Consider the following 71,651-nt stretch of genomic DNA (forward strand, 5'->3'; position numbering starts at 1 on the left):
TGGTTAACCTATGAGTTAAGGGACTATAGCAAATTCATATTTTTGAGTTTATTGTTAGGGTGCTTTCCATATTTTACTTAGAAATACCTGAGAGGAGTTAACAGAAAACAGTCCAGGTTACCTTACATGGATAGTTGGTTTTCAAAACATCAGAAGTCCATAGAACTGATGCTACAAATATTTATATATTAATGTTCATATTGATTAGAGACCTGTCTGCTCCTGACAGCTTCCCTGTCGTGGATTCTAAGAAGAAATTGAGCATCCTTGGAGTTACTCCAGTTGTGTGGTAACAGTCACTAGGCAAGAATTGCCTCTCTCCATCTACAGACAAATTACTGTCCAGAAAAGGACACACATGCAGAATAGTCGACTGATTGTATCTGCCTAGACAGAGTAATCAGTCCTTAATAATCCTGCATCACCAAGGTCTGTCAGATGATTCTGGGCCAGAAGGCTGAAGATTTGATGCTCCAACATTCGGTAGTATAGGGGCTTTTCAGGTGTTCAGAGGTCTCTATAAATTGGCTAAGTTTTAGAAGCTATGCTTTGTGCTTCCCACAATTATAGTTAACTCAGTCATTCTGGATTTCTGACGGGGTTGAAAACTTATAGCTATTTACCTTAAGAGAAAAGATTTGAGTGGATGGTCGGCAGCTGACATTCATCCTAAAGCCAGGTTCAGAACTAAATGTTTTAGTTAGAATAGATGACAGAGGTGCTGGTTAGTCAACAAAATGATGGACTGGGTATTAAGACTATCTTGTACCTCACTGGTACAAATTGGCATAATTATGCTCTAATTGTATTTTGAGAGAAAAGTTTTATTTTAACAGGAAGGGTGATGTGTAGGAGGAGCTAAGGTAGGAGGAGTACTGAGAGGAAGAAAAGGAGTAAGAAGAGGAGGAGAAGAAGGATAGGAGAAGCTAGGTGATGAAAGAGAGAAAGAGGGGGGAGACAGGGAGGCAGATATTCATGTATCTCCACCAGTCAAAGATAGTTGTTATATCTAGGTCGGTCAGTGGGTTACACCTCTGATTGAACAATTCCAAACTTATAACGCTTATGATTAACATTATTTTAAAAATGTATAAATGCAAAAAGGAAAAGGGGGCATGGGATAGGGGTTTTCTAAGGGGGGGGGGAATGGGGAAAGGGGATGGCATCTGAAGTGTAAATAAAATATCTAATAAAAAAAAAAGAAAAAAAAGAAAATAAATAAATAAATACACACATACAAAATGGAGACACACACACACACACACACACACACACACACACAAAAAGAATGAAGCCTCAGTCTTATCAGCAAGCCAGGACATTCACTGAGGCAGATAGCCATGCACAGATGGGAACAGACTGGCCCTTTTGGTGATAAGGTCCTGATGACAAGATGCTTCCCAGCAAGCTCAGCTTCTAGGAAGGCTGGGCTTCTCTTGGCTCTTCCTACACAGATATGAACTTGACTTCAGAAAGTGCCAGACTGCAAAAGGTCACTTGGAAGAATGACATCAGGGAATAGTTTAGCATGATGACAACTTCTGGCAATAAGTAACCCAAACACAGAGGAACCACTACTGCAGGGCAATAGTTTATGATAGTGAGAGACAGAGATAAGTCATGGAAGTGCCTGGGATCTGAGGCAGGGGCATGAATCCCTAGGATGAGATTCTCAAAGTTGGGTGAATGATTTATCTGAGACATCTGCAACCACTCAGTGCCAATCATGGGACATAAGCAATGGATGAGGCAGGAAAGTGCCTCCCTATGAACTTAACCTTCTCCCTGGGAAAGCTTGACCATTACAACACAGCATTCCAGAAGCATGCAGGGAAAACAAACATGGACACAGCAAGAGCAGAAGTGAGGCAGCTCCACATGAGCCGAGAATTCAAGGAAATGAGCAACTGAGCTGTGCAAATGGACACAGAGCCTGGGCTCTCAGGAGCTGACAGCAAGAGCCAAGGTCCTGAGGCAGGATACCCATGGTAAGTTAGAGCAACAGGAAGGCGGGGACAGATGGTTCCAGAAGATTGATAAGAAGCAGATCATGCAATGCAGAGCATAGGATTCCTCCTACACATGTTAGGGCCATGAGACGTCTCAGTGCGAGTGAAGAAATCAGATGGATCTTTGCAAAAAAGTCCAACGACTCAGTGAGTAGAGGAAAGAAAGTTCAGGCTTTAATAAAGCAGACCCCATGCTTCAATGTAGCCTTGCTTGGGATGATTCAGAGGGAAGGTTAAAGACTCCACCAGGGCCCATGGAGCAGCCTTGTCCTGTAAATCAAACCTGAAATGAGATGGATCTGAAAGCTCAAGGTTCTGATGGGCTTTGGGACGATGTTAGGTTTTTGCAAGGTAAATCTGTTAAATATGGCATGGGACACAGTGGGGGGACAAAATGAAGGGCCAAGAAAGCCTGCCCATGTGCTCTCAGACCATGTGTTGGCACCTTGGCAGAATATGTCAAGATCAGTGAGAATCTGATAATCAAATATGGCATTTGCTGCCTGTTGAGAGTGTCAATCTTATATTGTGGCCGCGATGCATCGCAGTCAAAAAGATGGTGGTGAGTGTTCATGACAGTTCAAGTTCTGAGGTGGGAAAGAGACTTAAGGAGACAAGCAGGTGGAGTGGAAGCTTCCAGTGTGGAATGGGAAGAGCCCAGGACTGAGCAAGTGAGAGAGACAGAGCAAGCAGAAGAAAGAACCCTGAACAGTAGAGAACAGTAGAGAACTTCAGAGGAAGGAGAACATGGGAGAGACATGGGGAAAGTGTGGGGGAATACCACCAAGAGAAAGAGTCCATTAACTTAGGAACCGAGACACATGGGGGGTGGGAAGCTCTAAGTGCTGTAGTGACAGAGTCTCACTCTGAGGATGTCCCTCAAAAGAGAGAGAATCTTCAGAAAGACGCTCAGCATCACGGGTGACAAGCATCCCTTTACTCAGCGTGACTGTCCAGGAGTGCAACAGGGAGCTGCCTGAAGCCCCCGCTGGGCTTTTGTTCAGTAGGATCCAAGATTGCAAAAAGATAGAGAGACAGCAGGCTCCAATGATCCAGTGAGGGAGACAGACACTGATGAGGCAGGTACACAATGTCTCTTAAACAAGTAGGGTTGGAGCCATGAGTGGACAGAGTAGGGAGATGCCTCAGTTATGTTTTCTGTTGTTGTTGTGAAACACCATGACCAGTAAGCAAGAAGGAGAGGAAAGGGTTTCCGTGGTTACACAATCTTCAACATTGAAAGGAATCAGGATAGGAACCCAAACAGGGCAGAAACCTGGAGGCAGGAGCTGATGCTAGGTCCATGGAGGGGTGCTGCTTACTGGTTTGCTTTACTTGGCTTGCTCAGCCTGCTTACTTATAAAGCCTCAGGACCACCAGCCCCAGAGATGATAGCACCCAAAATGGACTGAACTTGGTCCATTAATATAATTAGGAAAATGCCCTACAGGCTTGCCTACAACCAGATCTTATGAAGGCATTTGTCACTTAAGATTCCTTCCTCTCACCGTGACCATAGTTTGTGTTGAGTTGACATAAACCTAGGCAGCACATGGCACTTCAGGGGATAGGGCCCTGTGAAAGGCGCTCAGTATTCTGTCCTGGTTTTAGAAACATATATAAGCCAGGAAGCAGTGATGTCATTAAACTAGGGAACTTCATGGGTAAAAAGAAATTTTTAGTGTAGAATCAAAGTAATGTAGATCTCTCTTTCTCTCCTCCCCCTTCTCTCTCTCTCCACACACACACACACACACACACACACACACACACACACACACACACACAAAGTGTGCAAGAGAAGAAGCAAAATATCAGAGGGTAAAAAAGTTTTCATATGACCTCATGGCAGGATGCATTGAACTGAATTAAGCTGTCTGTCCTGAAGGAGAACTATGTGCCCCAGTCTGAAATTCCAGATTTTGTGAGAATATTAGGGTATCTCTTGGAAAACTGGAATATGCTATACATAATATTCTCTTCAAGTATGCAGAAAATCACCATTAGACTTCGTTTATCAAGATGAATTTCTTCTTTTTAGGGCCTGCAATCCATTTTGGTGACAGTGGCTTTGCACCTAACACCTGCCTGATGAGTGTCTCTCAACCCACTGTTGATACAACCTACATGGCTCTCATCCTGAAGGCAGTAAGGCCCTTCACTCTGAAGCCATTTTCTGTGACAATGATTCAAGAACACAGATTTCCAATGCCCAAATTCCACATTCCAACATGAAAGCAGTTTCACAGAAGACTTTAAAGCGTTACAAAACTAAGACCAAGAAGCACAGAGGTGTACCCTTTGTGAAGTGACTTGGGAAGCCCAGAACAGAGGTTAGCTGCAGCTCTTCCTGGTGACAAGTGGGTCACGACTGGTGCCCTGTCTTTTTGTCTTGACTGCTCACCTGTCCCATACTGACCTTTGAACTATTGAGGAAACAGAAGCCACAATGAGGACATCCAGTGGGCCTGTTGTTTACAACACTACTAGGAGTTTCCCACCAGGAGGTGTTTCTGCAAGATAGAGCCTGCAAATGATTCTTACCACAAATCATTCTGTCTGTCCATCTCAAGTGTGAGCACAGAGCACAGCTTTTTGTGATCAGCATTTTGTAAGAGGAAGGAAGAGTTTCTGGGGATAAATGAATGACAAACCCTCACATCAGGACTCAGCTACCACAGTTACTGGCAGCTGGCTTCAGCTGTGCAGGTAATGCCAAAGAAATCTTTCTAGGGACAGAGGAAGGATCCTTCCCAGGAGTTGTGTTACTGCCTATGACCTTCAGTCTTGGTTTGGAGGAGGTGAGAAATTATTCTCAGGGAACAGGAGATAAATCAGAGGACATTTTTGAAGTGCATCAAACTCTTCTCTCTTGTTTCTTCATGGCTATGGAAGTTGCAGATGCCATGGGCTAGGCTCCAAGAAAGTGAACTGAGTCTGTTCCTTCTGACCCTACACAGGGGGAAATACTGACATATTGTCTAGTCCAGGTGCTGATGCAGGAGACAGGAGGGGACAGGACTGTTAGGGAGTCTGTCTGGGAGAGGTGGCATCACTGCCAGGCTCACATCAGACAGGAGATACCTCGGAATCAGGGACCACAAACCCTTGGTAAATCCATGGCCAAAAAAGGTGCTACATTCTAATCTATCAAGAAAAAGAAGACACTCAGCCACTGATCCAGGTCTTCTACATAAACAGAATAGCCTGTTTTCTGTGGAAGTCATTTTGAAGTACAGTATTGTTGAATGATTTTCCAAAAAAGGGTTGCAGAGGATGAAGGCAGCTGAAGCTCTGGGCTCCACTGCAGACATATCACAGCCCTGGGGACATGAGGCAAAGCTTCAACACCTCCATTCCCTGCTCTCCATTCTCCTACACTCTTCCAGTCTCCTCTCCCCTCCATCCTCTCCTTGGCTCCCTCTTCCTATCCCCTCTTTCCCCTCCTATTGTCCTGCCCCCTCTTCCTTGCACTTCCTCACTCCTCCTTCTCCCATAATACATCTTGTCCCCTCTTTTTCCTACCCTTCCTTGCCTATCTATTCCTCTCTCATCTACTTTCCCATCTGAACTCCTGTAGAGCATGGACAGAGGCTACAGTTGGGCAGCCATGTTTACCATGATCACAGGATTCATCTGTGTTCAATACTGATGTGAAGTATGGATGAGTTAGCCGTCTCCATCTCCACTGTCATATCTGTGATGGGCCAGACACTTTTGCCAATTATGCCACTGGCCTACACAACAGGTTTCCCTGGGAGGTCTAGATAGAGGCTTGCCACCACACAGGCACCCTAACATTCAAATTGAAGTCTGGTACAGGTATCAAAGACTTGAAATTTTTCTTTTTCTTCTGGTCAGGAGGCCTTCCAGTCCTTAAGCCATGTAGTACCCTGGCAAGGTTGAAAGGACATCTCCACTTGGTCTTTCTAATAGCTGTTCTCAGTGGTGACAAGGCTTTGTCACTGAGCCAGATGTCTCCTGTATTTCCATGTAGTTAATCTTCCTACTCCCAGATAGATACACTAGATTCAGCAATAAAAATTCATCCAAGGTTCCTTCCTTCAGTCTGGACTGGAGCTTGTTGATAGGAGAGGCCACGAGTGCTTAGAAAAAGGGCTCCCTGCCATCTAGTGGGGCCTTACTCCAATCCAGAAAGAGAGAAGAGACATTAGGATTACATGTGGTTTGTGCCCAGCTCCAGATTTTTCTCTTCTTTTATCTGTGAGGCTGGAATGACCCTCCCCTTTTATGGAAGCTGGTTCTCTTAAATAGAAAAAATTAACTTCTGCAATAGCATTTTCTCCATGGTAGGAGGGAGCACATGATACAGTACTGCCATCTGAGTGTCCAGCACTTCAGGTGGGCAGGCACAGAGGCAGGAAGGGCAGTAGAGCAGGACACAATGGCCCCCTGTGGAAGAACTAGGAGATGGTCAGAGCACCAGCTGGTCCTCCCAGACTCAAAGAATGTTTTCCTTTCATCCTGGAGAACAGAGAAGATGGCCTTCATTGTAGCTCTGGGGATTTTGGTGGCTGGGATCTGCCCTGCTGTCCTCTTCTGCTCAGGTGGCCCACTGGGAAGAAATACTGAAGTCTACAAAGACCAAGATACTTGAAGACAAATGTCTAAAACTGGCCTCCGTCAATCCTGACGTTGCCTTCAGCCTCTACAAGAAGCTGGCTTTGGAGAATCCAGATAAAAACATTGTTTTATTCCCCACTTAGAATTTCAATTGTGTTGGTCTCCCTGGCCCTGGGAGTGAAATACAACATCCTGGAAGTGATTCTGGAAGGTCTCAAGTTCAATGTCACAGAGATCCTTGAGGCAGACATCCACCAGGGCTTTGGGCACCTCCTACAGAGGCTCAGCCAGTCAGGGGACCAAGTATAGATCTGCACATGTAGTGTCATGCTTATTGAAAAGTACCTGCAGATCCTGGCAGAGTTCAAGGAGAAGGCAAGGGCTCTGTACGGGGCTGAGACCTTCACAGCCAACATCCAGCAGCCCTGTGAGGTCAGAAATGTCATCAATGACTATGTGAGGAATCAGACCCAGGGAAAGATCAAGAGCCTGGTCTCAGACCTGGATGTGAAGACATTCATGCTGATGGTGAGTTTTGCCCTCTTTAGAGGTGAGTGGTCACTGGTTGGCAAATGAAGGGAGAGGATGTTGCTGGGAACCTTTGTCCTTACACTGACCAAGAGAGAGGAGGTGTGCACAGCCTCAGAGCCATGTGTGTCTAACTGCTAAAATCCACAGCCCTTATTTCTCCTCTGAGATTTTTTAGTCATTGACGTAATTCTGGAATTTGCCCAAGAGAAACACTGAGCTGTCACTCTTCCAAGGTTGATCTGGGCTGTGACTTAAACTTCCTGACTAGCTGAATGCCACATCTTCCACTGCTAGTCTGAGCTGAGTATCCAGAATCCTTGGCTACTCAGTACACAAACGGAATCCCTCTGTCTGCCTAGGGCAGGCATTTCTGATATGCTAGGACAAAAGTATCCATCCCTCCTGGAGAGCCTCAGGCTCTAGCAGGCTCCAGGTGGCCTGGGAGTTCTTGACCTAATGGAGCCCAACTACACTAATCTTAACAGGGAAAAGAACATAACATGGAACTAGTGAAGAGCCCTTGGGAAAGCTCCTATATAGGACTTCTCCCCTGAGCCTATTGTGTAACAAGCTGGTCTTGGGAATGGAGATGCAGAGATTGGGAAAATCCATTATAGAAGGGGAAGTGTCAGCCAGGCAATGGTCTGTGTTTACTGTCTGGCTGCTTCATAGAATTTTACTTTTATAAAATAATTAACCAGGCTGCCTGTAGCCTTGGAGTCTCATGACACATTCTTAAGGTAGGGAATCTACTGGGATTTGGGAGCCTGATAGTTGCAGACTCACCAGGAGATGTTATGGGTAAAGGTAGTCAGGGAAATCCAGGATTTAACACATCCGCTGGGATACTGATCAGGAGCAAGGTGACAGAAATTGCTGCTTGACAGATGTCATGATGTAACCAGACCTGAGGTGGATATGGGGCTAATTAAAGTTAGTCTGGGATACATGGAGGGCAGCCTGCCTAGCTATAGGCAGAAAATCAGGTGACAATGGACAGAAATATAGGAGAGGAGGTCACGGCAATGGAGGACAGAGGACAGGAGAACAGAAGGGCAGGATGCCACCAGAGCTTCTGTGGGCAGGGAATGGTGGAAGCAGAGTGTCAGCCTGAAGGATTAGACTGCAGGACATGACTCTCTCAGCTCTCCCAGGGACACAAGCTCAAGTGCTGCTTGGTGTGAGGTGTGATGTATGTCTAGGCTGTGAGATGCCAAGAGCAAGAAATTGTTTCCCTATCAGGTCCCACAGTGTGTTGGTTGTGTGGACATAGAATAAGAATCAAAGATAAACGAGAGTAGATATCTGTGATTTTGTGGGGTGGCCATAGCCCATGTGTTGAATGAGGACTCATTACCCATGTCTTAGCCCACAGTCTACAGGACTGTGGTCTGATTACAATTAAGGAGAACAAACTCTCGGATTTTTTTTTTATTTCCTCTGAAACCTGTGTCACAAGCCATTGGCTTCTAGAAATGGCTTCCCTGGGGAAGACAGGACCCCCAAGTCTTCCCAGGCTCCAGTCTCACCACCTTCGCTCTGGTCTCTCTTACACACTTGATCCCAGATCCCTGAAGGTGTTAGGAGCTAAAGTAGCCAGGGTGTCATTTTGAGGTCCCCCTTTCAAACCAAGCCTGGAGACAATGCTCCTACCAGCAGTTTAACCAAATACCTGAGTTTTTTCCAGTTCAGTGTATGCCACACTGAGGGACACTCTGAGTGACCAAAGATGCATGGATTGCTGTCACAACTCAGAAGTTGAGCATAAATGGAAATGAAATGGCATGTCTGCAGTTGTTACAATCTGATTGTTTTCTTCTTCTTTAGGCAAATGGAATATGACATGTGACCCTCTTGACACAATCATGGGTAAATTCTTTCCAGACAGGAGGAGGCCTGTGAAGGTGTCCACTATGAAAATTAAGGACCTGATCACACCCTACTTCCAGGATGAGAAGCTGAAATGCACTGTGGTATTCTGAAAGGCAATGACAAGGCCATGTTTATCCTCCCTGACCAGGGCAAGATGCAGCAAGCGGAAGCCAACTTACAACCAGAGACACTGAGGAAATGGAGGAAATCTTTGAGGTCTAGGTGCATGTCCGCAGAACCCAGAACTGTCATGGACCCCTGTACTGTTATTGCTTTGATGGCCGGTGTCCCTGTACCTCAGATTCTCACATTTATCCAGTGTAATGGTTAAAGTGTCAGAAGGGGATAGGTGGAGTTGACTTGAATTCCCCTCCTCTGTCTCAGTTGTTTGAGGCCTGATTTTCCTGTGGCTTTTGTTGTTGACAAGAGATCTGTTCAAATAAGGAGCTGAGGGTTCCCGTGTCTTTAACAAGCTGTAAATGACAAGGAGACTTGAATGAGTTTTTGGAAAGCAGACAGAATTGTCATGAGATATCACCTTTGAGAATCAGCTGAGTCCCGTGTAGTCCTCTCATTCTCCATCCATAGAATGGTGACTTGAAGACCTACTGTGTCCTGAGCTCCAATTTAGAATCTGAGAGAGTATCAGAGAATGGGCAAAAATTCTCACCCTTGTGGGCTATCTTGTAATTGAGGAAGAGACAGTAGGGGAATGAAAATAGAACTGATCATTATTTGGTAAGATGAAGATGATGGTGAGTTTCAGTGGTTGAAGTGGTGAGGTTGAGAAGGACAACCAATGGTAAGGAAAGCTGGAGTCTGATGCAGTGTCCAGTTCTGAATAGAACCGTCACTAGGTGATGTCGGCAGGTCAGCATGACAGGGAAGGACTGCATTTGTGGATCTAGGAGGAAAGCATTCTACTAGAAAGTTCTCCTAGAAATTCAAAGAACAGCTACAACCAAACCAGGTTGTCTGTCCACTGTACACACTCTCAGTCACTGATGGATAGTTAATATACATTAGGAAGGATAAATCCTCATGGTCTCGGCATGAGTGGAAAGCTGGCTCTGCTCAAGTGAGAGAGGAGCTTGAGAATTCTATTCCTGAGACATAAGTCACTTGAGTTGGGCACAGATTCCAGTGATTCCTAGATATTATCTAGGTGATGAACCCTCTAAAGGGAGAGACCCAGTGTGCAATAGAGGTGACAGACTGTGGAGAGGAAGATATATCAGTGGAAACACTGCAGTTCATTGAATTTGAACATCTGGAAACTTCCTGTGTGGCTTAGTGATTTTTATATGATGAACATCCATTTTGTACAAATTTAACACTGGGAAGTGGGTGAAAGTTGGGGTTAAAAGGGGCTTTCAAAACACCGTGTGTCTTGCCCATATTTCCTTGCTTCTGCTGAATGACCAACAAGGTATCACTGTAGTCTGACACATAATGATCTGGAGACTTTGTCCAAACAACCGGACAGAGGAACTTTTCATGTGCTCATGTCCACACATCAATAGTCAGAGAATATCTACCATGGAGCACAATGGGAACCATTGAATAGTAGAGACAGGAATGATAAGAACCATTGAGCTCCTGGCTTCTCTTCCATACTCATGCTTCCCCAATCAACCACATCAGAAAACTAATTCAAAATTCAAGCATATAAGAGCACTGTTCCATCAGGTGATGTGTGGTTGCCTAAGCACAAGAGGGCTGGAATTCAAAGGCTTCCTGTGCAGCAGTAGGAATGGAGAATGGTGCAGTCTTTGAAAAGGTAGATGCAGCAATCACACTGTAGGCAGGTACTCAGAGGAACAGGAAGCAAGGACATGGCAGGCACCACCATGTTTCTTCATAGTAAGGAGAGGGTTTGTGACTCAAGTGTCCCCAACTGACGCATGGACAAGCAGAGCTTGCTCAGGCCACAGACTATTACTACATTAGACAAACAAAAGAGATGCCATTTCCTGCTGCCCTGTTTGTGAGTCTGCCAATATGCTTACAGGGAAAGAAGCCAGACTCACTGGGGCTTGTGTCATGTGACCCATAGACATGTGATATCCCGAATGGGAATTCATTTACATGCAGAGTGTTCTAATGGTTGTGGGGAGCTATGGGGACAGGAAAAGAGTGACTCATCAATGGTTATCCAACACAATATGTTGAGAAATGACGACAGTAGTTTGAAGCTAGACACTGGAAAATGATGTGGGTGGATGGGCAAGCATACAACTCCCAGGCAGGAATGAAGTATGAGTCCCAAGGGGAGGTTCTCTGAGCTTTAAGGATGTGAAAAGGCTGGGCAGCAGAGGAAAGGCCCAGCTGCAGGGGGAACTTTTGTGAAGTACTGAGTGGGGGACATCAGGCTCTGCCCAGAGTCTGTGGGAGAGGGAACAGAGCTCCTCTGTGTCACCCCCAGGCCTGCTGAGGAGAACATGGCCAGCTGCAGCGCCTTCTCACTAGTTCCCTGGCTTTGCCCTTTAAAATGAGGAGAAACTGAAGTGTGCTTTGTGTCATCTCATCCACTCCTCCATCTGGGGCCAAGAGGAAATAGGTGAGAGTGAGTTCAAGGTCATTAGGGCAACCTAATAAGGCACTGTGTCAAAACAACACAACACAACACAAAACAAAAAAGGATTATGTACATGGATGAACACACACATACACATTCACAAACACACAGGCAAACATTGCACACCTGCTCAACGATGACTCAATGGTAGGACATTTTTTATGTGCCAGGCTCTGAGTTCAAGTTCCAGTTCTCTTTCCCAAAGGAAAACCCATCTTATGAGGACTGTGGACATAATTAGTGACATTTTTACTGTGTTCCAGGGTCAACATTTTGACTTTTCTGTCACTGACAAACAGCTTGAGGGATTTTGTTGTGTGAGGAAAGGGCTGTGCACCCAGCTCCCTTCATATCTGACAGCTGTGTGACATTGTGAGCTCCCAGAACTAAGTGACAGCATACTTCAAAATGTCTGCTTTTATGGTATCTGAGTCTATATGGTGGAGGAGAGGAAAGGTTCTTGGTTGGTTGGTAGGTTGGTTGGTTGGTTGGTTGGTTGGTTGGTTGGTTGGAACAAGATGTCCCTTGCTGACTTTGAACTTACTTTGTAGACCAGGCTGGCCTTTACCTCAAAGATATGACTGCCTGTGCCTCTTGAGGGATGGGATTAAATGTATGTGCCACCACTGCCCAGCTTGGAAAAATTCTTAGAAATCGAGTGTGTAGATTTTACTTTAAAAACTTTCATAAAGATTAAAGTGATAGAGAGATGATACATACATACATACACACACACACATATAATTGTATGTATGTCTTTTATATGTACATACATATATGGGAAACAACAAATGTACATATATACATATCACATATATGTCATATGTATTAGTCAGGGTTATCTAGAGTCACAGAACTTATGGAATGTCTCTATATATTAAAGGCAATAATTGGAATGACTTACAAGCAGTCCAACTAACTCAACAATGAGAAGCTCTGAATGGGAGTCCAAGAATCTAGTAGCTGCTCAGTCCCACAAGGCTAGGTGTTTAAGTCTGCCTTCTGTCTAAGCTCAAATCCTGATGTGCTGGCAAGTAAGTGAAAGCAGGTGAAAAAGAGAGCGCGTTCTCTCTTCCATTGTCCTTATGTAGGGCTCCAGTAGAAGGTATGGCCCAGATTAAAGGTGTGTACCACCACACCTGGATTTGAAATTTACTGTGTCCCACACTGGCATTCGACTCAGAGATCTGCATGGTGCTGTCTCCTGGGATTAAAGGTGTGTGTACTTCAGGACACCTGGCTCAGAGGCTCCTCTCTGTCCTTAGTCAGCCAGATCATTTTATTCTACCCCTGGACCCAAGCCAGATGAGGAAGAACCAGGGAAGCAGTTGCTGAGGTTTATCCTCTTCCTCTAACTACATACTCACTTTTGTGCATCTGAGTGTCAAGTCCTACTGACTGGTCATTTTCAATCATTAGGCTCATATAAAGCGACCACCAGCATAATGTCCATCAGCACAAGCTGCATCCTATCCCTCCAGGTTCCACTGTCCAGCCACAGCTCTGCTTGCCTCCATCAGGCCCTCTGCCCAAGGAATATTCAGGTTAGATCCCTTCCTATCCCAATCTCCTGCCTCTAAATTATCCTGGAGCATGTCTAGCTGCCCTGAATATGCACTGCATTCTGAATACCATTGTCTAGCCCAAGGCTGTTCACCTGAGCCCCACTGCACCAGAAACACCTGGTCAGGTCCACCTTCATGGATATATTCTACACCGAGAACATACAGGGACAGTGAGAAGTCCAGCATAAGAACATAATAAACAAGAACCAGGACAATGTGGCATCTCCAGAGCACAGCTACTACAGTAGGCACTGGATATCCTAACACAACCAAAGCTCCAGAGAATGACCTTGCATCCAATCTGATAAGGGTGGTAGAGGCCCTTAAATAGGAAATGGATAAATCCCTTAAAAATATAGAAAAGTATAATTAAACAGATGAAGGAAATGACTAAAACTGTTCAAGACCTGAAAATACAAATAGAAGCAATAAAGAAACACAAACGAAGGCAATTCTTGAGTGGAAACATAGGGAAGAGAACAGGAACAACAGACACAAACATCACCAACAGAATACAGGAGATGGAAGAGAGAATCTCAGGAGTAGAAGCTATAATAAAAAAATTGATGCAGCAGTCAAAGAAAAATTTAAATCTAAAAAATTCCTAACACAAAACACCCAGGAAATCTAGACGTCTATGAAAAGATATAAACTAAGGATACTGGGAATAGAAGGGGAGGTGTCCTTAGCTCCAAGGCACAGAAAATAATTTTAACACAATTATCTTGCATGAGAATGCAAAAGATAGTTCTTCTATGGGACATTAGACAGTGGCTCTGTGAATGAAGAACTGCTCTACTGTTCCCCATGGTGGGTCCCAAGGAAGAGAAATGAGCTATGGTCTTAATCTATTTATTGTCATGGTGGAAAACAGATGAAACTATACCCCAGTATTTTCAGTGCAGGCCAGAGATTAAACACCATTTATCAAAGAGGAGGGTCTGGGAAGGAATGTTTAATTGGCTACGCATCTCTGGCCTTTACGTACCTCATTAATATGACAATCTGTCTTGAGGCTTCATGGCTGTAGTCACACCCTCTACCTGTGGAGGCACTAGGGGGCATAGTCTCATGTGACTAGCAGGCCCTACTCTATGGAGGTCTTCAGCCTCCTGTCAGGAGCCTGGAGTCTGGGAGCATGGCGAAATGCATGCCATACTTTGTGGTCACCTGAGGTCTCCAGGAGATTTCTAGTGTTGTCCTTTCATGGTTCTACAAACATTGATGCAAAAAATACTCAATAAAATACTCACAAACGACCAAAGAACATATCCAAAACATCATCCACCATGATCAAGTAGGCTTCATTTCATGGATGCAGGGGGTGGGGCACAATATACAAAAATCCATCAAAATAACCTACTGTATAAACAAACTGAAAGAAAAAAAAATCACACGATCATCTCAGTAGATGCTGAAAAAGTCTTTGATGAAATCCAATACCCCTTCATGATAAAAATCTTGAATCAGTCAGGGGTACAAGGTGCATACAGAAACAAAATAAAAGTACCCAATCTGCACCAAACTAATAGCCAACATAAAATTAAAAGGAGAGAAACTTGAAGCAAGTCCACTAAAATCAACTCTGCCCTTTCTCTTTGCAACTATTCAAAATAGTACTTGAAGTTCTAGCTACAAAAATAAGACAACAAAAGGAGATCAAGGAATACAAATTGGAAAGGAAGAATTCAGAGTACAGCTATTCATAGATGATACGACATTATACATTGGTGTGCCCAGAATTCTACCAGAATACTTTTACAGTTGATAAACATTGTTAACAATGTGACTGGATATAAAATAAACTAAAATAAATTTATTTTAGTTTTTCGATTGGGTTATTTGGTATTTTGGAGTCTATGCTTTTGAATTCTTTCTATATTTTGGACACTAGCCCTCTATCAGATGTAGGGTTATTAAGGATATTTTCCCAATCAATAGTTTGCCAATTTCTCCTATTGATGGTGTCTTTTGACTTACAGAAGCTTTTCAGTTTCATGAGGTCTCATTTATAAATTGTTGATCTTAGAACCTAAGCCATTAATGTTCTGTTTAGAAAAATTTCCCCTATGCAATGCATTTGAAGATATCTCCCACTTACTCTTCTATTAGGTCCAGTGTATCAGGTTTTATGTTGAGGTCCTTGATCCAGTTGAACTTGAACTTTGTGCAAGGAGATAAGAATGGATCAATTTGCATTCTTCTACATGCAGACCACCAGTTAGACCAGCACCATTTATTGAAGATGCTTTCTTTATTCCAAATAAGAGTTTTGTCTTCTTTGTGAAAATCAAGTGTCCATAGGTGTGTTAGTTTATTTCTGGGCCTTCAGTTCTATTCCATTGATAGACCTGTCTGTCTCTGTACCAATACCATACAATTTTAATCACTACTTTGATGACAGCTTCTATTTCCTTAGAGATTATGGTACTGTTTAGATAGTTTACCTGATCTTGAATTAATTAATGTGGTATATGTCTAGAAAATCATCAATTTCGTCTAGATTTTCCAGTTTTGTCAGGTATAGACTTTTGTAGTAAGATCTGATGAGTCTTTGAATTTTCTCAGTTTCTGTTGTTATGTTTCCCTTTTCATTTCTGATTTCTTTTAATTTGGATACTGTCTTTGTGCCCTTTAGTCAGTTTGGCTGAGGGTTTATCTATCTTATTGATTTTCTCAAAGAACCAGTTCTTGGTTTTGTTGATTCTTTGTATTGTTCTTTTTGTTTCTAATTGGTTGATTTCAGCCTGGCGTTGGGCTATTTCCTGCCATCTCCTTCTCTCAGGTGTGTTTCCTTCTTTTTGTACTAGAGCTTTCAGGTGTGCTATTGAGTTGATAGTATGGGATCTCTCCAATTTCTTTATGAAGACATTTAGTGTTATGAGTTTTCCTCTTAACACTGCTTTGATTGTATCTTATAAGTTTGGGTGTACTGTGCCTTCATTTTCATTGAATTCTAGAAAGTCTAAAATTCTTTTTTATTTCTTCCTTGGCCAAGTTATCATTGAGTAGAGTTGTGTGAGTATGTTCGTCTTTCTGTCATTTTCTTGTTACTGAAGTCTAGCTTTAGTCCACGGTGATCTCATAGGATGCATGGGATTATTTCAAACTTCTTGTATCTGTTGGGGCTTGTTTTGTGTCTGATTATATGGTCAATTTTGGAGAAAGTTTCATGAGGTGCTGAGAAGAAGGTATATTCTTTTGTTTTGCGATGAAATCTTCTGTGTATATCTGTTAAATCAATTTGGGTTCATAACTTCTGTTAGTTTCAGTGTGTCTCTGTTTAGTTTGTTTCCATGACCTGTCCATTGGTGAGAGTGGGTTGTTGAATTCTCCCACTATTATTGTGTGAGGTTCAATATGTGTTTTGAAATTTAGTAAAGTTTCTTTTATAAATGCGGGTGCCCTTGAATTTGGAGCATAGATGTTTAGAACTGAGACTTCATCTTGGTGGATATTTCCTTTGATGAGTATGAAGTGTCCTTTCTCATCTCTTTTGATTACTTTTGGTTGAAAGTCTATGTTATTGGATATTAAAATGGCTACTCCAGCTTGTTTCTTGGGGCCATTTACTTGGAAAAATGTTTCTGTAGCCCTTTACTCTGATGTAGTGTGTGTCTTTTTTGCTGAGGTATGTTTTTTATACATGGCAAAATGATGATGCTGTTTATGTATCTAGTCTGATACCTGTGTCTTTTTATTGGGGAATTGTGTAAATTGATGTTGAGAGATATAAAAGATGAATAAAAGTTACTTTCTGTTATTCTTATTTTTGGAGGTGGTATTATGTGTGTGTGATGCTCTTCTTTTGGGTTTGTTGTGAGGTGATTAATTTCTTGTGTTTTCTTGAGTGTAGCTACCCTTCTTATGTTGGACTTTTCCTTGTAGAATTCTCTGTAGGTCTGGATTAATAGAAAGATATTGTTTAAATTTGATTTTGTCATTGAATGTCTTGGTTTCTCCATTTATAGTGATTGATAGTTTTTCTGGCTATAGTAGTCTGGGCTGGCATCTGTGGTCACTTAGGGTATGCATGGTATCTGTCCAGAATCTTCTAGCTTTTAGTGACTCTATTGAGAAGTATGGTGAAATTCTGATATGTACTCCTTTATGTACATATCATATCATTTATGTACATAAGGGGCCTTTTCCCCCTTACTGCTTTTAATATTCTTTCTTTGTTTTGTACATTTTTTTACATTTTTGCTTAATTAAATGTACATTTTTATACATTTAATGTTTTGATTATTATGTGGTAGGAGGACTTTCTTTTCTGATCCAATTCATTGGATGTTCTGTAGGCTTTTTATACGTTTGTAGCCATCACTTCCTTTAGGTTAGAAAAGTTTTCTTCTATGATTTTGTTGAAGATGTTTTCTTGCCCTTGGACCTGTAAATATGCTCCCTCTTCTATTCCTGTTATTCTTAGGTTTGCTAGTTTCATTGTGTCACAAATTTTCTGGACATTTTTGGGTTAGAAATTTTTTTATACTTTGTAATTTTTGACTGATTTTTCAGAATCTTCTATGCCTGAGATTCTCTCTTCCATCTCTTTTATTCTGTTGGTCTGCTTCATCTGTAGCTCCTCATCTCGTTTCTAGATTTTCCCTCTCCAGGGTTGTCTCCATTTTTGTTTTCTTTATTGCCTCTATTTCCGTCTTTAGGTCTTGGAGTTCTTTGTTCAATTTATTCACCTGTTTGATTTTATTTCCTGTATTTCTTTAAGATACACATTTGTTTCCTCTTTAGGGGATTCTATCTGTTTGACTATGTTTTCTTGTATTTCTTTAAGGGAGTTATTTATATTCTCTTTAGTGAAACAGAATATAAATAACTCTTTCATCTTCATGATATGGGATTTTAAGTGGGAATCTTGTTCTTCAGGTGTGTTAGGGTATCCAGAGATTTCTGTCATAGGAGAATTGGATTCTGATGGTTCCAAATTACATGGTTTCTGTTGCTTATTTCCTTGTGCTTCCCTTGTGCCATCTTATTGTCTCCATTGATAACTGGCCTGGGTGTCTCAGACTGTAGCAGGCCTCCTGGGAGACAGGTAGAGCTATCTGTGTTTCCTAGGTTAGAGCAGGCCTTCTGGGAGGCATGCATTGCTGTCTCTGGTTAGGGAAGGCTGCCTGTGTCCCTGGTTAGAGCAGGCCTCCTGTGTTCCCAGTTACGGTAGACTTCCTGAGAAACAGGCAGGCTATGGGGTTTGGAAGGCAAGCACATTGCTGTGCCATGGCTGTATGTGAAGGCAAGACCAGAAAGGGGATGAGGCTCAGGCAGAGCTAGATAGATCCTGCTTCTGCTTGGCTCTGCAGGGGTCCCAGCTTGTGTGGATATTGGGCTGGAGGTCTCACTTGTGCCCCATGTTAGGGCAGACATTTTCAGAGAAGTCCAGGGTCAGGCACTCTGCTCTACCATGGGTGCAGGTGAATGCACAGAGTGGAAGGATTTTTACAAACTTAAAGAGAGCAATGCATTTGCCTATGGTGAAGCAGCAATCCTGAGAGGTAACAGATTTTGTCTCTGTATATAAAACTGTGGACGTTTGAATAAGAATTTGCTTATATATTTGAGTGTTTAGTTACCAGAGAGTGAAACTCATAAAAAGGATTAGAAAGACAAGGGTGTGTGGCTTTGTTGGAGGAAGTGTGTCAATATGGGTGGGCTTGGTGGTGTCAAAGCCTACACCAGGCTCAGTCTCAATTTCTGTCTCTGTGGTGTATCTCTACCTCTGTCTCTCTGTCTCTTTCTCTCTGTCTCTTTCTCTATTCCTCTCTCTCTCTCTCTCTCTCTCTCTCTCTCTCTCTCTCTCTCTCTCTCTTTCTCTCTCTCTTCTTTCAGACCAAACTGTAGCTCTCTGCTACTTCTCCAGCACCATGCCTGACTGCTACTGTGCTCTCTGCTATGGTGATAATAGACGAAGCCTCTGAAATTTCAAACCAGCCCTCAATTAAATGCTTTCTTTCATAAGACTTGCCTTGGTTATGGTTTCTTGTCATAGCATCAAAGTAATGACTATGAAAATTTTTTTTGACAAATTGTGGAAAAGTAAGGAAAACGTTATTGCTGACAGGCTGATCCTAGACTCTGGATAAGTTGACAAAGGAAAAGAACAAGCTCCCTGATAACATTAACCAACACACAGGACCTCAGAATAAGCTGAGGGACAACAATGCACTGAATGATAAAGTCAACCGGCTCCAGATGGGAACCAACCGTCTACAGGTCTCTAAATGCATGCTGGGAGACAATCCTCTCTCCAGCAGCCACAGAGCTCACACTGCAGAAATTCAAACTGAAGCCTTTACTGTAAGGTTGGCTGAACTACAGTGAAAATTCAAGTCCTAACGTCAGGAGTCAGCAGTAAAAGTAAGGGCAGCAATTGGTAAAGAATGGGATCCTGTGACATGGGATGGAGACTCCTGAGGATTCTGTTGAAACTAAGAACTATGAACTCTCAGATTCTCAAGGGGGCTAATTCACCCGAGTCAGTCTCTCCACTCCCACTCCTACCTCCTAAAATATTGCCTTTTCCAATTTTGATGGAGATAATTAATCCTTCACTGTCCAGTAAACCTGAAGTGATTTTTTCTTAAAGGAAAATCGGAGACATGTCTCTGTTTCTGTGTCTCTCTCTGTTTCTCTGTCTCTCTGTTTCTTTCTCTTTCTCTGTCTCTCTGTCTGTCTCTGTCTCTCTGTCTGTCTCTGGTTCTCTTTCTCCTAAAGATGACACCAGACAGGACAATACTGATGCGCCCTAGGGTCATTCCATACTGTCCTCTAGACCTATAAGCAGCCTTAAGGCTAAGTAGGCTCCTAGAAGTGAGGTAGGAAGTGTAGTCTATGGGGAGGGGCACTACTGCTGTGGGGTATCTACCGGAGAAGATTACTTGGACACTGGATTAAGCCGGTAGAAATCTTTATAGCTGGCTGGAGTCTACAATGGATGTTCAGGATGACGTTGTATCCCTAATCCTTTCTCAGTGTGAACATTTAAGCAGAAAAACTATAACCTGGATTGACATGATTCAGTTAAAAAGAATTTAGCCACAGACTGATAAAACCAAGAAGTAAGGTCTATTTATATATTTTTCTGCAACTGTGTATTTGATGGATTAGGTCTTTGTTTTCCTTTTGCCTGGTGATACTGTCTGCATGCTGAATTCCATAGCCTGAGTGTTACATCCATGATGGTTTAACTAGTGCTAGGGTCTGAGGCCTCCTAAGTTGTTGGGCCCTAGTAAAAGATGCTACTACAGATGTCAATGAGTTTGCTACTTGTCTTAGTTAAGGTTTTTATTGCTGTGATGAAACACTATGACCAAAAAGCGAGGTGGAGAGGAAGAAGACTATTTCTCTTACACTTTCATGTTACTCTTCATTTCAGAAGGAAGTCAGGACAGGACTCAATCAGGGCAGGAGTCTGGAAGCAAGAGCTGATGCAGAAGGGTACTATAAAGGGGTACTTTGTAATTCCTTACTACAAATGGTTTGCTCAGTCTAATTTCCACCATCAATCACCACTGAAGAAAATGTCCCACGTGCTTACCTACAGGCTGATCTTATTGAAACATTTTCTTAATCAAGGCTCCCTCTTTCTGCTGACTCTAGCTTGTGTCATGTTGATATAACCTAGCCAGTGAGTCAATTCAGTGAAGCAGAAGGCTGGGGAATATGTGTGGGAACAGATTTTAAGACTGCGAGGTAATGGTGGAAGGAACATAAAACTGGATTGAGCTGAGGTTATTGATGTGGGCTCAGTTAGTAGACATTCTCATTTATTTTAGAAACTCATACACTTTCTACATGGGTGCCATTCAAAAATATAGTTCACTGAAACATTTGTCTAAAGAGGCATTACTGAAAGGGGGTTGGAGATGTATGACCATCCTTGGCTTAGTGCTAATGAAGGGCTTGTAAGAATTTGCAATTCTGGCGTGGATATGCGGCCTAAAACCCAATCCTTCACAATGCAAAGGTGTAGAAGATTTGCTCTTCTCTAATCTTGTAACACAAAAAATGGTGAGAGGGGCACCTGCACTTTTGAAGAGCTGTGTGGTCACCCTTTTCCTGTGACAGACCTGGGGTTTGGAGACACTGCTTCTCAGTTGGATGAATTCAGTGCAATGAGTTTTATTGGACCCTGATGTAGCAGGGCTCAAGAGGATGAAGTGAATCAGCAAAGGTAAGGTGATCTTAGTTGTCATAATGGGCAGCATAGACAAAGCCATGTCTTAAATGATCCGACCATAGTGGGCAGCACAGGCAAATTAATTTTTATAATGGCATGACTCATACTGACCATTGGTACTGCCTAATTAATCTTGATGGATCCAACCCTGAGAATATAAAAAGCATATATATTGATTTATGTAAATAGAAGAATCCTCAGATGAATGAAATCCTTCACTGAATTGTGGAAAAAAAATGAATCTAGGCCCTTGAACCAATTTCCAGACTTGAGCCAGTTTGCAGGTGTAGATCTAGAGCCCCTGAGTAAAAGGACAACCAGGTTCCCCTGAGGAAGGACTTTGATAAAACATCTAACAGTTTTAGTGTTCACTTTTCCCAGGCCTTCAGAAAAGGGACCTTCTGCCTTGGGAAGTGGAAGTGGGGTAGGTATGAAAACAAACTATTTTGCAGTTGTTCTTTAACCACAATTTCTTTCCAGTCTACCTGATGAGCAGGTACCTCATCTGCCCTGGACCTGAGGTCAGAAACGTCTTCCTGATCCCTGTGGCTATGACCCTCCAGCGAGTCCCATTTAGTCACTTCCTGCTGCTTACATGGTTACCTCGTGCTTCTTCTATGTGAAAATTTGGCCAGAAAGAACAGACACAAACAATACACACTGCACTCAACGGCCAGCAGTAGACTCTCCGGATTGCAGATTTTAGAGGTCTGCTGGGTAATCCCAGACAAGTCCCAGAATTCTAACTTTAGTCCCCTGACTTATGGAGTGAGGGCTATTAGGTTTGGAGAGGATGGAAAAGCTTTTAGATCTGCCTCTGCTAGGAAAAAATAATAAATCAAAGGTAGTATCTCAGGGTCCGTGTTAGTGGGTCTATTTGGGTTCTAGAGACAGCACATTCCCCACTTGAATGGCTACTCTGCCCATATACCAAGTGACTTGGAGAGGTGCTAATGTTATGCCCAGATCTCAGGATCCCCAGAAGAGCTCAAAGAACTGCCAATCTGATGTAGTGAGACAAAGAGTCTTTCAATAAATGCAAACCTGGTTTGGATCGCAATCAGTTCTTGCTGAATAGGGCAGGATTGCCATCCCACGTCTAAGGGTTTAGGTCATTTTATACAAACAGATTCTGGGGTTTCAGGGTTACATGACAAGGGAAATGATATGGGAAGTCATTTTTCAAATACAATTTCATTAGTTTAGGCAGCAGGCAGGGTGGCAAAATTGGGGAGGGAAGCCCTTTTGGCTCTTATGGTGCTATCAGGTACTAGTGTTTCACAAACTGGTCACAGCTGTCTGGGAACACTTGATTGGCCCAAAGTATGACACTTATCTCTCTAAGGATGTGTGTCTTCTTTTGCTTTTCCCAAGGACAGGACCACCTGCACTTGGGAGTGCTTAGCTACCCATGAGAGAGGGTGCCAGCCTCTGTGACATGGGTGCTGGGAGTTGTGGCTATTTATCTGTTCCTAGGCTGGCATTTGCAGATTCCAGGAAGAGGGGGTTCATTAGGGAGTGCTATTGGAATGGGGATATTTGGTTCGAGGCTGTGCCTCCTTTGAAAGATCAGGAAGCAGGAAGAGCAAGTGGGTGAGCGTGAGGGATTGCTGAGGTGAGGGGAAGTTTTGTACGTGGTGAGAGAGTGCTGAGGCCGGGCGTGCTGAGGCTGGATGCCCAGCCTCTTCACAAACTTTGTATAGGGCTAAGGCAGGAGAAGGCTCTTCAACAGGTCAAGGCTGCTGGGAAGGCTGTTCCTGAATTGAGTCATGGTAGGGGAATTCTGAGTGATTATACACTTACTGAGGTGACTGCTTAACTATGTGCGTATGAACTGGGTGATATTATAAATACGTTAGGCATTGCATGAGACTTTATTTTGCCTCATTTTTAGGCTCCCTTCTTCCAGGTTTGATCACCAACTAGAGCAGTGACAGGCTCCTGTATTACCATATGATCTGAGCTGCCCATCATGAGCTAGGTGTTGTGTGAGCCACCAGGTTATATATTAGGACATGCCTAGTAGCAATCCATTATTAAAAGCAAATGATATTTACAGGATCTGACACAAGCAGTTCCTAAAGGAACTATAGAAAATTTTCTAAATGCCTGTGGTTTCTACTTTGTAGACAGTGCTGTCTACTGCAAACCATGCACATACAACCTCATGATATGTACTCTATGATCTATTGGAAGAGAATATTAGGGCCTGTTTCACTGATGGTCCTGCAAGTTATATAGGCAGCAACCATTCATGGATAGATGGAGCATAGCAACCCTTTCAGAGACAACACTGATGACAGCAGCAAAGGGACGTTTTTCTGGTCAGAAGAACTTCAGGCAGTACTCATGGCCATGCATTTTATTTGAGAAGAGACATGGTTATGTGTTCAATTCTTCACTGATTCATGGATATCACCAATAGATTGTCAAGGGCTTTGAAATTGGAAATTTGGTGAGAAAACATCAGATAATGGAGTATGAGGAGGTATTTCTTCAGATGGGAGAAAGATGTGAAGATATTTATGTCCCATGTAAATGTTCATCCAATGTGACTTCAGCTGAGGAGGAGTTCAATAACCAAGTAGGTAAAATGACCCATTCTGAGGTCAGTCAGCCTCTTCCCCAGCCATCTCTATCATCGCCAATAGGCCAATGAACAACGTGGTCATGGTGACAATGATTAAGGTTACCAAGGGGCTTGACAACATGAACTGATATTCAGTAAAGATGACCAAGACACTTGGAGGAGCATCCCACAAGCCATAATGTCTACCTGTGTGGTCATGGGGAAATAACTAAGTTACCCTGTGTTTCAGTTTCCTCTTCCATAAAAAAGGCTGATGATGAGGGCCACACAGATGTCAGAGTGTCAGTGACAATCTCTATGTCCCTGTTGTCACTAGAGGCCACTCCTGCCAACAGGAGCTAAGTGAACACTCCCTGGACACTTTCTGTGCAGTTACATGTTTATTGATCCTTTGCTCCCACCCCTTCATTTTGGGTGATGTGGTGGGGGTGTCCATCAGATCTATGAGGTTGGTTAATGGAACTTAGAGAAAGGCTAGTATTCTGTCCTGAGTAGGCATGCTATGGGGAGAGGAGCTGGTCTGACCAACAGGCCCCATGCAGCTGCAGGAGTTTGGGCTCCAATACTGTGCCAGATGTAGGCAGGGTCAGAGATCCTGCAAAGGGGAGTGGGTGGCAGAGCCTCTTGCCTGGAGGAGGGAAAGACAGAGGCAGGAACTGGAGACCAGTTAGTCATACATTGGAAATAGACTCAGGACAACATTGGCGCCAGCAGAGCCTGAACTATAGACTTTGAAACTGTGAGTCAAACCAAGCGTTTGCTTTGCTCAGTGGGTTATCCTAGATCAACCAATTTGATTCCATTGATCAATATGTCTGTTTTCATGCCAATACCACCGGATTCTATTACTATTGCTCTGTCATAGAGCTTAAAATCAGGGATGGTGGTACCTCCAGAAGTTCTCTTATTGTACAAGATGTTTTATAGCTATCTTGGGTGTTTCGTTTTCTTCCATATGAATTTGAGAATTGATCTTTCAAGGCCTGTAAAGAATTGTGTTGGAATTTTGAGGGGAATTGCATTGACTCTGTAGACTGCTTTTGGTAAGATGGCCATTTTGCTAGGTTAATCCTACTAATCTATAAGCATTTGAGATCTTGCCATATTCTGATATTTTCCTCAATTTCTTTCTTCAGAGACTTGAAGTTCTTGTCCTGCAGAACATTTCCTTGCTTGGTTAGAGTTAAACCAAGATATTTTATATTATTAGTGGCTATTGTGAAGGACATTGTTTCTCTAAGTTCTTTCTTAGCCCAATTAATATTTGTATAAAGATGGGCTACTGGTTTCTTTACTTAGTTTTTACTGTTCATTTTGAAATGACTTAAATGCTCAAGCTGCAGCCCTCCCTGGTGACAAGTAGAGCAGAGGTCATGCATCCTGGTTTTGCTTCTGACTTCTCCCCTTTTCCACATCAACTTTGAAGCATTTGATAAACAGAAGACACACCCAGGAGATCCACTGGACTTGTGTAGAGAAGAGGTGGGAATTGTCCCATCAGGAGGCAGTTCTGATAGAGACTACAAATCCATGTTACCCAAAATCATCTTGTTTGTGCAGTTCTAATCTGAACTCAGACCACAACTTGTCCATGCCAGCATTTCATAAGAGGAGGGAGGATCCTTTGGTGGGAATAAATAGGCATCACTCTTCACTGGGGTGAACAAGAGGCCAGGCAAGCGGCAACCCTAAACATCAGGAATCAGCTATCACTGAGGCTGGCAGCTGTCTGGTATCAGCTCAGAAGGTAATGCCCAGATTCCTTGATTCCACAAAGAGAGAATGAATCATCCCAAAACTATGTGGCACTGGCTATGTCCTACAACCTATGTTTGTGGAGGCGGGGCAAGGGCTTTGTCTAAGATACTGGGTTAGAATCAGGAAACATTTCTGGGGTTCATAAATTTTTTTTTTCTGATCTGTTTCTCTTGCCAGTGGAAAATGAAGATGCTGTGGTCTATGCTCATGGAGAGGAAATGGAGCCTGCTCCTCTGACTCCACAGGGCAGAATTTCTGAGAGCTTGCCTAGCATGCATGCTGCTGTCATAGCTAGGGTGAGGCAGAACTATTCAGAGTCACTCTAGATAAGGTGACATCTCTGTCTTGCTCACATCACAGAAGAGATGCCTGAGGTGTTGGGACCCCACTTCCCTCTTAAAATCCAGATCTCCTGGCCAAGCAGAGGGACTTCACCCTCAACTAGGGAGGCAAAGAAGGTTCAGAAAGGTGTGAGCCATGTCTCCTTCTATACAAACTGAGCAACCTCTTTTCTCTGGAAATAATTTTGGCACAACATATTGTTTAGTGCTTTTCCAAAGAATGGATTGCATCAGTCTGAAAATAAAGCACAGTGTAAAGGCAGCCAAGTCTTTGAGGTCACTGGCTCATCTGCAGGCATGTCACAGCAACAGGGACAATTGCCTTAGAGCCAAACACACCCTCATCTGCTACCTCCCGCTTCCTATGTGCTCTTTTAGTCTTCTCTCCCAGCCTTCTTCCCTTCGCTTCCTCCTGTTTCCTGTCCCCCTCCTTCCTCCCATTCCCCTGCTCTGCCCTCTTCCTTCTTCTTGCCCCTCTTTTCCCCTCTCTGTCTGCTTTCTTTCTCCAAACTTCTACTCTCCCAGTTCTCCTCTCCTCTCCCTCCTCCCTTTTCTCTCCTCCCTCATTTCTCCTTCCTCCTCTCTCTTCTTCCATGACTCTTCTCTCCACTTCCCTCCCTCTTCTCTCTCTCCTCTATGTTCTCTTTTCTCCCTCCTGTCCTCCACCCTCCTAACCCTTCCTGCTCTCCCTTACCTCTTCTCCCCTATCCTCTTTCCTCTCTCCACTCCTTTCTCTTCTCCATCCTTTGTCTTCTCTCCTCCTTCCTCTCCCCTCCCTCCTTCCTCCTCACTCTTCTCCCTTCTCTCCTATCCTTTCCTTTCTTTACTTCTTCTACTGCCTCCTTTTCACTTACCTTCTACCTTCACCTTTACACATCTGAACAAATGGTTAGAGGCTAAAGGTAGATAGCCATGATTACTGTGATTTCACATAGGGTGTATATAGAGGAGATGGACCCCTAAACATTCCAAACAAGCACTCCCAATGCCCACAATAAGCCAGCCACTTACCAATAATATAACCTGGACCCCTCACCAAGCTGTACAGAGAGGTCCACCCATTTGCCTGCTACCACACAGCCAACATAAAATCTGGTCCAGATTTCGGAGACTGATATCACTTGTTCTTCTTCCCATCAGAAGGTCTTTCAATCCTTAGGTACAAAGGACCATGTGGCTTCATGGCAGGGCTGTGTGTCTTTTCACTGTCAGTTTTCATGGGTCCAGGATTCACACACTGCACGTGTAAAGTAGTCTTTCCTGCTGCTTCTCAACTAGCCCTCCTCACACCTAGCTTCATGCACCAAATAAACTCAGGGCCCTTATTATTTCTCAGACTTGTCATCAAATGGCTAAGATAGAACCTGTGATAAAATCTTCTCCAAGGTTCCAGAGTTCAGTCTAAGGAGGGGGCAGCTAGAGGTGGCACAAATACAAAGTGCAGACAGGGCTCACATCCATCCCCACTTTTCTTCTGGCTTGCTCCATGGCCCTAAATCAAATCTCTGGATCTTTTTCTCTACTATAAAAATTGACTACTACAAGAGTGCTTCCATGGTAGTAGGGAGCACATGAGAGTATCCAGAGCATCTGCTGTGGGAAGTCCCAAGAGCAAGAAGGACAGCACAGCAGGGCACATTGCTCCCCAGGTGAGAGAACTAGGAGATGGTCAGAGCACCAGATGGTCCTTCCAGACTCAAAGGATGTTTTCCTTTCAGCCTGCAGATCACAGAAGATGGCTTTCATTGCAGTTATGTGGATCTTGATGGCTGGGTCTTACCCTGCTGTCCTCTGCTTCCCAAATGGCACACTGGAAACGGACACTTCAGTGCATGTTCAAGAAAATGGAACACAAGTAGACAGTCTCACATTGGCCTCCATCAACACTGACTTTGCTTTCAGCCTCTACAAGAAGCTGGCTTTGAAGAATCCAGATAAAAATGTCGTCTTCTCCCCACTTAGCATCTCAGCTGCCTTGTCCATTGTGTCCCTGGGAGCAAAGGGCAACACCCTGGAAGAGATTCTAGAAGGTCTCAAGTTCAATCTCACAGAGACCCCTGAGGCAGACATCCACAGGGGGTTTAAGGATCTCCTACAGAGACTCAGCCAGTCAGGGGACCAGGAACAGATCAGCATAGGCAGTGCCATGTTCATTCAAAAGCACCTTCAGATCCTGGCAGAATTCCAGGAGAAGACAAGGGCTCTGTACCAGGCTGAAGCCTTCACAGCCGACTTCCAGCAGCCGCTTGAGGTGAAAAACTTCATCAATGGCTATGTGAGCAATCAGACCCAGGGGAAGATCAAGGAACTGATCTCAGACCTGGATGACAGGACAGCCATGGTGCTGGTGAACTACATCTACTTTAAAGGTGAGAGTGGTCACTGCCTGGGGAATGGAGGGAGAGGATCTTGGCTAGGTACCTGTGCTATAAGATGATCATTGGAAAGGAGGTACTCAAAGCCTTGGAGATATGGGTGCCTAACTTCTTGTTACTCACCAGTCTCCTCTTGTGAGGTGTTTCTGGACAATGCTTTTTTTTTTCCTGGTACATGCTCAAGAGAAGCCCTGAGATCTCAGTGTACAATGGATGCTGATTGGCTATGACTTAACCTTACTTACTAGCAGAGTACCTCACATGTCCAGTCTACCTGTTGGTCAGAAGCCATGGTCACTCCCTGCAGAGACAGGTTCCCTCAGGATTCCCACTGCAGGCATTTCTATTGTGTTTTCATAGCAGATGCTGGAGAAGTCTGTCTCTAGGAGGGTCCAGGTGGGCTGGGCACTTATTGATCATAAGGAGCATAGAGACAGTAATTGGACAGGGAAGGTAGCAAGCCAACAACTAGTGAAGATCCCTGTGGTCAGTTACTGTGCAAAGATTGTCCTCTGAGCCTTTTCTATAATGAACTGGTCCTGGGCATGGAGAAGCAGGGACTGAGTAAGGGCCATTAGAGGTGTGGAAGTGTCAGCCAGGCAGTGTTCTGTGTTTAGTGTCTGATGGGTTTGTGGAGTTTTGCTTTTGTAAAATAACTAGCCATTTAGCATGAAAGAATTCCTAAGACATATTCTTGGTGCAAGGAGTCTGATGATATGTGGGTGCAAGATAGAGACTCAGCTGGAGGTGTTACCGGTAATGGTACTGAGGAAGGAACCCAGAGATCCCACACCCACAATATCCTCCCTGATAGAGACGGGAGCAAAGTGACAGCCCTGAAATTGGTGCCTGACAGAAGTCAAGAAGTAACCAGATCATGAGAGATTATTAAAGTAACCAGAGATTATTAAAGTTAATCCAAGGCAGAGCTATGCCTGGTATTGGCTATAGACAGAAAATCAAGGTGACAGTGGAGAGAAATGTAGGATAGGAGGTTAGAAGACAGGACAGAGGACTTGAGGACAGGGGGACAGGATGGCCCCAGAGTTGCTGTAGGCTGGGGATGGTGGAAGCAGAGTGACAGCCTGAAGGGTTAGACTGCAGGACATGGCTCTCTCAACTCTCCCCGGGACACAAGCTCAAGTGCTGCTTGGTGTGAGGTGGGATGTATGTCTAGGCTGTGAGATGCCAAGAGCAAGAAATTGTTTCACTCTCAAGTCCCATAATTTACGTTTGTAGTGGCGATAAAGACTTGAATTCTGGGATAAACTTGAGCTAGTGTGTGTGATTTGTGGAGATTGTCATAGCCCATGTGTGAGTTGAGGACTCATTACCCATGTCTTAGCCACAATCTATCGTTTGGGAACTGATTATTATATTGTAGAAACCAGGCTGTGCTGTTCTGTTTCCCCTAAATCCTGTCCCACAAGCCATTGTCTTCTAGACATGGTTCCCCCAAGGAAGACAGGACCCTCAACTCTCCCCTGTCTCCAGTCTTACCACCTTCACTCTGCTTTCTCTTACACACTCCACCCCAGGTCCCTGACTGTGTCAGGAACTCAAGTAGCCAGGATGTGATTTTGAAGTTCACTTTCTAAACCAAACCTGGAGACAATGCTCAGAGCTAACAGCTTGATTAACTACCAAGCTTTATCTAATTCTGAATATGCCACACTAAGGAACACTGTTGGTACCTGAAGATGATGGATTGTGTCACAACTCAGAAGGAGAGCATGAATGGGGAGGAGGTGGAGTGTTTGTCCTGTGGTTACAACATGATCATTTGCCTCATCTTTAGGCAAATGGAAGATGCACTTTGACCCCCGTTTCACATTTGAATCTGAGTTCTACTTGGATGAGAAGAGGTCTGTGAAGGTGCCCATGATGAAACTTAACGCACTGACCACACCCTACTTCCGGGATGAGAAGCTGTCATGCACTGTGGTGGAGCTGAAGTACACAGGAAAGGCCAGTGCCCTGTTCATCCTCCCTGACCAGGGCATGATGCAGCAAGTGGAAGCCAGCTTGCAACCAGAGACCTTGAGGAAGTGGAAGAAATCTCTGAAACCCAGGTGCATGTCCACAGGACCCAGAACTGGCCTGGATTCCTGTCCTGCAGTTGCCTGATGGCCAGTGTCCCTGTACTTCAGAGTCACAGTAGTACCCAGTGTAATAGTGGAGAGTGCCCAGGGGACATGTGGATTTGAGTTGAATTTCCCTCTGCTGACTATGCATTTTGGGCCCTGAGCTGCTGTTGATTTTGTTGTTCACAAGATGACATCAGCTAGAACAAGGAGCTGAGGTATCCTCCCTCTAACAGGCTGTAAGTTATACAGAATCTCAAATGAGTTGGAAGGCAGAGGGAATTGTGATTAACAGGAGATGAGCTCTGAGAATCAGCTCTGACCTGTGGAGCCATCTCATCCTCTTAACATTCATCGTTCAGCATACATCAAATAAGACATGAAGACCTACTATAAGCCATGTGATGTAGACTGAAAGTCTATCAGAGACTGAAGCACAAATCTACCCTTAGGGCTCCTCTTGTAATTGAGGAAGAAAGAGTGTAGGAGTGAAAATTAAATTAAGCATCATTTATCAGGGTAAAATGTGAGAAAGGCTGAGGTTAAGAAGGGGGGTGTCCAAGGGTTAGGAAGGCTGGAGTCTGATGCAGTATGCATCGGTTTTAAATAGAAGGCTCATTAGGTGATGTCTGAGGGTCAGGATAACTGGGAAGGACTGCATTTGTGGATCTAGGAGGAAAGCATTCTGAGTCAAGGAACAGCTAGGACCAAGTCAGGTTGCCTGTCTACTATTCACACTCTCAGGCACTGATGGATTGTTAATTCATTAGGAAGAGCAAAGTCAAATTGTCTAGGCATGTAAAGAGGAGGTCTATCCCTTGAGTGGACTGTCTGTGTGTAGGAGCCCCAGCTATATGGTGGACTGAGGGGACCAGAGAGTCTAGGGATTCTTACATTGCTATTTTTTTTTTATTCTCAGGAAGATTGATGAACTCTATCTGCCCAAGTTCTCCATCTCCACCGACTATAGCCTGGAGAAAGTCCTTCCAGAGCTAGGCATTAGGGAAGTCTTCTCCTCACAGGCTGATCTGAGTAGAATCACAGGAGCCAAGGACCTGCAAGTCTCTCAAGTAAGACAACAAACACAGGGTGCTTCTCCTTGGGTCCTGACTGTGGATGGTGAAGGTCGTTGGGCATGTGGGGATGGTACATGTGTGAGATCACCTGCATTTCTGAGGTTTGTTTACCAATGTCCATCCTCCCACCCCCCATTTATAAGCTCTGCTAGGAGACCCTTGTGGGGAAGGGCCTATAATTGCTTTATAGAACCATAAATACCAATGTATGCTGCACTGCAGGGCACCCAAAATACACTGCAGCATCACCCACAGTACACTGCAGGGCCTCCCACCCACAATACACTGCAGGGGCACCCTCAATACACTGCTGTGCCACCCACAATACTCTACAGGGCTACCCACAATACACTGCAGGCCAAATCATGTTCATCTTTAGCTTCTTTACTGTAGCGATGGGATAGTATTTCCTGACCATTGCGTAGAATATAAACAGTAAAAGTAATAACAAGGAATCTATGGCAGGTCTGATGAAACCCCTAAGAATAGGAGAGAAGATGCCTTGGACCCCCATACTACATTCCTAGGTGCACAGCTTGTCAGTGACCAATGATCTGTTCAGGGCCCACTCAGAGCCCTGGGCTCAGATCTGTAACAGCAGGACATGGAAATCTGGTAACATGAAGCCAAGGGTTGTGCATTGCTGTTGTATATCTCAAGGAGGCTGGAGCAGGAGGGATGCTGAATCCTGCACTGACTGCCAGCACCCTAGCTGTTTCCTCTGAAGAAGTCAGGAGGCTGCCTGTGAGGAAACTCCTGTCATTACCTAACTTGTTCTCCAGTTTGTAGTGGTTTGAGGGCAGTGTAGATTCAGACACTGAGCAGACCCCGGGCGTGCCTCATTTCCCACCCTGAGCAGAGACTTGGGAAATCCAAGGTTAGAGCTCAGAGAAGGAACAAGGAAACAGCAGCAGATGAGGCCAGCACTCACTGCTTCCTCCAGTCTTGTCTCCTGACCTCCCTGGTCTCCACTGAGTGATGTGTTTCTCTCCCCACAGGTGGTCCACAAGGCTGTGCTGGATGTGTCTGAGGCAGGCACAGAAGCAGCTGCTGCCACAAGGGTCAATTATTTCTTTCGTAGTAGAGGAATGCCAGCTATGAGATTGTTTTTCAACAGGCCATTCCTGATGGTTATCTCTCGCACAGATGTTCAGACTACCCTCTTTATGGCCAAAGTCACTAACCCCAAGTGATCCTATAGCTCCCCAAGTTCTGATGATTCTGCCCAGGACCCTGGGACAGAGACTGCATGTGGATCTCCGTACATCCTGGCATTCATGCTCTGATTGGCTGCTGCAAAGATGGCTTCAATTATCTCTGTGGCTCCCACATGCACAGGAGCCTTTGGACTGTCAGTGTCAGGCTCTTGGGCCTCTTGGGAGCATCTGCACATGTTTCTGAACCTGAAATCTGTCTTTATTCTTCTTCCCTGGTGACTCCCCTTATGTGTTCATACCCCAAACCTAAGCATCGGCAAATACATGCATTCCCAGTATAGGCCCTATGCACATCTGCTTTCAGCTTCCACTGATGGGACCATGTTAGCCTCTGGGCCAACCCATGACAATCAGACCCTGGACTGAGAGGGGAACCTGCTACACTGAATGTTATCTCAGCATCTGAGAACATCTGGTGACACGCTCTTAGGTTATGCTTTCCCCTCTGCAGGCATTGCCACTCAGCAGCCCTTGCAGTGTCCCCTGACCCTTCCTACATCTGGCACAGTGTTGGATCCCAAAGTCCTGCAGCTGCATGGGGCCTAGGGGTCAGATGAGTTCCTGGCCCCCTAGCATTCCTACTCAGGGCAGAGTAGTAGCCTCTGTCTAAGTTCCCAGTGGACCCACCTCACACAAATGTTGAACACCACCAACCAAAATGTAGATAGAGGTAGGAGCAAAGAATCAATAAATGGATACATGAACAAATAATGCCCAGGCATTGTTTCCTCAGCTTCTGTTTGAAGGGATTGCCTCTAGTGACAACGTAGTAGTAGATATTGTCTGTCACTCACTCTTGACTCTTGTGATGGCCCTCTGACCTACATGCTATTAACAGTTCCTTTTATGGAAGAGGAAACGAGACACAGGGAAACATAGTATCTCCTCATGACCACACAGGTAGACATCATGGTTGGTGAGATGCTTTTCCAAGTGGCCTGATGCCAGAGGAACAGTCAAGATGCATTTGGATTTGAACACCTGCTGTTTGTGGAGAATCCTCAGTCTTCCCAATGTGTCTGTCTGTCTGTCAGACATCACCCTAAGACTGAGACACCACATGCACTTCATGAATGCTAACAAGCTCCAGATCTATCTTTCCACCCTTCCTGGATTCAGTCTGGGTATCTAAGGAGCCTGGTACTGAATGTATCTCTTTCTATTGGTGAGGTGGTTCTAGAACTTTTGGCCAAATCTGAGTCCATCTCTTTTACAGTCTAGGATGTAGATATCAGGGTTTTCTTTTCCTCATTTCCTGGGCATTGAGGGTTTTTCCTCTTTTATTCATCCACTGTTGCCTGTGTGATAAACCCTCTAAAGGGAGCAACCCAGTGCTCAATTGAGGTAACAGTCTTGGCGGGGGAAGGTATGTGCCTGTAAACACTGTCATTCACCTACCTGGGAACTTCCTGCATGGCACAGTCATTTCTACATGTTGAATATCCATTTTATACTAATTCAACAGTGTGAAGGTGCTGGGAGCCTCCTGGCACAGAGAAAGTCTAGTGTGGCTTTAAAATGTGAGGGTCTCTGGTTGTTCTAACTCTCTAACTGTACTGAAATGCTGATGATAACATCTAAAAAAAATCCTAAAAACTTTCTTGCTTTTTCTGAGGGTGAAAAGCTGCTGGCTTAGGTGATTAACCTCTGTAGTCTAACAGTGGAGGATTAAGTAATGTGGTCTTTATTCTATTTCAGCAGGAACTGAGTGGCTCTAACTTTGAGCCTGCTAGTCAGAGATGTAGTTAAAAAAATGGCCTGGCTGGATAAGCACAGAGAGAAGTCTGTGAGCCAGGTTTCCTTCCCCAACCATCTTGCTATCATTTCATGTGCATCACGTCATGCAATGTACATACATCACCTCATATGCACATATTACATCACCTATATGTGATATATACACATCGCATCATATGTACATATCACATACATATATGTGGTATGTACATCTGCACAGTTGTCGCCTCTCATATATATGTTTCTCTACCTCTTTACTCTCTGTAAGGTATTGAAGTAAATGCTACACATTCTTGTTCTCCAAGACATTTTCAAAGCTGCTAGATGGTGGTGCACACCTTTAATCACAGCACTTGAGAGGCAGAGGCAGATGAATCTCTTTGAAGCCAGCCTGGTCTACAGAGTGAGGAACACAGGAAAGCAAGAATTATACAGAGAAAGCCTGTCTCAAAAAACCAGCCAACCAAAGAGAGAAAAAAAGATTTTTTTCCTCTTTCCTACCCTATAGACTTAGGTTACATAAAAGCAGACATTTTTTAACTACTTGGCATAGCCTCATTTAGTCCCAGGAGCTCACAATGTCATTCAGCCATTGACTGTAAAGGGAGCTGGGGTGGGGTAGGGTGCAAAGCACAAGCCTGACCTCAAGCACCAAAACCCCTCAAATTGTTTGTCAGTGATGGGAAAGTCAAAATATTTGCCAAGATTAAGAGTAAAAATGTCACTAATTATGTCCATAGCCCTCATAAGACGGGTTTTCCTTTTGGGGAGAGCAGTGGAACTTGAACACAGAGCCTGGCACATAGGAAAATGTCCTACCACTGAGTCATACTTGAGCAGGTGTGCAATGTTTGCCTGTGTGTTTGTGAATGTGTGTGTGTGTACTTTCATGTGCATAGCACTCTCCTTTTTTCCCCTTTTTTATTGTATATTTTATTTATATTTCAGATGCCATCCCTTTTCCCCATTTCCCCTCCCTAGAAAACCCCTATCCCATGCCCCCCTTTCCTTTTTGCTTTTATACAATTTTTAAAAAAATGTTAATCAAAGGGTTTATAAGTTTGGTAATGCTCAATCAGAAGTGTTACCCAATACCCAACCTAGATATATCAACTATCTTTGACTGGTGGAGACACGTGAACATCTGCCTCCATGCCCCACCCTCTCTTTCTCTCTCTTTCTCTCTCTCATCACCTAGCTTCTCCTCTCCTTCTTCCTCTCCTCTCCTTATTCCTTCTCTTCCTCTCAGTACTCCTTCCCCCTTAGCTCCTCCTATATATCACCCTTCCTGTTAAAATAAAACTTTTCTCTCAAAATACAATTAGAGCATAATTATGCCTATTTGTACCAGTGAGGTACAAGATAGTCCTAATACCCAGTCCATCATTTTGTTGACTAACCAGAACCTCTGTCATCTATCCTAACTAAAACACTTAGTTCTGAACCTGGCTTTTTCCTTGGCTTTAGAATGAATGTCAGCTGATGACCATCCACTCAAATCTTTTCTCTCAAGGTAAATAGCCAGGATTGGCTATGAGGCTATAGGTTTTCAACTCTGTCAGAAATCCAGAATGTCTGAGTTAACTATAATTGTGGGAAGCACAAAGCATAGCTTCTAAAACTTAGCCAATTTATAGAGACCTCTGAACACCTGGACACTCCCTCTACTACAAAACGTTGGAGCATCTGTTCTTCTGCCTTCTGGCCCAGGATCATCTGACAGAACTTAGTGATGCAGAATTATTAAGGGCTGATTACTCTGTCTAGGCAGATATAATCAGTTAGCTATTCTGCAAGTGTGTCCTTTTCTGGACAGTAATTTGTCTGTAGATGGAAAGAGGCAATTCTTGTCTAGTGGCTGTCTCACCACAACTGGAGTAACTCCAAAGATGCTCAATTTCTTCTTAGAATTCAAGACAGGAAGCTGTCAGGAGCAGACAGGTCTCTAATCAAAATGACCATTAATACAGAAATGTTTGTAACGTCAATTCTGTGGACTTCTGATGTTTTGAAAACCAACTATCCATGTAAGGCAATCTGGACTGTTGTCTGTTAACTCCACTCAGCTATTTCTAAATAAAACATAGAAAACACCCTAACAATAAACTCCAAGCCATGAATTTGCTATAGTCCCTTAACTCACAGGCTAACCATCTCAAATCTGTTTTAAAAAAAGTTAAAGAAGGACTGGGTCTAAGCCTTGTATTCATAAATGTGTTATACTGGTTCAATGCCTATGAGAGTAACAGTATTCATCTCACTTTTATATCAATAAGAAGCTCATACCAATGAAAACCTTAAAATTTGTAATCAAAGTAAATTGGTGCCATTTAAGAACTTATATCTTCACCTTGATAATAATTGTACAGATTTCCACTAATAGGTTATGGCTATGCAATAAATCCTAGCTAATCCTCTCTATTCCCACAAAACCACTACTTTCCCCTAGAAAGACAGCCCAACATTTACCACCTTAGTCCCCAAGCCCAGGGAATAGGGGCGCTGACTCTTCATTAGCTTCTTCAAGCTGATTATGGGTGTTGAGATATTAGAAGAGGAGTGGGGGGGGAGAGTAAATTGATAAGCCTCTGATGCTGTGTCTTCACTGCATCCAGATGGAATTCCAGGACCTCAGAGGTTTGAGCCGGTCTGCCCAGCTTGCTTGATGAGTAGGTACACCAAGGCTGATCATTCTGCAATATACAATTCTCAAAACAAATTTTTGTATCAAGATAATTTTTTAAGAGGGCTGACATTTTATTAAGGATGTTGGTTTTTACTGCTTTTCTTTTTCCCCCTCTTTTATTGGATATAATGTTTACATTTCAAATTTTATCCCCTTACCGCATTCCCCTCACTACTCAGGAACCCCTTATCCCATCCCCTCTCCTCCTGCTTCTATGAGGGTGTGCACCCACCTACCCTCCACTCCCCCTCCCCACCCTCAGATCCCCCCTCAGTGTTCAGCCTTCATGGGACCAAAGATCTCCTCTCCCATCTATGCCCAACAAGGCCATCCTCCCCTACATATACAGCTGGAGTCATGTGTCCCTCCATATGTGCTCCTAGGCTGGTGGATTAGACCCTGGGGGAGCTCTGGCTGGTTGGTATTGTTGCTTTCCTCATGGGGCCACCAACCCTTTCGGCTCCTTCAGTTTACTCTCTAACTTCTCCATTGGGAACCTTTGATCAGATTAATGGTTAGCTGCCAGTATCTGACTCTGGGTATGTCAGACTCTGGGGGAACTCTAAGGAGACAACCTTATCAGGCTGCTGTCAGCTTTCCCTTCCTGTCATCCATATTATCGTCTATTTTTTGGTGACTGCACATGGAATGAATACTCAGGTGGAATGGTCTCCATATAACCTCTCCTTCAGATTCTGTCCCACAATTTGTCTCCATATTTGCTCTCTTGGGTATTTAATTACTCCTTCTAAGAAAGACCTAGGCATCCACACTTGTTCTTCCTTCTTCATGAGCTTCATGTGGTCTGTTAGTTGAATCTTTGTTGTTTCAAACTTTTGGGCTAATCTCCGCTTATCAGTGAGTAAATACCATGTGTGTTCTTTTGTGATTGGGTTACCTCACTCAGGATGATATTTTCTAGTTCCATCCATTTACCTAAGAATTTCTCAAATTCATTATTTTTTATAGCTGAGTAATATTCCATTGTGTAAATGTACCACATTTTTTGTATTCATTCCTCTGTTGAAGGGCATCTGGGTTCTTTCCAGCTTCTGGCTATTATAAATAAGGCTGCTATGAACATAGTGGAGCATATGTCTTTGTTATATGTTGGGGCATTTTCTGGGTATATGCCCAGGAGTGGTATAGCTGGGTCCTCAGGTAGTGCTATGTCCAATTTTCTGAGGAACCGCCAGACTGACTTCTAGAGTGGTTGTACCAGCTTGCAACCCCACCAACAATGAAGGAGTGTTCCTCTTTCTTCACATCCTCGCCAGCATCTACTATCACCTGAGTTTTTGATCTTAGCCATTCTGACTGGTGTCAGGTGGTATCTCAGTGTTGTTTTGATTTGCATTTCCCTGATGACTAAGGATGTTGAGCATTTCTTAAGATGCTTCTCAGCCATTCGTGTTTCCTCAGTTGAGAATTCTTTGTTTAGCTCTGTATCCCATTTAAGGACATCTCTTTCTTTAGGTTAGGGAAGTTTTCCTCTATACTTTTGTTGAAGATATTTATTGGCCTTTTAAGTTGGGAGTCTTCACCTTCATCTATACCTATTATCCTTAGGTTTGGTCTTCTCATTGTGTCCTGTATTTCCTGGATGTTTTGTGTTAGAAGCTTTTTGCATTTTGCATTTTCTTTGACCCTTGTGTCTATGTTTTTTATGGTATCTTCTGCACATGAAAGTCTCTTTTCTATCTCTTGTATTCTGTTGGTGATACTTGTGTCTATGACTCCTGATCTTTTTCCTAGGTTTTCTATCTCCAGGGTAGTCTCCCTTTGAGATTTCTTTATTGTTCCTACTTCCATTTTTAGATCCTGGATGGTTTTGTGTAATTCCTTCACCTGTTTGGTTGTGTTTTCTTGCATTTCTTTAAGAGCTTCTACCTGTTTACCTGTGTTCTCCTCAAATTCTTTGAGAGTGTTGTTTATGTCCTTTTTAAAGTCCTCTATCATCATCATGAGAAGTGATTTTAATTCTGAGTCCTGCTTTTCCTGTGTGATGTGGTGTTCAGGACTTGCTATGGTGGGGGAACTGGGTTCTGGTGATGCCAAGTAACTTTGGTTTCTGTTGTTTACATTCTTATGCTTGCCTTTTACCATTTGGTTAGCTGTAGTGCTACTCGCACTCACTGGTTCTGACTGGAGTCTGCATTTCCAGTTATCTTGGTTGTGTCAGAGCTCCTATTGTCTCTATTATCCTGAGCTCTAGCTGTTCTGGGTACACTGGCTTTTCTAGGATATCTCAGGATATGGTGTCTCCATGGTAGTAGACCAGCTAGGTGTTTGCTGCTTTGAGTGTAGTCGCTCCTCTAGGATGCTTCAGGATATGGTGTCTCCTGCTCTACAGCTCTGCAGTCTGTGACCTCTCTAGGATGCCTGCAGCTCTGCATTCCATGACCTCTCTAGGATGCCTCTGGACACAGTTTCCACAGCAGAGCAGAGCAGCTGTGTGACTGCTCCAGCCACCGGGATCCGGGTGATGGCCACAGCCCTCTTCTTACACTTTGGTTTTGACACATCGTCACTAGGTTGCCCTACTGACCTTAAACTCACTCTCACCTATTTCCTCCTTGGCCCCAGAAGGTGGAATGTTTCAAAAGATTCTAAAATGCACTTCTATTTCTCCTCACTGTGAAAGGGCAAAGCCAGAGAAGTGGCAAGGAGGGACTGCAGCTGGCCATGTCCTCCTCAGCAGGCCTGGGGGTGACACAGAGGAGCTCTGCTCCCTATCCCACAGACTCTGGGTTGATCCTGGTGGCCCCCATTCCATACTTCAGAAAAGTTCCCCCTGCAACTGGGCCTTTCCTCTGTTACCCAGCCCTTTTAAATCCTTAAAGCTCAGAGAATCTCTCCTCAGGATTCACACTTCTTTCTTGTCTGGGCCTTGTGTAGTCACCTTACCTATCCACCAACAAAGTGGTTTTCCAGTGTCTAGTTTCAAGCTGTTAGCCACTGTTTAACAGATAGCATACCCATTGATGAGGCACCCTCCCCTCCCCTCCCCGCCCGCCCCTCCCCTCCCCTCCCTGTAGCTCCTGACAACCATCAAAACACCTTCTATATCCATGAATTCCCATATTCTGGATATCACATGTCTATGGGTCACATGACACAGGCCCTACTGTGTATTCCCCTGTTCTGGATATAACATGTCTATGAGTCACATGACACAGGCCCTACGGTGTCTGGCTCTTTCCCTGTGAGCATATGGGCAGGCCCACACACATGGCATCAGGAAGTGGCACCTTCCTTGTTTGTCTAATGCAGTAATAGTGTGTGTCCTGAGCAAGCTCTGTTCGTCTACTCATCAGTTGGGGTACACTGGGGTCACAAGCCCTTTGCCGACTATGAAGAAGCATGGTGGACGATGGCTGCAGTGCCTGACACATCCTTGCTTCCTGTTCTTCTGAGTACCTGCCTACAGTGTGATTGCTGCATCAACCTTTCCAAAGACTTTGCCGTTCTCCATTCCTACTGCTGCACAGGAAAGCTTTGAATTCCAGCCCTGCAGGCTGTGCCAACCACACATCACCTGGATAGAAGGTGCTCTGCATAGGCTTGAGTTGTGAATTCGTTTCCTGATATGGCTGAACAGGTCACAGAAGTACGAGTGTGGAAGAAGGGCCAGCGGCTCGCTGGGTCTCATCATTCCAGTCACTGCTGTTCCTCGTGCTCCTGATGTGCTCCATGGTAGATGTCCTCTGACTATTGATGTGTGGTCATGACCACATGGAAAGTACCTCTGTTGGGTTCTTAGCTCAGAATCACAAAATAATCAGTTGTCAGACTATGATTATACCTGGTGAGCTCTCTGACAGAAGCAAAGTCGGAAGGACAAGACACATGGTGTTTTTGAGAACCTCACATTCCTCTCCTTCCTCCTCCTCCTTTTCCTCCTCCTCTTCCTTCTCCTCCTTTAAGCTCAGCACATAACTCCCCTCCTTCTCCAAGGTCTCTTTGAGTGCTCTACGTGAAGCATCTAGAGTCTTGTTTTATTCTCCACCTTCCAACCACAACTGTGATGCCCCATGATCCGATGATACCCTGCTTGGTGAGGTTTGTCCCTGTGGCATCAGGGAACTTGGAAACCATAGTGTCTTTCTGTCTGTCATGGGGAAAAGACAAAGCTTTTATGTTCATCAGTCTCCTCATCCATAAAGGGAGCCGAATGAATGAATGCTGCCTGGACACTTTCTGTGCAGGTATATGTTTATTGATGCTTTACTCCTGGTCTTTCATTTTTGGTGATGGAGGTGAAGGTTTTCACCTGTTCTGTGAGGTTGGTCAGCTGGGAACTGAGAAAAAGGCTACCACTCTGCTCTGATTAGGAGTGCTAAGGGGAGAGGAGCCTGACACCGACCATCCACATGTTCCTGTGATGTTTGACCACTAAAGTTAGTCAAGGTCACTGTTTAATAACAAAAATGCCACAGCCTATCGGAGGACGGAAACCAAAAAGCACATAGAGACTCAATCTGTTAACTCAGAAAGAATCCCCAACACTTGGAAAGTTCTAGATTTCTATAGGGTTTATAACCTTGCCCATAATGGAGATAAATGGGTTACGTGGATCTATAACAACGTATATGAATGCCCTGATCATGATAAGACTAATAGGTTTAATTTTTGCAGACAGGAAGTCATATTCAACTCTCGTGGCAGCACCTGCTTTTGTGCCCGTCTCAGTCATGTTCAGCACAGCCATGTGGATCATCTGTAGGGAGAAAACACATCACTCACTGAAGACCAGGGAGGGCAGGAAGAGACCTGGAGCAAGCGGTGACCACTGGCCTCATCTGCTGGGGAATTTCTTTGCTCCTTCCATCAGCTCTAACCCCGGTGTTCCCAAGACTCTGCTCAGGGTGTGAGATGAGGCATGCCCTGCTCAGTGTCTGAATCTGTGCTGCCCTCAAACCACTACAATAGGACAGGAGTAGGCAATGCCAGGGGTTTCCCCACAGGCAGCCTCCCAACAGCCCCACAGGGAACAGCAATGAGCTGGCAGACAGTGCAGGTTTCTGTTGAGTTTTGCTATTCATTGTACTGCTAAGTGCAGGCTCCGAGGACCTGGCTCTTCCAAAGAAAAGAGTCTACTTGTAAACTAAGTGAACCCGTCCCCAAGGTATTTCTGATGGGTAAATAAAAATGCCAACGGCCAATAGCTGGGCAAAATAAGCATAGACGGGGCTTAGGTTTGAAGGGCTTGGTGTCCAAGGAGAACCACAAGGAGGAAGAAGCGCAGGAGGAGGAAGGAGAAGCCACCATGTGTTCAGAATCAAGAGAATGTGGCACCAAGGGCTTTCCAATTGGAGTTAAGAACAGGTCAGATGCAACATAGTAAGTAATAACGGGGTATCAATAGGAAAGTAGGTTCTAACATAGAGGCTAGGCCACTGCCCAGCTTTGAGTCTTTAAAGGCTTATTGTAAATACAAAGGTTGTATATGTCTTTCATTTGGAAACATATACAGCTAAGGCAGGGTGGAACCTCCGGCCATGATTCAATAATTTCTACAACATATTGGTGCCTCAGCATCTGGCAAAAACTCACTTAAAAATTAATTTGTGATTCTCTAATGGAAAACACATACCGTCTCTTTAATATTAGGAGGCAGAGAGAATTGGTTTCATAACAGAGTCAAGTGGTTTCTTTCCCAAGCAGCACAGGTTTGGGACTAGGACACTGTATGTGCTAAATTAGTGCACACAATTCTGGGATTCATGGCATAAGCCTGGACACAGCTGTGCCACCAGGCAGATTCAGACAGCATGCTGGGTGGCAGGTTCAGACTCCAGCCTGGTGTCTTCTCAAGTGCTTCTAAGGTGCCTGCCTCTAAGACACTAGAAGCCCCCCACTTTGCAATGAAGCAGGCTGGTCAGAAGGCAGAGAGCAAGGCTTCAAGCCTCCTACAATCAAAAACAAAATCAAAAAAGAAAAGAAAAAAGAAAAAGTATAGAGAATGAACTGAAATGTAAGATATCAGTGCTATCAGAAGCTTCTGGTTTCTTTGAAAGTGAGATCCATGGGGAAACTGGGACTGCTTAGCCTAGCATAGGACACATATGCTGGCCTGAAAATACGCTTATACAGTAAGTAGAATGAAATTTAACTGAAGTAAAATATGGGAAGGAATATTAATTCAATTTCTATAAAGAGAAATGTAAGTATATTTATCCATGGAAATATTAATCCCCAAAGGAGGGAGAGATAAAATTGATATGCATGTTTTAAGGAAAGAAGGGAAAAATTACTTGAAATTGATGAATGAATAAATCCAGGTCTTTCATCTTGATGTTTAGGAGACAAAGGCATTGGCGTAGATATAAAGAAATCCTATCTTACTAAATAATAGTAATTGTTTTAATTATCAAAATGAAGGTTATAAGTTCAGTGGTTACAATGGTATTACAAATATTCTGTGAAAGAGGTCAAGTAGAACAGCCTTAAATAAAAAAAGAGTCTGCTAAATTGAATCAATCTATACTTTTGATGACTTTGGGTCACTGGACCAAGCAAAGAAACTCTGTATTTGTGTTAAAAGAAAAGAAAAAAGGCTTTGGACTCCTTCCAAAGTAATAAGGATACGATTTGATAGAGGAAGAATCCCTAAAGATCTTGGCTGCTGACAGGAAGCAAAAAAGCAAGAAGACCAAACAGGACAGGTGACATGATTTGCTAATCCCTCTACATGGAAACAGCATATGGCATGAATGAAGATTTATTACCACTTGGTTATTAATTAAACTAACTCATAAAGGGATAGTTTTCTTTCACCTGCTCAAACAAGGAGCAAAATTTCATCCTTAACTGATCTGTGCACCTTGCATCTTCCATACAAATGTTTTTATAGAACTAAATACTGGTTGTAAGGTTCATATATTACAGAATAAAATACTAAGAAGGCAAGTCTGACAAGATTCACCCTCAGGGATGCTGGAATGACCTGCTGTTCAGCTCCCTGCCTGACCCTGCCTCAACTCATGCTGTTTCCAGAGACTTCCAGAACAGCTTCAGAAAGGTCTGCTTATCCCCGATGACCACAGTTCATCCAGTCTTTCAGATGCTTTTAGTCAGGACTCCATTTAAGTTCTGAACTTTTTCAACACAAGAAGACTGAACTAATAACAATAATGCCAGCTAGCTTTATTTTGACCTGAACATTTCTTTTTCAGTTTCCTTTTGAGTTAGGAATTTTTGATCCCAACTCATTAGGAGGCTGATAGAAAAAGATGGTCTTCCCAACCCCTTAAGTTGGGATGTGTGGATTGGTCATTTCATGAAGTGTTATCATCTTAAGGGCATAATTTACAAGTAATTATAGTTTTAGACAGGATGAAATTTAAATAGAGAACACAGACTCAGGGATTTCTATCTTTCCTTTCCTCTTCTTTATCCTTCTTGCTTAGGTAAAGGAAAGGGGATTGAAAAGATAAATAGGGGATATTGTAATATTATAAGAAATTAGACAAATAGGGATGGATTATTAAATTATTCTAAAACAAAGCATTTTATAGCCAAAATCTTACATTGATCGAAATCTTTATATTTTCGTGCAGAACTGATGTTATATTTTCTTACATTGGTACAGAATTTGTATATTGAGAGAGGTTTAAGCTTTTCATTGGTATAAATCTTTGTTTATTGATACAATATTTAAAATTAATTTTGGTACTCTCGGGAATTGTGCCTCTGCAGCTCATTTAAAACTACAAGGTTGAATCACAGTCCTTTAAATAGTTGCTATTACAAACTGTTCAAAATAATTAAGTAATGCAAGTTAGGAGTCAGATAGTCAAAATCATGGTCATATTAGATTCTAATTTAGTTAATGTTTTCAAGGTTATTTAAATAGTAAATAACAAAAAACAATGTTTAAATATTCAGTTATGCTATATATGGATAAGATGGTCTTCAAAAGCATTACAGATTCTCAGAATATGGCATTACATGATATTTCATTATTAAAATATCTTTTGACTACAAGACATGACTGCTCCTGCTCCTGCTCCTGATAATAGCCCCGTTTTCCTTCCAGAAAGGCGATAAGCATCCCGAGTGGAGTTGCTTCAATTGAGGGAAGCTAACCACTGGTCAACAAAGGCCCTAATTTTATTGGTAGACAGAATGCTGTTGAAAAAGGACAAATGGAAGCAGGATGATCAACTTCTAAACTCTACCCATACAGTGTTGGCTGGCCAACTGGAGTTAAGAGAACCCAGATGCAACATAATAAGTAATAACTCAGAGTATGGATAGGAAAGTAGATTCTAATCATATAGAGGTTACACTACTGCACAGCTATTGTGCTGTTTAAGACTTATTGTAAATATAAAGGTTGTGTGTGTGTTTCATCCAGGAATTAAATAGCTAAGGTGGGGTAGAAACCTATGCCGAGATTAAATAATTTCTACAAGTTTCAGCATCTCTCCTGCTCCAACCTCCTTGTGATATATATACACCAGCATTGCTCAGGGCATGAATTCACATTACTAGACTACCATGCCCTGGTGATACAGATCTCAGCCCAGAGCTTTGAGTGGGCCCTGGACAGAACGCTAGGCACCAACAGGCTGTGCAGCTGAGAATGTGGTATGAGGTTCTAAGGGCATCTTCTCTCTTATTCTCAGGGATTTTTTTTCATCAAAACTACCATTGATCCCTTGTTATTACCTTTACTGCTACTATTATGTGTGCTAGTCAAGTAGTAATGGCTGAAGAAGCTGAGGCTGTGCAGTGGATTGTGGGTGGCTGTGCAGTGGATTGTGGGTGGCTGTGCAGTGGATTGTTGGCGGCTGTGCAGTGGATTGTGGGTGGCTGTGCAGTGGATTGTGGGAGGCTGTGCAGTAGATTGTGGGTGGCTGTGCAGTAGATTGTGGGTGGCTGTGCAGTGGATTGTGGGTGGCTGTGTAGTGGATTATGGGTGGCTGTGCAGTGGATTGTGGGTGGCTGTGCAGTGGATTGTGGGTGGCTGTGCAGTGGATTGTGGGTGGCTGTGCAGTGGATTGTGGGCGGCTGTGCAGTGGATTGTGGGTGGCTGTGTAGTGGATTATGGGTGGCTGTGCAGTGGATTATGGGTGGCTATGCAGTGGATTGTGGCAGGCCTTGCAGTGGATTATGGGAAGCCCTGCAGTACAGCACAGATTAGGACCTATGTGGACTAAAACCAAGCACAGGCACTTTCTCTACCATTGATTTCTGGATGTGTTCAATTCTTGAGGGTAAAGAGCAACTGGCTGCACACTCTGAGAAGAACTATCTGGGCTATGATTTCTCTCTCCCATACATGAGGGATCTCAGGCATGTAGGTTTTCTCACACATTGAATATCCCCACATGCCCACACAGCTTTCACTGTCTACATTCAGGATCCAACATGAGTGACCCGTGTTCCTTGTCTTACCTGAGATACTGTTGTGTTCTTGGCTCCAGTGATCCCAGACAGGTCTGCCTGTGTGGAGAAGACTTCCCTGATGCCCAGCTCTGGAAGGATGTTTTCTAGGTTGTATTTTTGGGATAGGAAGAACTTGGGTAGGTAGAACTCACTTATCACCCTGAGGAGAAAAGAGAAATTGAAGAGCCACCGGAACGTGTGCCAAGTCAACACAACTTACGTCTTAGTGGAAGCATTCTATAGCAGCCCTCTCTCTGAAGAGAGGCCTTCTTTCTACCCATGCCTAGACCATGTAGTTTTGCTCTTACTAATGCATTAATTATTCATTGCAGCCTGAGAGTATTTGCAGTGGACAGGCAACCTGGCTTGATATTAACTGTTCCTTGACTGAGAGTGCTTTCTTCCTAGATCCATGAAATGCAGCCCTTCCCTGTCATGCCAGCCCTGAGACATCACCTAGTGACCCTTCCATTTACAACTGGACACAGCATCAGACTCCAGCTTACCTTTGGTTGTCCTTCTCAACCTCACCACTGCATCCAACCTGACCTTTAGCTTACTAAATAACGATTAGTTCTACTTTCAGCCCCCTACTGTCTCTTCCTCAATTACAAAATAGCTCACGAGGATGCGAATTTTTGTCCATTCATGACTGATACTCTCTCTCGGAGTCTAAGTCAGAGCGTGGCACGTAGTAGGTCTTCAAGTCACCATTGCACGAATGGTGAATGAATGGCTGATAAGGGGAAGAGACAGCTACGAAGGACACAGCTGAGTCTCGGAGCTCATCTCCTGTCAATCACAATTCCCTCTGCCTTCCAAAGACACATTCAAGACTCCTTGTCATTTATAGCCCTTGAGAGACACAAGAAACCTCAGCTCCAGGTTCAAGCTGATCTCATTTTTGTCAACCACAAAAACCAGGGTAAAATCAGGCTTCAAACAACTGAGACAGAAGAGGGAAATTCAACTCAACTCTACCTGTCCCCTGCTGACACTTTAACCATTACACTGGGTATAAGTGAGAATCTGAGTTACAGGGACACTGGCCATCAGGATGATGTCAGTACACGAGTCCAGGCCAGTTCTGGGTCCTGGATATGCACCTATGCCTCAGTGATTTCCTCCACTTCTTCAGGGTTGCTGGTTGTAAGCTGGCTTCCACCTGCTGCATCTTGTCCTGGTCAGGGAGGATGAACATGGCCTTGGCACTGCCTTTGTACTTCAGCTCCACCACAGTGCATTTCAGCTTCTCATCCCGGAAGTAGGGTGTCTTCAGGTTTACAAACTTCATCATGGGCACCTTCACAGTCCTCTTCCTGTCCAATATGAATTTTCCCATGAATGTGTCATCAGGGTCAAAGGGTACCTTCCATTTGCCTAAAGACGAAGCAAATAATCATATTGTAATAGCAACAGAAACACCACCTCCTCTCCATCTATGCTCAGCTTCCGAGTTGCGACAGCAATCCATCCATCTTCAGTCACTCAGAGGGTCCCTCAGGGTAACATAATGTTGAGCTGGAAAAAAATCTTGGTAGGTGGACAAAATGGTAGCAATGAGGTTCCAGATTTGGTTAGAGAGGAAGCTCAAATCACAGCCTGGCTACTTGAGCTCCTGACAGTCAGGGACCTGGGGTGGAGTGTGTAAGAGAGACCAGAATGAAGGTGGTGAGACTAGAGATGAGGGAGAGTTGAGGGTCCTGTCTTCCTCGGGTAGTTGTGTCTAGAAGGCAATGGCTTGTGGGACAGGTTTCAGGAGAAACAGAACAGCACAGACTGAGTTCTCCCATATCATGATCAGTTCATAATCCCATACATTGTGGCTAAGACACGGGTAATGAGTCTTCATCTCACACATGGGAAATGGCCACCCTCAGATTCTCACTTATACCCAGTGTAATGGTTAAAGTGTCAGCAGGGGACAGGTAGAGTTGAGTTGAATTCCCCTCTCTGAATCAGAAATATCAGCTCAAGCTTATTCCAGATTTATAATTTCTGTCCCCACAGACAGTGTACACTCTGGGACTTGGTGATGAAACAGTTTCTTGCTCTTGGCATCTTGCAGCCTAAACATACATCCCACCTCACACCAAGTAGCACTTGAGCCTATGTCTGTGCAGAGTTGACAGAGCCAAATCTTGCAGTCTAACCCTTCAGGCTGACACTCTGCTTCCAACATCCCCTGTCCTCAGCAGCTCTGGGGTCCTCCTGTCTTCCCATCCTTCATCCTCTGACCTCCTCTCCTATATTTCTGTCCATTGTCACCTTGATTTTCTGCTTATAGTCCAGGCCTGCCCTTCCTGTATCCTGGACTAACTTTAATTAGCCCCAAATCCAGCTAATGTCTAGTTACATCATGACTTCTGTCAGGAGACAATATATGAGCTGTCACCTTACTCTCTGGTTCCTATCAGGCAGGGAGTGGTGGGTGTGGGTTCCCTGGATTTTCTACAAATAACCTTAACCATAGTGTCTCCAATTGAGTCTCCAATTATCATGGACCCATGTCCCAGAAGATTTGCTGCCTTAGGAATGTCTTTTGGGAATTCTGATCTTTCATATGTTAATTTTATAGAAGTAAAATTCCAAGAAGCAGCCAGACATTAACACAGAACACTGCCTAACAGACATTTCCCTTTTCTAATGACTTTTCCCCAGTCCCATCTTCTTCATGCCTAAACCCAGCTCATTATACAATAGGCTCAGGGGAGAAGTTCTATGCAGGGACTGTCCCCCAAGGCTCTTCAAAACCTGGTTTTAGGTTATGGTACTTTCCCCCTTAAGATTAGTGTTTCTAGAATCTTTTGAGTCAAGAAGTCCCAGCCCAGTGGGTCCCTGCTGGAGACTGAGGCTATCCAGAGGGATGGATACCTCAAATAGGAGCATACTAGAAATGCTTACTCTAGTCAGATTGAAGGATGTCATTTGTATAGGGAGTAGCCATGGTTCCTGCCTACTCAGGAGGGCTGACAGTGGAAGACATGGCATTCAGCTAGTCAGTAAGTCACAGCCCAGATCAGCTCTCTTGGATTGACAGCTTAGTGTTTCTGTTCTGTATGTCCCAGGAATTACATCAACATCCAAAAATTCTCAGAGGAGAAGTAAGGGCTTTGTGTAATAAGCAGTTAGACACACATGATTCCAAGATCCTAGCACATCCTTTCCAGTTGTCAGTGTAAGGACACAGGTTCCCAGGAAATATCCTCTCCCTCTCTTTGCCAACCAGTGACCACTCTCACCTGTAAAGAGGAGATCATTCACTACCACTATGGATGTCCTCCCATCCAGGTCTGAGACCAGGTCCTTGGCCTTCCCCTGGGTCTGTTTCTTCACATAGTCATTGATGAGCTTACTGGTCTCACGAGGCTGCTGGAAGTCGGCTGTGAAGACCTCAGTCTGGTACAGAGCCCTTGCCTTCTCCTTGAACTCTGTCAGGATCTGCAGGTGTTGTTCAACAAAGAGGGCATTGCCTGCAATGATCTGAACCTGGTCCCCTGGCTGGCTGAGCCCCTGTAGGAGGTGCCCAAAGCCCTGGTGGATGTCTGCCTCAGGGGTCTCTGTGAGATTGAACTTGAGACCTTCTAGAATCTCTTGCAGGGTGTTACCCTTTGCTCCCAGAGACAAAGAGTTCAAGGCAGTTGTGATGCCAAGTGGAGAGAAGACAATATTTTTATTTGGATTCTTTAAAGCCAGCTCCTTGTAGAGGCTGAAGGCAAAGTCAGTGTTGATGGAGGCCAATGTCAGACTGTCCAATTGTTTTCTAGTGTCTTGGCCTTTCTGGACTGCAGTGTGTCTCCCCAGTGTGTCATCTGAGCAGCAGAGGACAGCAGGGCAGATCCCGGCTATCAACATTCCCAGAGCTGCAATGAAGGCCATCTTCTGGGTTCTCCAGGCTGAAAGGAAAACATCCTTTGAGTCTGAGAAGACCAGCTGGTGCTCTGACCATCTCCTAGTTCTTCCTGCTCTGCTTCTCTTCCTGTCTCTGTGACTGCTCACTGGAGGTGCTCTGGACACCCATGGCAATTCTACATCATGATCTTCCTACTACCATGGAGGAAGTGAGATTGAAGAAGTCAATTTTTTCTATTTAAGTGAACCAGCATCCAGAAAGATAAAGGGTCATTCCAACCTCACAGATGAAGGAAGAGAAAAACCTGGAGCTGGGCATAAACCATGTGTAATTTCTTCTCCCTTTCTAGATTCTCATAAGGCCCCATTGGAAGGCAGAAAACCCTATTCTTTTGCACTCATGCAATCTCCTATCAACAAACTCTAGTCCAGACTGAAGGAAGGAACCTTGGATGATTTGGAAGCACTGATTCTAATGCAGGTTTCTGGGAGTACAGAGATTAATTGAGAAAACCACTGGAGACATGTGGCTCAGTGCCAAAGCCCTGTCACCCCTGAGAACAGGTATTAGAAGGACCAATAGTAGAGGTCCTTTCAACCCTGCCAGGGTACGACATGGCCTCAGGCTTGGAAGGCCTCCTGACAGAACAAAAAAGAAATGTTGTTTGTGTCTCTGATACCTGTACCAGATTTCAATTCAGCTATCAGGGTGGCTGTGTGGTCGTAAGCAAACATCTAAACCACTCTGACAGCCTGTTGTGTGGCCCAGTGACATAACTGGCAAAAGTTTCTGGCTCATCACAGGTGTGGAAGTGGAGGTGAAGATTGCCCAGAGGGCCAACTTGTCCATACTCCCCTGCAGTGCGGATCACATTTGAATCCTGTGATTGTGTAAACATGGCTGCCCAGCTATAGTCTTTGTCCCTGCTGTAGGGGAATTCAGAAGGAAAAGTAGATGAGAAAGGAATGAAAAAGCAAGGAAGAACAGGGAAGAGAGGGGACAAGAAGGGTTATAGGAGAAGGAGGAGTGAGGAAGTGCAAGAAAGAAGGGGGCAAGGCAATAGGAGGGGGAGGAGGGGATAGGAAGAGGGAGCCAAGGGGAGGATGTAGGGGAGAGGAGACTGCAAGAGTGTAGGAGGATGGAGAGCAGAGAAGGGAGGTGTTGGAGCTTTGCCTCATGTCCCCAGGGCAGTGACATGTCTGCAGAGGAGCCAGGAGTTTCAGCCACCTTCATCTTCTGTCATACTGATGTAATCATTTATTTGAGAAAGCATTTGGCCATGTATTTTTGTTTGTTAGTTTGGGGATTTTTTTTTTGTTTTTATGCCTAGTGTTTATTTTATGTAATTATGATGCTTTGATTTAATACATACAAAGCAAAGTAGCTGCTGATGAACACTTAACCAACTTTCTATAAATTAAATGAAAATTATCATTCATAAATTTTATACCACTGTCGGTGTATCCACGTCATGCCACCCATACGCTGTGAAAATTCTATTGAAGATTTTCACGTTGCCTATCACTTATGTATATGGATGTAAATTTATGGAAAATGTTCTGTGTTTTCCTGGTCTAGACATGGTCTGGTAGAGTAGTATGGTAACCAGTGCAAATAAGGTTTAAATTTGACAAGTGTCACGGATTCACTGGACTATGCCAAGCTTTGTGCTGATATTTATACCATGATTGTTAAACCTTGCTTGATATTATTTCCCCTTATCCCAACCATCTAATACTGGGACAACATGAGATACAGTTGCAGGATTTGTCTGTGCCTTTCAAGTGTGTATGTACTGATTCTTTCTCTCAGTGAAGAGACTGATCTCTTGTTCATCTAGCCCGTCATACTTGCAAGCTGGTCAGGGAAGAGCCACTATTTGTGACTTGATTACTACTTGGTAAATTCATAAATTAATACAATGAAAATATGCCCTAGCTCTATGACAATCGTTATTATATTTCTCTGAATGTATCTTTAACCCTGGTACCATATATTTCATTATTTGTATGCCAGGTTTTAAGGTTGTATTGGAGTGATTGTGTATACGAAAGAAACATTTTTAGCCAGAAAAAATAGTGTGGGCTAATTGGTTTTAAAGTTTATAACTTAGAGTTGGCCTTATGAAAAACCATCCATTTGGAAAATCTGTAGCACAGGGTGGTCACAGCATTGATTTTCTAGTCGACAATTCCAAAAACACAGCTCAATGAGATTATTTCTCAGTTCAATTCTTTCCCACTATAATATTTGTTTTCATCTCTTCATTTACAGTAGATATTGTTCAACATCTTCTAGAAACCAATTTCACTTGTCACAATCTTTTTTTTTTCTGACCTAAAAATTTCTCTATTCCCTGCTGCTCTTGATTGACATATTGCAAACCAAATAAATACAATTTATAGAATTCTAACTAAAAATAAGCAACCCGCTTTGTAGAAATGAAACATATGTTTCAAATATCAGATGAATATGCATACCTTTTTTGAATATTGAGGAGATCACAGACGTCTGTCTCCTGAATGACTGAGAGTCATATGATAAGAGCTTCTTAGAAAGAGATGCTTGGCAGTAGACTGACACTGCATATTTTGTAGTGTAAAATATTTAATCTTTTTAGAGCCATGGATGACATGCTCCATTTTCAAAAGGCCAAATGCTAATAATATTTTTAAGTATTTGTAGGCAGATTTTTTGGGATAGCCTGTGCTCTAGTTGTTAGGGGACCCACAAGAAGACCGAACTCAGAACAATTGTGGGAGAATAGGATGAGGATTGCTGGCCCCAGTTGGGAAAGGAATGCTCCTTCTGAACCTCCACAGGGGGAAAGTTTTGAAACCATACGTAGCTCAGGTGCTGATGTAGGAGCCAGGACAGGACAGGACTGTGACAGAGTCCCTCTGGAATAGGTGGAGACCAACAGAGTCAACTAACCTGGACCTTTAGGGCTTCAGAGTCTGACCCACCAACCAAAGAACACACTTGAGCTGGACCTAGGCCTTCTTGGACATATGTAGCATTTGACCATGTTTTAATCCAAAACGGTTTCCGCAGAAAACAGGCTAGTCTGTTTGTGTAAAAGACCTGGCTCAGCAGCTGAGCTATGATCTTCATTTCTTTCTAGAAGAGAAATGTAGCCATTCTTCCCCATGGATTTTACCAGGCAATGTGGTTCCTGACTCCAAGGCATCATCTGTCTGATGTGAGCATGGCAGTGATGCTATCCCAGAGGGACTCACTCTATCATAGTCCTGTCCTGGCTCCTACATCAGCACCTGAGCTAGGCATGGTCTCAAAACTTTCTCCCTGTGGAGGTTCAGAAGGAGCATGCTTCATTCATTTTGCAGGTGCATAGGCAATGGCACCTGCAACTTCCATAGTCACAAAGACCCGTACAAGAGAGGGGAATGTCATGCACTGAGATTCATACCCGGTGACCTAAGAACAAGTTCTCACTGCCCCCAAGCTAAAACTCCAGGTCATAGCCATTACTACACAGTTCTGGGCTGGCTCTTTCCTTTCTCAACAAAGAGAAGGTTTCATGGACCTTACCTGCAGAATCAAAGCCACCTGCCCGTATCTGTTAGGTGAGTTCTGATGTGCAGGTTTTCTGCCTTCCTGGCTTGTTTTCAACTCTTGCACACTGATGCCCATTTATATTGAGGGACTCCTCCCTCCTCTAAAGAAAGGCTGGCCAAGACAAGCTGTGTTCTGTGCTATGATTGGAAATGAACGGATAGGATGATTTGTGGTGACAGGGACTAACAGGCTCTATCTTGTAGAACCAGCTCCTGTTGGGAAAACCTCTAACACACTTCTACACGACACTGGATGTCCTCATTGTTGCTTCTGTTTCTGTAATAGTTCAAGAGTCAGTATGGGTCAGGTGAGTAGTCAAGACGAAAAGATAGAGCACCAGCCCTGACTCACTTCTAACCAAAAAGAGCTGCATCTGACCTTTGTTCTGGGCTTCCCAAGTCACTTCTGAAAGAACACAACTCTATGTCCATGCTTCTTGGCTTCTTTATGGAAAACCATAAATTAATAACCACATGTCTCAATGATGACAGATCTTTACTTGCATCTATATCACCATTCTTTCTACCAGGAATGGGCACATTCCAAATAGAGATGTGCTCTCCACAGATTTCTGAAGATAAGCTGTCTACGTCTGGCAGTGCAGGAAATCTGGAAGGAGTTTGTATCTGCAGAGACTGACTGGCTGATGAGAATTTCAGTTCAGTAGAGAGATTAGAGCCTTGGAGGTCTATAGAGAGGCCTGTTACCTTACTGTGTGCTAAGTTCTGTCTCTATTAGACACACATGTATTGCCTTCATGTGTATGACTGATGTCCGTGACAATAGAATCTATTAAAAGACAGGTAGCTGCAATCCAAAAGTTAAACATGGTATCAAATGACACCTTGAGCCTAGAGAGAAGCTTCCCCTATGTTGATGCAGCTGCCTCTGTCAGTTATCCACCTGGACCCTATAAACTTCCTTGACTTGTGACTTTCTTTCTTTTGTAAAGCTATAATAAAGTTTTTGTGAAAATGCTTCCACATTAGAAGATAGAATTTGGGTAATGGAAATCTGTTTCCTTTCATCATTGTCACACAAAATGGCTCCAGAATCAAGGATCATATTCCCTTTAGGATGAGAGTTGTGGGTTTTGTGTCAACAGTGGGATGAGAGACTCAGCAGGCAGATGTTATGTCCAAAGCTACTGTCCCCCAAATTGAAGTGCTGGTCCTAACAAGAAGGATTTGGGCTGGGTAAACAATGTCTAATGGTGTATCTCTGTGTTCCAGAAAAAAACATCATGAGTGGCACACTCCTGTTTTCCAGGAGGCACCCTAAGATCCCCACAAAATCTGCCACTTCAGGCAGGGGCACCTAGAACTCCTTCAGTGTAGACAGCCTAAGTCAGCTCACAGCACCCTACCCTGCTGTTATATGAACTCCAGTTTGCCCTCTGACATTTTCTTCTTCTCCTGCATAGATAGATAGATGATAGATAGATAGATAGATAGATAGATAGATAGATAGATAGATAGCATTGGCAATTTGAGTCCCCAATAAATCTTTCTTTTTACCCACAATGTTGTCTAGTTTGATGACCTCACTGCTTCCTGGCTTAGTTTGCTTCTAACTGAACTGAAGTGCCACTTTTGTACCCTTCTCAGGGAAGACCACTCGGTTCGGCTGGCTGCCTGTTGCTGCCTACCATATACAACTCCAAATTTTAGCATTGATATTTCCAGCTGGTTTTCTTCTCCACCAAGCTGGATAGATTTATGTCAACTCAACACAAACTATGGTCAAGTTGATAGGAAGCAATCTTAACTGACAAATGCCTTCCGAAGATCTGGATGTAGGCAAACCTGTAGGATATATTCTTAATTATATTAATGTACCGAGCTCAGCCTATTGTGGGTGGTTCCATCCCTGTGCTGGTGGTTCTGGGTTTTACATATATATATATATATATATATATATATATATATATATATATATATATATATATATGCTGAGCAAGCCATATGAAGCAAGCCAGGAAGCAACTGATATATTTTGTAATGTGGTGTCATGATGTGGTGGGAGAGTGTGCCTTAGTGGGCCCATGCTAGACATCCACCCTGAAGTACTGGCCATATACTAGTATATGGGTCTAGTATAAAATAAAGTTTATTTGAAGGCATGAGGATCTGGGTGAAAAGGGACTGTGGGAAAGAAAGGGAGCATAGAGGGACAGAAAGAGAGAGAAAAGAAAAAGAAGGGAAGAGGCCTGGGATCTGTGCAGAGAGGGAGGGGGAAAGGAAAAACAGCAAGAGAGATGGAGGAGAGAGAGAGAGAGAGAGAGAGAGAGAGAGAGAGAGAGAGAGAGAGAGAGAGAGAGAGAGAGAGCAAACAGTCCTTTTCTAGTAAGTCACTTACCTGGCTGTTGCTAGGAAACTGTTGGGTGGAGCCTAGAAGAAAATGCTAACATTAATTTTGGCTTAATTAAAAAATGAGAAACTAGAAAGAGGTGATGCTGAAGTAGGAATGGAGTCGATGAGGTCTTTATCTGCTTCCTGTTGACTTTGGGGTGATGTGTCTCTGGGAAACCTAAGAAAATGGGGGTGAGGATATTGGTCCAATCTTAGGAGAGCTGGCTGTTTCATTGTTTCTCATGGCCTATGGGACCATTTGTGGATAGACAGGATGGAGCAGGTCCAGTAGAAGCATCTGTGAGAGTAGACTGCTGTATCTGGGAGTTGATTCTCTTGAGCTGTCCTGGATATAGACTTTGAGTAAATGCCTGGACTTGGCAAGGTGCTGAAACACACACATATATATTAGAGGTAGAGAATAAGGTTAAGTAGGTTTGGAAGAAAACCTTTTTTCTTAGGTATTCATTTGAAACCCTCGGGTCATGGTAGTTTGGTGTGAGAGGTGTTCCAAAACCAGGGAACAGGGAAGGAATCTCAGCTTTTGGAATAGATAACAGATGGGAACTTAGGCTATTGATTGGCAGGTGTAATTATCAGGATGGACTCTTTTGGTCCATGAGAGGTAGATCTGAGTGGGTTTCCTGGATCTTACAAAAGATATAAATTTGTTAACAGCATCAATAGTCTTTAATGTGAGCTTAGGAAAGACAAAGGCCTTTTGTGGAGCAGAAGGGAAAAGAGGGGCTTTTTCTCTCCATCTAGAAGACTGAATGCATATTAATTTAGTAAATTCAGAAACATTGTTAAGTTTATACTTTAAAGAGTTCAAAGGAAACGAATTTTGAACTTGTGGTGATGAAAGTGGATCATATAATGGAATTTTTTTTATTAGAGTTAGGCTAATTTATCAGAACTTCATTGGTTAATATTGGGATTTTGAACTTTTGAAGTCTCAATATAACAGTGGCATAGCAAGGAGAAGAAATCTGAAGCATTTTGTCCCTTAAATTATTTTTTATCACAATTTAAGTCCTCCAACCTTTCTATCTAAAGATTACTGACATCAAAATGCCATTTTAGACCCTCATTTAGCTCTTCATAACTTAAGCCTTTTATTCAATTATTTACAATGAGACATAGGGTTAATCACTGGGGAGTAGTTACTGCAAACTGAGTTCTTTATATAAGGAAGTAGTAGAAGATTACATCTTCAAAAGGTTACATCTGAATTTGCATATCATTTATTATGAAGCCTGTGGGCAAGGCAAACCTGTTTGCCTTTAAAAAAATTTTATTGGATATTTTATTTACGTTTCAGATGCCATCCCCTTTCCCCATTTCCCCTCCCTAGAAAACCCCTATCCCATCCCCCTTCTCCTTTTTGCTTTTATACAATTTTTTTAATGTTAATCAAAGGCTTTATAATATATATATATATATATATATATATATATATATATATATATTTTGGTAATGCTCAATTACAAGATGCCCATACAATCAGAAGTGTAGCCCAATACCCAACTTAGATATATCAACTATCTTTGATTGGCAGAGGCACATAAACATCCACCTCCATGTTCCCCCCCTCTTGTCACCTAGCTCTTCCTCTCCTTCTCCTGTTCTTCTTCCTCTTCCTCTCCTTACTCCTCCCACATTAGCTCCTCCTACATATCACCCTTCCTGTTAAAATAAAACTTTTCTCTTAAAATACAATTAGAGCATAACTATACCAATTTGTGTCAGTAAGGTACAAGATAGACCTAATACCCAGTCCATCATTTTGTTAACTAACCAGAACCTCTGTCATCCCTCTTAACTAAAAGACTTAGTTCTGAACCTGGTTTTGATTCTTGGCTTTGGATGAATGTCAGATGAAAACCATCCTTTCAAATCTTTTCTCTCAAAGTAAATAGCTGGGATTGACTATGAGACTATAAGTCTTCAACCCCGTCAGAAATCCAGAATGACTGAGTTAACTGAAATTATGGGAAGCACAAAGCATAGTTTCTAAAACTTAGCCAATTTATAGAGACCGCTGAACACCTAGACAGTCCCTATACTACAAAACGGTGGAGCATCCGATCTTCAGCCTTCTGACCCAGGATCATCTGACAGACCTTAGTGATGCAGAATTATTAAGGACTGATTACTCTGTCTTGGCAGATATAATCAGTCGACTATTCCGCAAGTGTGTCCTTTTCTGGACAGTGATCTGTCTGTAGATGAAAAGAGGCAATTCTTGCTTAGTGGCTGTCTCACCACAACTGGAGTAACTCCAAAGATGCTCAATTTTTTCTTAGAATCCAAGACAGGACCTGTCTGCCTTTTTATTAAGAGATCTGGTAGTTTTAACTAGTTAACAAATTGACTATTGAGCTAATATGATGGTGGATTACCTTGGGGTAATAATTGTCTGTTTTCTAGCTGTCAAGCTGCAATTCTCTTAGCTGTTAATGTAATTGGAAATCAGGGAAGAGTCCATTATAATCTAGATGTCATATATTAACTAAAATGATAGAGGTTAGTCTTTAGTCCACTACCTAAACAGTTTTCCCAGGTCCCTATTGTTGTCTCTATTGTAACTCAGGAAAGAGGTAGTCTGGCCATCAGGCCCAGAAGTTGAGAGGCTTTTTCCTGTGGGGGAGGATCACGGGAGAGATGACTCACCTTGTCTTAGGCAATATGAGACATTTACTTCTCCAGGTGTCCTCTGTTTGTCCACAGTTTAGGCTGAACCCTGCCAACAGACAAGGCAATGAAGCATTCTTTCTTAGTGGTCACTGTACCACAATACAGGTGGGGTCCTTTGTCACTGTGCCCATATCTTCTTGGAGACCTTGGGTGGGGGAGGTCACTGTTAGGATTTGGCAGTCTCTGTTATAGTAAGTTTAAACATTTCGTGTTATATTCAGCAGATTTCTGACAAGATTGAGAGCTAGTATCTATTAAGCATATCTGAGATCGACAATTTGTGTCTGTTTTTAAGTATTTGCGTTAGATTGTATCCAGCAAACATAAAGCAGGAGGCTAAAGCATAATATTATAATAGACTGTATTGCATCTAAACCTGCCTTTAAATATGTTTTTGAACATATTATAGTATATGTTTTTTATAGGTATTCATTACTAGCTAATATTTTAATTATAGTAGCTTTTGAGACTAAAGCCTATAATTATCTTAGCTTTTAGGTAAATAACATCTGAAAGAAACAGCATCCATTTAGACAAACAGGAATTGCCTATGTCTTAACAAAGAGATAGCTGGTTAGGCATACACTTTAAACTAGCTTTTGTCGATTTGGATGGGCCTTTATGACCTTGACGTTTTATTATCATATAAGAAATATTTTAAACCAGGGATGAATTGTATGTATAGCATGTTGTAGAAATATAACACTAAATTTTTACCATCATACAAAAGTCTGTATTAATTTAAAATATGAACCATGTTATGTTTTTAGTCTAAAAGGGGAATGTAATAATAAACAGTTAGGATCAAGAAATTTTAGTTAAGCATGAAAGGTGATTGGATCACCTATCTCTGGTGGCGAGAATCTGGAAATCAGATATAAAATCTGAAGATCTGAAGAGAGTGGACTGCTTCAAAGAGGGTGGTGGCAGAGCTGACTAGTGGGACAGAAGCACAGGCCAGAGAGAAGAACCATCCAGAAGCCAGAAGAGGGGATGGGGGCAGGGCAAACTCTGGTCCACATGGGCAGGCCCAGAGCTGGTGCCATGTGGCCATGTGGATTTTGAAATTAAATCACTGAGAAATGATAAGACCAGGCAGGAAGAAACTGGGCTTAGAGAAAAGAGAAAGAAAATTGCTATTCATTTACCTGATCACTAGTATTATTAATAGAAATTTGATTGGAAAGAAAGAGGGCAGAGGGAAAGAAAGAGAGCGGAAAGAGATGAGGTTGGCTGGAAACACTTGGAGAGATGGAGGAGGAGGGATACAGAGAGAGGAGGAGAGGACAGTGAGAGAGAAAGAGGCAGAGCAGGTAAGGCAAGAGAAAGAGAAGAGAGAGGGAAGTGGGGGAGGGAGGAAAGGAGAGAGAAAGGCCAAACAGTCCTTTTATAGCAAGCCAGGAGCCTACCTGGCTGTTGCTAGGTAACTCTTGGGCAGAGCCTAGAAGAAATGTGAGCAGCAGCGCCCCTCTATGGCTTCCAGATCAGCTCCTGCCTTCAGGTTTCTGCCCCATTTGGGTTCCTGTCCTGATTCCCTTCAATGGTGAAGATTGTGTAACCATGGAAACCCTTTCCTCTTTTTCTTGCTCACTAGTCATGGTGTTTCATGACAACAACAGAAACCATAACTGAGGCATCTCCCTACTCTGTCCACTCATCGCTCCAACCTATTTGTTTAAGAGACATTGTGTACCTGCCTCATCAGTGTCTGTCTCCCTCATTGGATTATTGGAGCTTATTGTGTCTTTGTGTTTCTGGACTCCTGGAGCCTATTGAGTAGAAGTCCAGTGGGTACACCAGGCAGCTCCCCTGTGCACTCCTGGGCACCCCATCCTGAGCATAGGGATGCTTGTCCCCTGTGGTGCCGAGCATGCTTCTGAGATTCTCTCTCTTTATGGGGACACACTCAGATTAAGACTCTGTCCCTACAGCGCTTACAGCATCCCACCCTGTGTGTCTCAATTTCCTATGCTAATGGACTCCTTCTCCTGGTGTGATTTCTTCAGCCTCTTTCCCAAGCCTCTTGTATTTCCTCCTTCCTCTGAAATTCTCTACTGTAACCTTTTCAAGGTTCTTTCTTCTGCTTGCTCTGTTTCTCTCAGTTGGTCAGTCTTGGGTTCTTCCAGTTCCACACTGGAATCTTCCACTTCACTTGCTTGTCTCCTTACGTCTCTTTCCCACCTCAGAACTAGACCTGTCATTAACACTCACCACTTCTTTTTGACTATGATTTGTCTTGGCCACAATATAAGCTTGACAAACATTCTCAACAGGCAGAAATGCCATATTTGATTATCAGATTCTCACTAATCTTGACAAATTCTACCAAGGTGCCAGCATGTGGTATTAGAGCCCATTTTCTGACTTTCTTCGGCCTCTATTTTTGCCCTCCCCCCATCCCCCATACCCCATGCAATATTTCCCACATCTTCCCGGCAAAAACCTAACAACCTCCCAAAGCTGATCCAAACCTGGAGTTTCTGGTGAAGAGACAGAAGTAATCTGCCCCTGTCTCTGCACATTAAATCCTGAACTCTTTTGTCCCTGCACTGAGCCAGAACCACCAGCACTCACTTCCTCCAACCCCCAGCACAGATGCCTCCAGCTTTCAGGGAAGGCAGACAAAGGGGAGCCCAACCTGACCTCTGCTGGCACAGAACATTGCACTCCCTTTTTTTATGTGTGTGTGATAATTCTAGCCGATAGTACTTTCCCAGTCAGATGGCTCTTGCCTTTGAAGGAGACAGGATTTAGTATCCTTGAAGTGATAAAGCCCACGCCTGAGCTATAGGAGAGCAGCAATTAAGTGTCCCCAGGCAGCTGTCACTTTGTAAAACCATGCTGCCCTCCAATAACAGAATGAGTTACTTCTTCCCAGGTCAAAAAGGTCCCTTTCCAGCTATATTATTCCACTTCTCTGTCTGAACAAATGTCATCAGGTTTGAAGGATGGCACGCCTTTTCCCCTACCCAATCATGTAAGGCCAGGTCTTGAGACCCCTAGCTTATGCATTGTCCTAAATATATCTCAAAACCCTAGACTCAAGCTTCACTTCCCTAACCTGTGGAACAGGCAGGACTGCAATCTGGGTCCAGACTCGCATAATAAAAATTCTCTTTGTTTCTTACATTGGTATCACAATTTCCAGTGGTCTCCTGGGATTCTTGCCAACTGGGCACAACACTGGCTCCCTCTTTCTTTCAGCTTTGATTTATAGGACAAGGCTCATCCATGGGCCCTGGTGGAGTCTTTAACCTTCCCCCTGAATCATCCCAAGCAAGTCTACATCGAAGCATGGGGTCTGCTTTATTAAAACCTGAACTTTCTTTGCTCCACTCACTGAGCCTTTAGAGTCATTTGGAAAGATCCATGTTATTCCTCCACTCTCACTGAGACAACTCATGACTCCATCATGTGCTGGAGGAATCCAATACTCTGCATTGCATGAGCTACTTCTTGTCAATCTTCTGGAACCATTTGTTCCCTCCTTTCTGTTGCTCTAACTTACCAAGTGTATCCTGCCTCAGGACCTTGGCTCTGGCTGTCAGCTCCCAAGAGCCCAGGTTCTGTGTCCATTTGCACAGTTCAGTTGTTAATTTCCTTGAATTCCCAGCTCATATGGATCTGCCTCACTCCTGCTCTTGCTGTCTCCATGTTTGTTTTTCCTGCATGCTTCTGGAAGGCTGTGTTATGTTGGTTAAGCTTTCACAGGGAGAAGGTAAGTTCATAGGAAGGCACTCTCCTGCCTCATGCTTATGTCCCATGATTGGCATCAAGTGGTTGCAGATGTCCCAGATGGTTCATGCACCCAACTTTGAGGATCTCTTACTAGGTATCCATGCCCCTGCCTCAGATCACAGGCACTTCCCTGGCCCAGCTCCATCTCCCACTATCATAAACTAATCCCCCCTGCTGTAGTGTTTCCTCTGTGTTTGGGTTACTTACTGCCAGAGTATGTCATAATGCCAACATATTCCCTGATGCCATTCTTCCATGTGACCTTGGGCAGTCTTGAACTTTCTGGACTTCAGTACATATCTGAAAGACGAGCCAAGAGAAGCTCAGCCTTCCTAGAACCTGAGCTTGCTGGGAAGCATCTTGTCATCAGAGTCTCCTTTATCAAAAGAACCAGTCTGTTCCCATCTGTGCATGACCATCAGCCTCAGTGAATGTCATGACTTGCTGATAAGACTGAGGCTCCATTTTCACTATATTAAAAATCATAAGCTCCTCATAATTGCATTTCTGAATTCATTTTATACATTCATTCATTCATTCATTCATTCATTCATTCATCACTGCTCTGCATCCAGATCTGACCTGTATACAGAGGATAGGTGATGTGGCATAGCTGCTGTCCTTAAGTCTTGGGCCTAGGAGGTGGGGACAGACACATGGTGATGGTGGTGCTGAGGTACTAGCTCTATAGAAAGTCTGATGACAGACCATCTGAAGTCTAGATTTCTATCCAGTATTTCTCTTATTTCACTGTGACTTGTTGATAAGGGTTCTGGCCATGACAATGCATTTATTCCAAGGTCCTCAAATTTCTGAATTTGATCTGAACCTGCCTTGTGAAGCACAGACTGCTCAGTTCCCCCACTGAACCCCTTCTTAACTAGATCACGAGCAGGCAGGGCAGGAGGCATGGTAACCTACATCTTCCAGACAGCACCTTGCTGGATAGTTGCCCAAGAGCTGTTCTAGGATTGGAGAGGCCAGAAGGCTGATTACCTCTCTTAGAGAGTAAAGCAAATGTAGGTACCTTAAGAGAAGAGGGCAGAGGCATGCCGGGTGAGGAGCTCCAGCAGGCTGCCCTGAGGAGGATCTTCTCTGCTGTGACATCTAGAGGAAGGCAAGGGAGAGGAGCTTCAGAGCACGTGGGCACATGCTGGAGGTCACAGGGCAGGGTGAGCCTGTATCACTGTCCACATCTCCACTGCCTGTGGTGTGCAGTGTGGGAGCATGGGTAGTTTTGATACAGGGTGTGTTTTTCAAGAGAGAGGGGGAAGGAAGGAGAGAGAGGGGAGGGGGCCTTTGCTCCTTCACTTCTCTCTCTCTCTCTCTCTCTCTCTCTCTCTCTCTCTCTCTCTCTCTCTCTCTGTGTGTGTGTGTGTGTGGGTGTGTGTGTGTGTGTGTGTGTGTGTGTGTGTGTGTGTGTGTACAGGACAGTTAGTTGTGGTGGACTGTGTCACGATCAGCAAGGTATGGATCCATGGCTCCACATTCCCTTCAAGTGAATATTTTCTATGAACCGTCCAAGGAGTTAAAAAGGCTCAACAAGTCAGTATAGCCCTGACACAGAGGTTTCTCCAGAGGAAGGGCAATGACAAACTGGTCTTGTGCATGTACAGAGGTTGAGTAGAGACTACACATGACTCAGAGTCCATAGTACACAGTCCCCAAAATGCTGAGGACAGCAGCCATGCCCTGCCCTTTCAGGTGACAACTGGGGAGCAGGGTACTTTTGGAACAGGTTGAGTGTGTAGTGTAAGGGTCAAACAACCTCTTTAATACACTCTCAGGCCTCAGTTTCTCCTCCTGCCTCCTTTCTGCTCCAGGATGACATGAAGGTTATACTTAGTGACACACACATCCAGAGCCACTAGAAAATGCAGAAAGACAGCCTCTTCAGGTTTCTCTTTCTGCAAACATATGTAGATGCCTGCTGCTCATTCCTGGGACTGACCTGCCTTTTCTCTAGGGAGGGAGCTCCATGGCTGTTAAAACATGTCCTATCTTCACCTGGTGGTTTCTGGTGCTTTTAACACTATGATGGTGGGTTACATATCAATCTAATGATGAAGAATGATCAGTCAGTAGGACCTGACACTCAGATGCAGAAAAATGAGTTTGTACTTTAAGGATGAGAATAAACGTTAGCAACTGCATCCCTGGTCCTTCTTCAGCTAGCTTGAGGACCGAGAAAGAGTGAAAATGACCTGGTTGACCAAGTGCAGAGAGAAGTCTGTGAGCCAAGTGTCGTTCCCCAGCCATTTGCTGTTGTTTTATTTGCATGGTGTTCTTCCTACTCCCTACTGCCCACAGGACCATGCAGTCTGCCCAAGTCCCAACAGCCTCAGTTCTGTCTCCAAGGACATATGGGTTTGCTATGAGGGTTCTATATCCATTTCCTCCTTCAATCTGCTTGTCACACCTTGAGGAGCTCAAGTTCATGTCCAAATGCTCCATGTTCATGAAAACTTGTGGAAGATTAGAAAGAGCATGAACACTGTTACACCGATCTGCAGATTTATCCATAGGAGGATATATATGTTATATATGTTATATGAGATATATATACATACATATACATATATACATATGAGATATATATACATACATATACATATATACATATGAGATATATACATATACATACATATACACATATACATATGTTATACATATATATAACTCACATCTTGATATACAAACAAATGTATGTACACACACACATGTTTAAACACAGTCTGACACAGTCAGAAAACGCCAACCACCGACGCATCCTTGAGCAGGTGTATAATGTGTGTTCGTTTGTTTGTGAATGTGTATGTGTGTGTACAACCATGTTCACAGTTTGCTTCTTACAATTTTGTTTCAACACAGCGCCTCACTAGGTTGCCCTACTGACCTTAAACTCACTCTCAGGTATTTCCTCCTTGGTCTTAGAAGGAGGAATGGATGACATGACATTAAACACACTTCAATTTCTCCTCACAGTGGAAGGACAAAACCAGAGAAGTGGCAAGGAGGGGCTGCAGCTGGCCAAGTCCTCCTCAGCAGGCCTAGGGGTGACAGAGGAGCTCTGCTCCCTCTCCCACAGACTCTGGGTTGAGCCTGGTGGCCCCCACTCAGTACTTCAGAAAAGTTCCCCCTGCAGCTAGGCCTTTCCTCTGCTGCCCAGCCCTTTCACATCCTTAAAGCTCAGAGAACCTCCCCTCAGGACTCACACTTCACTCTTGTCTGGGCCGGTTTTCCAGTGCCTAGTTTCAGGCTATGTTAGTCACTGTTCAACAGATAGCATGCCAATTGATGAGTCACCCCATCCTTCCCTCCCCTTAGCTCCTGACAACCATTAGAACATGCTTTATATTCACGAATTCCCCCGTTCTGGATATCATATGTCTATGGGTCACACGACACAGGCCCTACTGTGTCTGGCTCTTTCCCTGTGAGCATATTGGCAGGCTCACACACAGGGCAGCAGGAAATGGCACCTCCCTCATTTGTCTAATGTAGTAATACTGTGTGTCCTGAGCAAGCTCTGCTCATCCATGTGTCACTTGGGGGACACTGGGATCACAAGCCCTTTGCTGACTATGAAGAAGCATGGTGGATGCTGGCTGAAGTGCCTGCCATGTCCTTGCTTCCTGTTCCTCTGAGTACCTGCCTACAGTGTGATTGCTGCAACAACCTCTCCAAAGACTGCAGCATTCTCCATTCCTACTGCTGCACAGGAAGCCTTTGAATTCTAGCCCTGCAACCACACAGCACCTGTGTGTCCTTCATATAACTGAATTTGGTATCAGTTTCTATGATGTAACTGCAGGGGTTGGGGTAGTGTGAGGGTGGAGGTGGCAGCCCGGACGTTGATGGTTATTATAACTGTTGTCAGCACTATTACTCCCTGTCCCATAGTGCTGCATGGCGGATAGTCTCTGATCATTGATGAGCAGACATGAGACTTTGGCAATGACCTATGTCAGGTAGTTGGGGTAAACCCTCAGGGTGACTATATTTCTGAGTTTCCTTCAACCCAGTGGGTCATTGGAAGAAGCATGGAAGGAAGGACATGTTGTGTGTGTGAGACCCTACCCCTCAGTTGCTTCACATTGTTAAATTTTAAGAAATGGATGCTCAGAACCACTGAGCTATGCAGGAAGTCCCCAGGCATTGAACTGCAATGAACAGCAATGTTTGGAGGCTCCTATCTTTCCCCTCCACATTCTGTCACCTCTTCTGCACACCGGGCCTCTCCTTTTATAGACATCTTCACCAGGACAATATTTGGTTGCCAAGAGGCATGCAAAATATCAGCCTCCAAGGAAGAGGAGAAGTAAACCCTGATATCTAGGTTCTAGACAGCCTCATTAGGTGGACTCTATTTTGGCCACAAGTTTCAGACCCACTGCATGGGCAGCATGAGATTTATTCAACCCCAGGCTCCTTAGATACCTGGTTAGAGTACCAAATGGATGGAGGGTTGCAGCTGGGTTACCTCAACACCTCATGGAGTCCAAGTGGTGTCCAGCTCAGGGCTTTGACTGACAGGCATGTTGTCATTGTAGGACACTTGGCTGCTGTCAATAGGTGGCTCCACTCTCTCACCCCATGATCCTATGAGTGGGTTCTCCATGCTCATTGGGAAGGGAATCCTGTGTGTGTGATTCTCTGCTGACCACAGGTCCACCTGTCACTGTGTGTTCTCAGGAACCTTGAGGCTCAGGTGTGTCTCAACCTGGATGGACATTTTCCCTCTGCCTGCAGCCTCTGGCCGTGTTTCTAGGACCACAGGAATCTTCATGGATGTCCATTTGGGATGATCCAAATGCATCTTGGCCTCCTCTCCTCCTCTAACTAGGCTCTAACATGCTTCAGCCCTTGAGATGAATTACCCACTCATCTCTCCAAATATGGCCTGATGTTCCCTGAAACTGCCCTCAATGACAGTCCCCATCACCCCTGCTCTGCCAAGTTCCCTGCATTGTAGCCGTATATGTTACATTCCTAAGACAGGAGCAGTGGTTGAACCCTGCAAAGTCCCTTGTGGCTCTGAGACATTAGAGGACCACACAGGGACAGGCTGTTTACCATCTAGTGTCTGTTCTGCCCTTTTCCTAAATGGATCTCATGTCAGATTCTAAGAAATGGCTCCATTGTTCTTTGGTCTGCACAAAATACGCTGGTCATCTGACTACTACCACTTCCTTCTCTTCATCTTCCTCTTCCTCCTCCTCCTGCTCATCTTTCTACATCTCCTCCTGTTCTTTCTCTTCTTCTTCCTCCTCCTCCTTCTCACCACCACCACCACCACAGAGCTCACCTTCTAAACCCAGGTCTATGTTGGTGCTCTTTCTGAAGCATCCAGAGTCTTGCTTTATCATGTATCTGCCCACCACTATTGTGAAACCTCAGGACCAGCCTCTTTGCTTGGTGAAGGTTGTCCCTGTGGCATCAGAGAACTTAGAATACCATAATATCTAGCTGTGATTCATGGGGAAATGACTGAGGTTCTTGGTGCCTTTGTTTCCTCATCCATAAAAGGGACTCATAACAGCATGTGGGCCACAGGAAACAGAGTGAAAGTGACGATCTTTATGTCCCTGTTGTCACTAGAGGCTGTAGGACCATGAAAGACAGCCTGGTTTCTAGTCAATTACAGGCTGGAAACCTTGGTAACCCTAAGGGATGGCAGGCGTTTTGCCATGACCCCAGACTCCAGGCTCCTGACACAAGGCCGCAGCCCTCCACAGATCTGTGTTCTTCGGCCATGTAAGGGCATTGCCCCAAGCCCCTCCACAGGTAGAGGATGTGACCTGTGGTCACATAGCCTCAAGATAGATCTCCATTTTAATGAGGTACCTAAAGGCCTGAAGGGCTTAGCCAATTAAGCTTTCCTTCCCAGACACTCCTCCCTGCAAAAGGTATTTAATCTCAGGCTCACGCTTAAAAAGGGGGGTTTAATTTATACTCATCTACTCTCTGCCATGACAATAAAAGCCTTAAAACCATGGACTGCCCCCTTTCACTGGGATCCCCCATGGGGAGCAATAGAAAAGGCCTTTACTTCAGTTGAGAGACCTAGCTTCCCTTCCATGCAGACAGGTTGAAACAGCTGAAGGATCCCTACCCTGCTGTCATGCAAAACCTGTTTCTTTCTCTGATATTTTGGTTTTTTTCTCCTGCCCCTAGGAAAAGGAGAATGCCTTAGAGATTTGATCTCCAATTATGCTTTTTCTTACCCACTAGGTTGTTATTTGTACACTGAAGCTCAGACTTTCCCCCAGGCCACTTTGGCCTTCTGATGCCCTTGAACAAATAGATTAAGAAAGGAATAACAGTGTCGGGGGTGTGTGATTGTTCCAGACTACCAAGGGGACATTGGATTGCCTTTCCACAATGGAGGTTAGAAAGATTATGTCTGGAGTGCAAGAGAGCCTTTCAGGCATCTCTTGATGCCACCATGTCCTAAGTCAATGGGAAACTAGAACAGCCTAACTCAGGCAGGATGGCAAAGGCCACTGACCCTTCAGAAATGAAGAAATGGGTCGTCCTCCACGAAAAGATCCAAGACCTGCTGGGAGTGGAGGAAACGCAGCATGAGTAGTAGAGAAGGTGGTGACAGGTACTAGCAAAGGCCACGTGACTAGCTGCAGAAATGAAGAGTGTAATTGACCCTGGTCACTTCTTGTTAAGAATGCATTTGTACAGATATTGTGTTTTCCTTCTTCAATTCCTTTATCATGTAATGTGATGCAATGTTAATTAAGAGACTATCAGTGATTGATATATTTACATTTGAGACATTAAGAGAATGTTCCTCATATGCGTGTGTATATAGCCCCAGCTGCTACAGTTCTTCCACCAGCCTCAGCTATCCTATCCTCCCTTCCTCCCCTCTCCCCCATATCCCTTTGCTTTCCTCTCTCTCCTCTTCTTCTCTTTTTCCCTCTCTCCCTTCCCTTCTTTCTCCTTCCTCTTAGAACTTCTTGACAGGACATTTTGGTTATATTACTTGTTTTCCTTGCTGCTGGGTAAAAGCACCTAACAGAAGCAATTTAAAGGACGAGGGTATATTTCTAATCCTGGTTTCTTAGAAGTTCAGGCAGGGTGGCAGACTCAGTTTCTGTCTAGCATGGCAGGACCAGTTTTGACTGATGCTGTTGATGAGGGCACAGCTTATCCCTTTGAATAGGCTCAGAGAGCTTTACCATCAAAAGAGGGCTGAGGGTTTAGCTTAGTGGTAGGGTGCTTGTCCAGCAAATACAAGACCCTGGGTTTAGTCCATAGCATTCAGAGAAGAAAGAAAGAAAGAAAGAAGAGAAAGGAATAGATAAATAAATAAATAAATAAATAAATAAATAAATCATGAGAACTTGGACATGAAACACCCAGCACTTGTCAATTCTTCAGCCAATACTGTGGCTCACGAGAGGTCTTGAGCCAGAACCACCCAGCCTGGTCCTCATGGGTGTCTGACCATGAGATAACCCATGTTTATTGTTTCAAGCTGTACTTTGAAGGAAATTTATTCCTTCAAATCAGCCAATGAGAGAGACGACCAGCCTCCCTATTAGTCCTTAGGAACAAGGGAGAGAGACAGAGATGCAACCAATCACACACCACAGCAGTGACACATTGTAGATTCCTCCCTAGGTACTAGCCCCCCTCTGCCCTTCTTTCTTTCAGGCCACAGTGACTATCATGGTTGCTTTGTTCTTCATGCCTAAGACCATGTTGCATTCCCACTTGCAGTTCCTGAGGTGGACTCCGGAGTTGAGCTCCTGAGGTGGGCTCCATCAGTAGACAGCTGATGGTTGTCTACTGTGGCAAGCTCCTAAGGCCACATGTCAGTTAGTCCTGAGCCAGACCAGGTCAGAACCAGACCATCTGGCTGGTGTCCATCCTCTCCACCAATACAGCTTTGGTCCTTGCTGACCCATACCCAGTCTGGTTGGGAGGAAACAGTAACCTCAGAGCAGAAGAGCCAACTGTTGGGGTCCCCTGACTCCAGTCCTGAGGCTGCACCCATACTCTTGAGGCATCCCCCAGGAAGGCTAACCTGCTATGGCTGATGGGCTGAGCTGTGAACCAAGCATGTATCTCTTCAAGGACACCATAGGGCTTTAACAGTGGCCTGTGCCCACTGCCACTTAGTAATAACTACCTGGGTCTTGTGGTGCCTGTGTGCTTCAGCAGGCTCCAAGACTAGAGCTTTGCACTGAGATTTTGACAGAGGGACCTTCTGTGTATCTTTCTGTAGTGATCACTCATGCTGGGTATGTGACAAACAGAACCCTTCACCATCCCTCCTGCTTGTTTCCAATCTCTATCCCCAAACCATCTGGCCCTGAGCATCTGTTAGCCTGGGCCACACCACTCTAAAGCTCCTCCATTTTGGTTCACCTCTGACAATTGTAGAACCCCAATAATGGCTGGTCACAAGAGATGTGTATCTAACCCCAACAGTATTTTTAACTCACTACTTCTTGGTTACCCTAGCAATGACAAAAAAAAAAAAAAAAAAATCCTTTCCGACCTCCTTGCCACACTACTTCCTGAGGAAGCTATGAGAAGGGGCCACCACTCTGCCATAATCTCTCCTCAGTGCCTCGGTGCTGCTGATTGTTATGCTAATTGTGATATTAATTGTTCTAATAAATCTTTTTTTAGTTTTAGTCTTTTTTAAAAAAAAAAATTGTTATTTTCTTTATTTACATTTCAAATGTTATTCCCCTTCCTGGTTTTTGCTCTGTGAACCTCCTCCCCACTTCCCCTCCCCCCTGTTTCTATGAGGGTGCTCCCCCCACACTCCTGCCTCACCACACAGGTCGACCACATCTGCTATACTGGAT

General features: G+C 43.9%; 2 protein-coding genes and 1 pseudogene across 3 annotated transcripts; 2 read left to right on the forward strand and 1 right to left on the reverse strand.

Moving 5' to 3' along the window:
• The first annotated feature begins 1,621 nt into the window (after positions 1-1,621).
• On the forward strand, positions 1,622-10,261 carry LOC143436623 (serine protease inhibitor A3C-like; annotated as a pseudogene). The gene is made up of 3 exons (XR_013106516.1): positions 1,622-1,988; positions 4,051-7,121; positions 8,952-10,261. The product of XR_013106516.1 is annotated as a serine protease inhibitor A3C-like (transcript).
• A 15,251-nt stretch (positions 10,262-25,512) lies between these two features.
• LOC143436825 (serine protease inhibitor A3C-like) lies at positions 25,513-32,841 on the forward strand. Its single transcript, XM_076921289.1, has 5 exons — positions 25,513-25,670; positions 27,741-28,391; positions 30,196-30,469; positions 31,401-31,551; positions 32,556-32,841. Exons 2-5 carry the CDS (start codon positions 27,758-27,760, stop codon positions 32,748-32,750), a joined length of 1,254 nt encoding a protein of 417 aa, XP_076777404.1. The 5' UTR covers positions 25,513-25,670; positions 27,741-27,757; the 3' UTR covers positions 32,751-32,841.
• Positions 32,842-41,405: 8,564 nt separating this feature from the next.
• On the reverse strand, positions 41,406-54,067 carry LOC143436826 (serine protease inhibitor A3B-like). The gene is made up of 5 exons (XM_076921290.1): positions 53,999-54,067; positions 49,836-50,489; positions 47,700-47,973; positions 46,603-46,753; positions 41,406-41,917 (listed from the first exon to the last, which is right to left on the reverse strand). The coding sequence occupies exons 2-5, from the start codon at positions 50,470-50,472 to the stop codon at positions 41,717-41,719; spliced, it is 1,263 nt and encodes a 420-aa protein (XP_076777405.1). The 5' UTR covers positions 50,473-50,489; positions 53,999-54,067; the 3' UTR covers positions 41,406-41,716.
• Between the last annotated feature and the right edge of the window lie 17,584 nt (positions 54,068-71,651).

This window comes from Arvicanthis niloticus, chromosome 23 (assembly GCF_011762505.2).
Source record: "Arvicanthis niloticus isolate mArvNil1 chromosome 23, mArvNil1.pat.X, whole genome shotgun sequence".
In the NCBI taxonomy this organism is placed as follows: domain Eukaryota; kingdom Metazoa; phylum Chordata; class Mammalia; order Rodentia; family Muridae; genus Arvicanthis; species Arvicanthis niloticus.

Bases quoted from the DNA above. Each gene is read 5' to 3' on its own strand.
- LOC143436825 (XM_076921289.1), top strand. From the start codon at position 27,758: ATGGCTTTCATTGCAGTTATGTGGATCTTGATGGCTGGGTCTTACCCT. The intron at 28,392-30,195 runs GTGAGAGTGGTC...CCTCATCTTTAG, and splicing joins GAACTACATCTACTTTAAAG to GCAAATGGAAGATGCACTTT. The intron at 30,470-31,400 runs GTGCATGTCCAC...TTTTATTCTCAG, and splicing joins AAGAAATCTCTGAAACCCAG to GAAGATTGATGAACTCTATC.
- LOC143436826 (XM_076921290.1), bottom strand. From the start codon at position 50,472: ATGGCCTTCATTGCAGCTCTGGGAATGTTGATAGCCGGGATCTGCCCT. The intron at 46,754-47,699 runs GTGCATATCCAG...TTTTCTCCTCAG, and splicing joins AGGAAATCACTGAGGCATAG to GGTGATAAGTGAGTTCTACC. The intron at 41,918-46,602 runs GTAAGACAAGGA...TTCTCCCTACAG, and splicing joins AGAACACAACAGTATCTCAG to ATGATCCACATGGCTGTGCT.